Genomic DNA, 72089 nt, shown 5'->3' on the forward strand with positions numbered 1-72089 from the left:
ATGATGAGGAAGATTCCAAGGAGGGGCGTCTGCAGCCTAGGGTTATCAGTGATCCCCATGAGAATAAATTCAGTCACCTCGGTCATTGCAGTGTGATTGCAGTTCTCCATCTGGTTCTTCTTGGTGACCTGTTTTAGTTATAAAATTGTTATTTATTATATTTGAAATGCTGTTTTCTAAGATAATTTATTTCATGATGTATGAGAGATAAAGACATTTTCTTTGTCTCAAATTGTAAAGAGAGATTCCTCCCATTAGGCCAAATGCACACATAGCTACTCTTACATTCATTGAAGTTTGGGTAAAGTGTCCTGTAAAAGAGGCAAGTTACTTTGAAATGATTGTTTTGATGTAGCTACTATGACTTACTTATTTTGACACAAAGTTATTTCAAATATGTCAAAAGAGCTACCTCTTTTATTTCATGTTTTTAAAATTGACAGGTAATTTGTGAAACAAATATCTATACATAACCATAATCCTTACCTGTTGCTGATCATAACACCTAGTTAAAGAAGCAAGACAAGAAAAGATTTTCCAAGCTGTTGGTGGAGTAATTAATCGGACAGTGGTTATAAAAAGTTTGACATGTAAGTATATGTATGTTTAAATACTTCTCACCATAAGTTTAACATGTTTACCCACTACAAAATCAAATGCTCTGTTAATTTTAGAATTATGTTAATAATATTCTAGTCCGCATTTGCCACATGTGTTCTTTTTGTCTGTTGAATCATGACTTCTAATGATCTTCCAATCACACATCCCTTTTCTGCACAGAAAGCACCTGGCCATTCTGCTTATTCAAGAATGGAGAATCATTAAAAGAGGTCAGCAGAAAGAAAGATGACGATCAAGAACTCGATGAAACTCATTGTGTGCCTGGATATTTTCTAAGCATATTAACTCATGATCTACACAATAACTCTAGGAAATAGGTTGGAATTAGCATCCTCATATAGGAAACAAAATTGAAGCACAGAGGGGTGAATAATTTTACAAAGATCACTCAGATTGTAAGTGGTGAAGTCAGGGTTCAAATAAAGTCATCCTGCCCTCAGAATATGTTGTCATAAAGACACTTCTCCATTAAATGAACCCTGAGTAGATTTAAAAAGTGGAGAACGGGATAAAAAAGGACATCAGGTGAATAACAATAGACAGAAATCCTTGTTAAAAGACATGACTGTGTCAGTAATTTGAAAACTATGGTTGTATAAATAATGGAAAACATGAAGAATTTATAGCAGGTTTTGCACATTAGTCCTACTGGCATCAGAAAACTGCATTGCAAAGGATGAAATAGTTTTGAGACCTTTGGCGTTGGCCCAGTTTAAGTGATATGACCTTAGAGTTTTTTAAGGACCTGGAACAAGGCAAGGATGACCAGTGTCCCCACTCTTATTCAGCACAGTACTGGAAGTTCTTCACAGAGCAATATGGAAAGAGAAAGCAGTAAAAGATATTCAAGTTGGAAAGGGAGAACTCAAACTATCTCTATTTGCAGATGATGTAATCACACAAACACATGTGTGTGTGTGTGTGTGTGTACGTGTGTGTAGAAAACCCTAAAGACCCCACCGAAAATTACTAGAACTAATAAATAAACTTAGTAAAGTTTCAAGATACAAAAATCAGTAGCATTTCTATATGCCAATAACAAAATATCTGCAAAGGAAATCAGAAATTATTCTCATTTACAATAGCTACCCCTCCCCCCCCAAATGTAGAAATAAATTTAACCAAAGTGGTAAAAGATCTCTACAATGAAAACTATAAAACACTGGTGAAAGAAATTGGAGAATCCCTAAAAAAATGGAAAGACATCTCCATTTCCTGGGTTGGAAGAATTAATATGGTCAAAATTGTTATAAGTCCCAAAGCATTCTAAGATGCAATGAAGTCTCTATCAAAACACCAATTATATTCTTAACAGAAGTAGAAAAATACAATCCTCAAATTTGTACAAAAGCACAAAAGATACTGTGTAGCCAAAGTAATCTTGAACAAAGAGAAGAAAGTCAGAAGCATTACACTATCTGACTTCAAATTTGCTATGAAGCTATGGTAACCAAAACAGCATGGTACTGGCATAAAATCCAATTGCACAAAAATAGTGAACCTAAAAAAAATCCATGCATTTACAGCCAGATGATTTATGACAAAGGTGCCAATAATATACATTGGTGAATGGATTGGATATTCAATGAGTTTTTTAAAGTTTAATTTTTTAAAATTTAATCTCTCAAGTTAATAAAATACATTGGATATCCACATGCAGAAGATTCAAACTAGACCCCTCTCTCTGACCACAAACAAAAATCAATTCAAAATGGATTAAAGACCCACACTTAAGACTGGAATCTATAAACTATTAGAAGAAAACTTAAGGAAACACTACATGAAATTGTATTGGGCAGCACTTTTTTGAACAAGACTACAAAGGCATGGGCATAAAAAGCAAAAAGACAAAGAAAACTACCTCAAAAAATCTTCTGCACAGCAAAGGACACAATCAACAAAATGAAAATAAAACCTACAGAATGTAAGAAAGTAATTGCAAACTTTGCATTTGACAAAGGGGTAGTACTCAGAATATATAAGAAACTCAAACAAATCAACAGCAAAAAAAGAAAAAAAAATTGCAAATAACCCTATTAAAAATGGGCAAAGAAGCTGGACAGAAATTTCTCAAAAAAAGACATGAAAATGTCCAAATGAAATCAATATATTGAAGAGACACTTGCACTCCCCTGTTCATTGCAGCACTATATACAAGAGCCAGGAGGTGGAATCAACCTAAATGTTCACCAGTGGATAAATAGACTAAAAAAATAATGGTATACACATTGAGATATCTCACCCCATTAAGATTGATTATTATCAAAAAGGCAGAGCATAACAAATGCTGGCAATAATGTGGAGAACCCTCCTACACTGTTGATTAGTCTGTAAATTAGTGCAGCCATTATGTGAAACAGTATGGAGGTTCCTCAAACAACTACAGATAGAACTGCCATACGATCTAGCAATCCCACTGTTTGGTAGATACCTAAAGGGATAGGAATCATCATGTGGAAGGGATACCTGGACTCCCATGTTTATCACAGATGTATTTACAATAGCCAAGAGTGAGACCAACCTAAATGTCCTTTGACGGACAACTGGATAAGGCAAATGTGGTATATATACACATAATAGAATACTACTCAGCCGTAAAAAAGAATGAAACTCTGACATTCACAGTAACATGAATGAGCTTGGAGAAAATTATGCTAAGTGAAAAAAGCCAGGCACAGAAAGAGAAATACCACATGTCCTCACTGATAAGTGGGAGCTAAAAATAACAACTAAGTAAAAAAGAAAGATACCTCAATCACAACAGTACATTGAACTTTCAAAAGAAAAGAACAGAACTGTGGTTGCCAGAGGCTGAAAAGGGGGATAGGTGGGGGAGAAGTGAGTATTGGTTAATGGACACAAGGAATGATTAAGTTTTGTAATGATAAGTATGTTAACTATCCTGATTTGAGCATCACATATTGCACACAGGTATTGATGCTCAATTCTGCACCCCACAAACATGTATAATCAATTATATTTCAAAAAAATTCAAAAATTGTATATGTACACAATAGAGTACTATTCAGCTATTAAAAAATAAAAAATAAAATCCTGTCATTTGCAGTAACATGGAAGAAACTGGAGACGGTCATGTTAAGTGAAGCCAGGCACAGAAAGACAAATTACACATGATCTCACTCGTATGTGGAATCCAAAAAAAAAAAAAAAAAAAAAAAAGAGAGGTTCTCATAGACATTAAGTAGTAAAATAAGGGATACCAACAACAGGCAGGAGAAGACTGGGGAAGGGAGGAGGTTGAGTAGCCAGTACAAAGTTACAGGTAGATAGGAAAAATAAGTTCTTGTGTTCTAGGCTAACTAGAACTAATAATATTATATTGTATAATTCTAAATAGCTAAAAAAAGAGGATCTTGACGGTAATCACCACAAAGAAAAGACAAATGTTTAGGTTAGGTAATGAATAAGCTGTCTACACTAAGTGAATCATTATACTATATACGCATTATTTAAAGAACACACTGTACCCTACAAATAAGTACAATTAAAATTAAATTAAATGAAAAAGAAAGTTTTAAAGACCAATGTCTTACTGACCTTAATGGGGACTGTCCCTTGGTTTCTAACTTAATTTTGGTAGGATACAGAATATATTTAAGTATTTTCTACCCCCTTGAGACTCATTGTGTTAAAGTTTTAAGATGATTCAAGGATAAACAAATTGCATATAATTACCTGAGGGAGAGGGCCTTGGATATCTGTTAATTATTTTTAGAAAGTTCCATTAGGAAAAGTACAAAATATTTCATACCTCAGTCTAACTGAATAAATAAATGATGCAATATCACTAAACACTGAAAATCAGAAACATGTTTTTGTCAGCATCTCATTTACACAATATTTTGCAAATGTTAAATATACTACTGCCTACACACATAATTCATGACTAAATGAAGGAATAAATTCCTAGAAAAAATATTATGCAGTATTTGATAAGACATTTATTGACCAAGGATATTTTTGTTGTATATAAAATGATAAGTTGATATGAAACAATGTCTTTTAACTTGTTATCGGTAGTGAATTATTTCTTCATCTATTTATAATGTATCTTATGAATAATTTACATCATCTCCTTTTTTTTAAGTATTTAATTTACTGTTGTTCAGTAAATATTTGTTCATATCTCATATTGTATTTTGATATCACATTTGTTTTTCTCGAATCTTTCGTTTGTTTCTCACAATTTAATATTTTTCCTAAATCATTTTTATATTGAACACATTTATAATAGTTTATTTTAAAAAGTCCTTGTCTGCTAATTCTTTCATCACTGACATTTTAGAATCTATTTTAATTATCTCCTTTATAGGAACTTGTGTTGCTGCTTTCTCATATGTCCAGTATTTGTGATTGGATGCTAAATATGGTGATGTTATCCTAATGAGTGTTGCATTTTGTTTAGTTTTGTTCTAAAAGAACAGTGGATGTTTTAAACAAGAATGAGTTGGCTTTATTTGAGATCTGTTTTCAAGCTCTCAAAATGGTGAAAAGCAGATTTTACCTCTGAGATTTCTACTGAATTCTCAGGTGCTGAACAAGAACTCTCCACACTAGCTTTTGGAATTCAAATGTCTTCCTGCCCAGTGTGATGTCTGAGAATTGTTCAGCTTATAATTTCTAGGTCATTTTTTAAGAGTCTTGAGGACATTCAATATAGACATGCACAATTTAGAGTTCAGCCGCAAACTCAGGGAAATTGTAGTGGAGGAAAGCATAAACAATAATATGAGAAAGATATGACATATAAGAACAAATAGCAATAAATCAGAAGTATGTTCTCTATTATCTGTAATTATGTTAAATTTAATTGGATTAAATCATACAATGAAAATGTAGAGATTGATAGAATATGTTTTTTTAAATAATGATCCAAATAGGGCCAAGCCCCTGGCGCACTCGGGAGAGTGCAGCGCTGGGAGGGCAGCGACACTCCCGCCGTGGGTTCAGATCCTGTATAGGAATGGCCGGTGCGCTCACTGGCTGAGTGCCGGTCATGATAAAGACAAAAAAAAAAAAAAAAAAAAAAAATCCAAATATATGCTTTCTGCCAGAGATTCTCTTTACTTGTACTGTTTCAGGTTCAGAAAATGCAATAAATAGGTTAAGATGATACCTGTCTTTCAAACAAACCAACAAAAAACCCTGAAAGAAATAAACACACAGTTTACGAATGTAGAGTTTTACGAGTGTTCCCATGGCAAGAAATGAGAGCTTCTAAGGACTCACTAAAGGAAACATTGAATCAGAAGAAAGGAATATGGGTAAGAAAATGATATTTAATTGAAGTATCAATTAAATATCAATTAATTGGAGTATCAAAAATGAGTTGTAATTTGGCTAAATATAGAGAAAAAAGATCTTTTTGTCTATGTGTTATACTTTGCTGTTGAGCCAAAAAAGTATTTTTATTTATCAGGAATATTCACAAGTGACATTTGCTTTTACCATAACTTATTAGAGCAATACTTCATATTAAATATTAAATACAGTGCTTGCATTGATTACCAAAGGCCCTGTGGAATGCAATTTTTTATTTCTTTCTTCCTTAGCTGTAGATCAAGAGGTTAAGCATGAGATCATTAACATGTAAAATGTGGAGGTGATTTTATCAGTATCAGAGGAGTGAGTGGATTTGGCTGCACATCCAGAAAGAGTGGAGACCCATACAACGCAACTGCCACTGTTAGACAAGAACCACATGTGGAGATATCTTTTTTCTTGCCCTCTGCAGAATGCATTTGACATATGGCTAAAAGGATAAGCATGTGGGATGCCTCCCAGGAGAAAGATCATCAAATTAAATGCTGAAAATAGAATGATCAACAATTCTATTTCTCGAACATTTGAGGAGAGCATAGGTGACAGAGAAACATGATTAAAATATAATGTATTCATATCCACTTCCTCCATGACTTCCATATGTGTAAGAATTGAGGAAAATTTACAAACAGTGAGAAATAGATTTAATTTGTACAAATAGATGAGATTTGAAAAAAAAATATATATTTCATTTGTGCCTATAACCTAATACCTAAAACAGGACATAAGCCATTTTCTACACCAATGAAAGCTTCCTCATGCTTTATACTCCCCTATGCCACGCCCCCCATTAGGACATTTTCTTCAACCCTTAACTACATCCTTCCATCTCCAGGCAACTGAATCCTATCTCTACTTTCATATTTTTTCTGTCCTTGAATTTTATATACTTGGAATTGCACAATAGATACTCTTGATCTGGCTACTTTCACTCATCATATTACACCTGAAACTCATCCATGCTGTGTTTGTTTTGTTGCATGATATTCCATACCATGAATATACCACAATTCTTTAACATTTTTCTAATATATGGATATTTGACTTTTGAATTATTAAGAAAAGTCTAGTATAAACACTTCTACACAAGTATATCTGTGGGCACATGCATTCAATTCCCTTAATGATAGATTTGAAAACAAAATTATTGGATCATAGAGCTTATTATCTTTAACTTTAGAAGAAACAGCCAAATTTTTACACATATAATACTTTATATTAACACCAACTTTGTATGACAGTATCGTTTTCTACATATCCTTGCCAAAATGTGATGAAAATTTTTAAAAAATAATAATAATTAAGAAATTTAAATTGTTCCTGAAGTGTTTCTCCTATGTTTTCTTTAAGAGGTTATTGTTTCAGGTGTATATTTAATTCTTTAATCTATTTTGGGCTGATTTTATTATATGGTGAGGGGTATGAGTATAGTTTCATTCTTCTGCATATGGATATCCAGTTATCCCAGCAACATTTGCTGAAGAGGCAGTCTCTTCCCCAGTGTATAGGCTTGGTGCCTTTGTCAAAGATCAGATGGCTGTAGGTGTGTGGGTTGATTTCTGGATTCTCTATTCTATTCTATTGATCAGTGTGTCTGTTTTTATGCTATTACCATGCTGTTTTGGTTATTATAGCTTTGTACTATAGTTTAAAACCAGGTAGTGTTATGCCTCGAGCTTTACTTATTTATTTATTTATTTTTGCTCAGAATTGCTTTGGCTATGTGTGGTCTTTTGTTATTCTATATAAATGTCTGGATAGCTTTTTCCCATTTCTGAGAAAAAATGTCATTGGAATTTTGATGGGGATTGCATTGAATTTATATAACACTTTGGGTAGCAAGGACATTTTCACAGTGTTGATTCTTCCAATCCAAGAGCATGGGATATCTTTCCATCTTCTTATGTCCTCTTTAATTTCTCTCAGCAGTGGTTTGCAGTTCTCTTTATAGAGATTTTTCATATCCTTGGTTAACTCTATTCCTAAGCATTTTATTTTTTTGGTTGCTATTGTAAATGCTGGGCACAGTCTTCATGAATATGACCCCAAAAGCATGGGCAACCAAAGGAAAAATAAATAAATGGGATTATGTCAACTAAAGATACTGCACAGCAAAAGAAACAATTAACAGGGGTAAAAGACAACCAACAGAGTGGGAGAAAATATTTGCAAAACATACATCTGACAAGGGATTAATGTCCAGAATATACAAGGAACTGAAACAACTTTACAACAACAAAAAAATAAGTAACCTAATTAAAAAATGGGCAAAAGAGTTAAATAGGCATTCCTCAAAGGAAAATACACGAATGGCCTACAGACACATTAAAAAAAATGTTCAATATCACTCAGCATTCGGGAAATGTAAATCAAAACCACACTAACCCCGTCTAACCATCTAACCCCATTTAGGATGGCTAATGATAGGATGGCTATCATTAACTAACGATAAATGCTGGTGAGGTTGTGGAGAAAAAGGAACTCTCATATGTTGTTGGTGGGACTGAAGAATGGTGCAGCCTCTATGGAAAATGGTATGGAGGTTCCTCAAACAATTGCAGATTGATCTACCATATGACCCAGCTATTCCACTGCTGGGAATATACTTAGAGGAATGGAAATCATCAAGTTGAAGGTATACCTGTTCCCCAATGTTCATTGCAGCACTATTTACAATAGCTAAGAGTTGGAACCAGCTCAAATGTGCCTCATCAGATGAGTGGATACGGAAAATGTGGTATATCTACACAATGGAATACTACTCTGCTATAAAAAAGAATGAAATACTGCCATTCGCAACAACATGGATTGACCTAGAAAGAATTATATTAAGTGAAACAAGTCAGGCACAGAAAGAGAAATATCACATGTTCTCACTTATTTGTAGGAGCTAAAAATAAATAAATAAATACACAAAATCCTGGGGGGAGGAAGGGAAGAAGACACCACAATTGCAATTCCTTGAAGTTGATTCAACAAGCTAACAGAAAGGAGATTTTTGGGAGGGATGGGAAGAGGGAGGAAGGATGGAGGTTTCAGTAATGGGTCACCATAAACAACCACATTGTATATTGACACAATAAAATATTTTAATTTAAAAAAGAGAAATATAAATTGTTATAAATGGTATCTCATTTTTATTTTTACTTTTATTTACTCGACGGCTAATTATAAAGGAAATTATTCCATGTATTAGGTGGTCATTCATACATCTTCTTTAGCAAAGTTTCTAAATTTTGCTCATTTTTAATTAGATTGTCTTTCTTTTTCATTAATTTTTAAATGTTTATACATATTCTACATAGAACCAGTTTCTTAAAATTTTTATCTAGAAACTTCATGTTTTTAATTTGTATTTATATTTACTTCAATTTAACCCAAGATCCTGCAGTGATACAAAGAAGGGCTGTTTTATCACTAGGTGTGAGAGAAACTCTCTCTCACCATGAGTTCCACATAAAGAAAGCAACTGTGATGCAGGCGATGGTATGTGTGGAAGAATACAGAAAGCTAATGACGCCACACCCCAAGGTCTAGGTACACAGAATGCTCCGAAGACAGAAAAAGAAGGAGATCTAAAAACAATCTCCAGTTCCCACTCCAAACCCTGCTCTAACTTTTTGTACAGTTGTGTATTAATGGATTATGGATTCTATCATGGAAATTGTGGATTACACTGTGCAGATTTCCGAATTATACCAAATTTCTGTAGAAGTGTTGATTTTGCTTGTTCTTTTTAAAATATTATTTTAGCACAAAATTAACATGGTTTGACTCAGTCTACAAACTCTGTCTTGTGGGTAGTATTACAAACATTAGTTCATATTTTTAGCCATTTTGGAGCTCATGAAATTGCCCTATATGTGTTACATGGTTTGGGATCACTGAAATGGAGATAGTTTGTACATATAATGTGGACTTCCCTTCCCCTGGCTGTATCTTTTCTGGCACGCAGCCCCATTTTCCAGTGGCTGAGGTTGTCACAAACTGTGCCTTCTTTCTTTGGGTCAGAAAGACTGTGGGTTTTATATGACATTTTTACCTGATGATGTAGACTAGGTTGTTCCTTGCAAATACAAGTTGTAAAAATGGGGAAGTCACCCATACCTGTAGTGTCAAATGCCTAAGAGAATTTTCCTGTTTTGGTCTCCCTCTAGTACTAGAAGGTTTTATTAATTTGTTTGTTTGTTTATTTGTTTATTCACTCATTCATTCATTCATTCATTCATTCATTCATTCATTCATTCATTCATTCATTCAATCATCCATCCATCCATCCATCTATCTATCTATCATCTATTTATTTATTTATATTTTTTCCTAAGGTATTAATTGTCAACCCTGGGGTTGTTTGTCTTATTATAGTTTACCTGAATTCTATCAAAAACAGATCAAAGAATCATATCTATCTTTAGTTTAAAATTATGTGTATGTTTGGTTTAGAATCATAGTTTGATATTTTTTGGAGTTTTAAATAGGTTGCTCCATTTTCTTCTGGCATGTATTAACTTTATCCAAAGCCTGTGTTCATTTTTATTTGTTGTTTTTTGTTCGTTTGTTTTTCTGTATATCTTGTATTTTTCACAGGTCTTGCAAACTGATAAATACGTCATCTTTTTTTTTCCCTTTGCACTTAAGTGTGGATGGTTTCTATTGTCCTGTGACACAAACTTGTCACTAATTTTTTCTTCTGTGCTTTCAAATCTATTTTTAAGAAATGAAATATTTAAGGCTTATTTCTAATATGACATTCAGCTATAGTAACTCATATTATTTTTTTAATTCTCTTATTAATATTCATGGTTACCTGTAAGTTTTTCAAATATTTGTAACTATTCTAAAGTTTATGTCTGCTAATTCCATGATCTGTGTTATAACTGATCTACTAATACTTAATTTTGCTTATGGTTACAGGTAATATTTTCCTGCTTTCTCAACCTAGAAATAAACAATTCATTGAATTCTGGACACAGTGAACATTTTGATTTTGAGGGAGAATATGTTTTAGCCTTCTTTAAACAGTGTTGAATTTTGTATTGTCAGGTAATTTGCTTACTTGCAAATCACCTTAATCCTTTTTATTTGTGTGTTTTTTGGTTTTTTTTTTATGATGATCAAACCAGGATAATTGGTATACCTTAATCCTTTTGAGGTTTAATGTTGAGTTCTGTAAGAGTGGGTTTAGTGAATTTTTTCCTCTGAGGTAATTTTTTCTGTCTTCCCCTGTCACTAGTATTCAATGAATGTCCTCACTAGAATTTGCTAGAACTTCAAGGTATCCCAACCCTGCATGAACAGGTACTTTTCATCACACAATTTCTCAGTAGGTTTTCTTTTCCTGGCAGTTGTTCTTGGTCTGGCTTTACAGAATTTCACTTCAATATGTACAGTATAGGAGTCATCCAAAGCCTCACACAGGTTCTGTGCTGATTTCCTAATCACTTTCTCTATCTAGGTGTCTCCACTAAAGTGCTCATCTCTGTGTATTTAAAACTTTTGCTAATAATTGCAATGGGGTAATATTTTTTCCTAACTTTTCCTGAGCTTCGCATTTTTTGTCTATCTACTTAGCCAATTTTTCTGGGTGTAGATTTAGCATTTTTTTAGTGTTTAATTAATTAATTAATTCCATTAATTAATGTAGATGCATATAAATTTAGTCTTTTAATACTTGACTATTTAAACTTCAATTATATCTTTTTTTTTTTTTTTTGTCGTTTTTTCGTGACCGGCACTCAGCCAGTGAGTGCACCGGTCAGTCCTAAATAGGATCCGAACCCGTGGCGGGAGTGTCGCTGCGCTGCCAGCGCAGCACTCTACCAAGTGCGCCACGGGCTCGGCCCAAACTTCAATTATATCTTGACTATCTCTTAAAAACCTTTTATAAAATTTTTGTCTCCTATTAACACAGATATGCTGTTTTTCTTTGTTCATTACTTAGTACAATTTTGTTTTTCTTCGACATTAGCTTTTCATATCATTAAATTTTAGTTTTTGTATTTATTCATGTTTATTTTATAATATATATGATGATTCAAATATCTGAAATTCTTACTGACCAAAATTTATGATTCCTTTTTCTTCAGACAAGTGAAGACTGGCTTTTATGCCTATTTTTACTCAGACAAGTACATTTTTTCCCCCAATTTTTGGAATTCTAGGATCTTTTTAGTAGACCAGCTTAATTGGAGATAATCTCCTTTGGAGAATATGTAAATTTGCTTCTGCTGAATTCCATGTGTACTACCTGTGTTTATACTGGAGTCTCTGGCTCAGCCCTGTTAGATATGTTTTCCTTTAAAGCACTGATTTTGGTTTAACTGCCACAGCTTAAGAATCACATCTTTCTTTTGCAGCTCAAAAAGCTTTGTGCTTGCTTTGTTCTGTTTATTTTATTGGTTTTTGAGTGTCTTCCATCTTCATTCAACTTTGCCATTTTTTGAAGTCTATCGTTCATCAAGGATGTATGTATTTATGTACTTAACTTTATTTAAAACTGCTAAACTGTTTTCCAAAGTGAAGTGCCATTGCATATGCCAATTCACAGTTTATGGTAATTTCAGGAGTGGAAAATAGTGGCTGATACTATGTATCAGCTCGATACTTGGTACTTGATTATAAAGAACTTTCAATTTTATCCAAACTGTTGGGTGGAAGGTAGTATCTCATAGTTATTGTAATCTCATTTTCCTGATGACTAAGGATGTCGGGCCTCTTTTTCATGTGTTTATTGACCATTAATATTTCCTCTGTGAAGAATCTTTTTACATCCTTTTTATTATTTATTATGTTGTCTTTTTGTTATTGACTCGAAGGGCATACTTATCTATATCTTGGATCCCATTGACTCACTTGGGCTTCTTAGCAGATAATCAATTGCACATACACACGTGCCTGTGTTTGGGACTCTCAATCTGTTTCATCAATCAATTTATCTATATTTATAAAATGCTGCATTATTTTGAGTGTTGTAGACTTATAGTCAGTCCTGAAATCTGTACTGTGAGTTCTACAACTTTGTTCTTTTTCAAGATTGTTTTGGCTATTCTGGATCTTTTCTTTAATGTGCAGAAGCAGACCTAAAGCCAGACGTGAGACCTTTACTGTACACCATTAGGCTAGATCTAAGCCCGTCCACTCTGAGAACCATAACCTTTGTGTTATTAAAATTAATTATTAGTTATAATTATTTTATTGTAAATTGCTATTGCAATTATAATTTTATAATTGTATTTTTAGTTATTAAAATTAATATTTAAAAAGTTAAGCTTTGTTAAAAGCTGTACATTGGTATCAACTTTATGATGTTAAATTAAGTGATGAACCACTTGGATGCTAGAAATAAAATAGAAATAGATATAATTATTATTGTTTGAGACATTTCTCTTCAACATCTTAAAGCCAGAATAGTTTCTTGTTTAATTCAGAAAATTTGACGATTTTGAAAAAAATTTCTTCAAGAAAGAGAATATCTTGTTGTCTGAATTAAGAAACCATGGGATGGGAATTTAGAAATCCATTATAGATCCCATGTAGAAAATCAGCATTAGGACTTTTAGAAATAATTGGAGGTTGAGTTTATGCAATCTAGTCATTAGGGCCTGCAACTATTGTCTTTTAAGCATTCATATAAATATATTCGAAATGTCTAACTAAAAGCTTTTGGTGAACCAAACCATAAATGGATATGAATAATTTTTTTTTTAAAGCTGAAGATTCTAACTCTTGAAAGAAGATTGGTAATGTACAAATACTAAAAGAATTTTTACATAGGTTGGCAGCATTATTTCTCAACCACTCATTGCTAAAATTATGATGGGAACCTGTGTTTTGTGGTTTTTAGAAACAGTAGTGGTGTCCAGTGAAGTCTGGAATATTATAAACTTTCTGTAGAAAAGAAGGTAATGTTTGTGAACCATTCACATTTTATCTATGATATCAAATAGCTGATATTACACCCATACTATAGCCATTTTTCAATTTTATCATCATACAGTGAAAATAACATGTCACATTAGTAATCCTTTCATTTTAAATTAAATAAAAAAAGAAAATACTACTTGGAAAAAAAATGACAATGGACAGCACTGCTTTTCAGTGTGCGTGTGTGTAATTTCAAATTATTTTCTGTTTTGTTGAAACGTATTTACTATATAGTTGATGAGGCACAGAGTTAAAGTTCAATACATTTATATAATGTGTGATGATCAGGGTTATTAGGATATCATCATTGCAAAATTAATCTTTTCTTTGTGATGTGAACATTTGATTTCCTCTCTGCTAGCCATTTGATAACAGGCAGTAATTAGTGTTAGTTATAGATGCTTAGTTCAACTGTATACCAATAGAACTTATTTTTCCTATCTAGCTGTAACTCTGTGACCACTAACCAACTTCTCACTATCCCCCTGCTTCCCACACCTTTCCTACCTTTAGTTATGACAGTTCTACTCTGTTCTTCTAAATGTTCAAATTATTACTATTTTTAAAAATTTGTACATATATTTTGCTCCCATATGTGAGTGAAAAAGTGTAGCATTTTTCTTTCTGTGCCTGGTTTATTTCACTTAACATAATTTTCTCCAAGCTCATCCATGCTGCTGAAAATGGCAGAATTTCATTCTTTTTTTTTTTTTTTTTAGATTGGAAGTGTTTTTATTCATACACGCCCAGAGTACACACTTGTATGGTAAAGAGCAGGAAAGAAAGAAAGATTTATGGAATTAACCTTCTGCACATTGAATACTTCTTAAATTTTGTCTACCCTACTTCATAAGTAAATCATCTTATTTGCTTCCATTTGAACCACTTATAACCACTTTATATATCCACTTACAACCACTTTACCTTAATTATATCCAAAAGGAAGGATACTGTGTGCTGGCTTATCTTATGGTCAGTTTGAGAACATGTCTGTTTTCATATGCACATATAAACTAAATGTAAATGTATATTGGTTCATTCTTTTTTTAATGGCTGAATTATATTTCATTGTGGTATTTCACACTACATTAACTAAATGTAATCATCCTTGGATGACCATTTAGGTTGGTTCTATAGCTTCCTTATTGTGAATAGAGCTGCAATAAACATGGGAGTGCAGGTATCCCTTCAACATGATGATTTGCATTCCTCTGGGTATATAGCTAGTATCGGGATTGCTGCCTTGGAAAAGCACAGGCAACAAAAGAAAAATAAACACATGGGATTATATAAAGCTAAAAAACTTCTGCACAGCAAAGGAAACAATCAACAGAGCAGGCTGTGAGGAAATATTTGCAAACTATGCATCTGATAGGAGATTAATATCCAGAATATACAAGGAACTCAAACAACTTAATAGAGAAAAGACAGATAATCTGATTAAAAATCAGGCAAAAGAACTGAATAGACACTTCTTTAAAGAAGACATACAAATGGTCAGCAGGTACATGAAAAATGCTCAACAACGGTAATCATCTAAGAAAGGCTAACAAAAACAAGATGGAGATAAATTTCAAGTTGTTATGTACATAGGTAAAACATTTATCCAACAACACAGTATTAGAATGTGAAAGGGCCCTTACACATTTACTTTAGAAGTAAAACCCACTAATATATCATGTTAGAAACACAATTATTTATTATGTATTTTTTTATGTATGGCAAAATAAATAATTGAATAAACAAATAGCTTCAAAACCACAAATGTCTATCAATCAGAATGGCAAAATACATAGTGATTGATCTAATCTCCCCATTTGTATTCTAATATTAAAATATATATTTAATGTTTATTGACCAAGAAAGATGCTGCTGACACATTCTCAAGTAAGAAAAAGAAGTGGCAGGGAACACAATGTCATATGATTTTGTTAAAGACCTTCTACAGATGATATCAGAGAATGTTGTTGATATTATTTAACTTAACTTGTGGATTGTAAAAAGGGATCAAAACTATACAATGTGGGAGAGATAAGTATGCAAGACCAGGGAGTTAATTCCCTGTAGTGTAATACCAAATGTTACGCTAGAAAAAAAAATTCATAATAATAATAAATACGTTTGGGGGGAAATCTGAAGGTAAAATGTCAAGAACATTTGCTATAGTTAAATAATGCAATTTTATATTACTATTATCATGTTATTTTTTTCAGATATAGAAAAATACAATAGGGTGGAAGAGGGAGAAAATGAACAAAATAAATGGGTCTGGGGTAAAGATCCCTTGGTTTATTTTTTTATTCAATATCTCACAATTTTTACTTTGATTAGTGGGTTAAATTGAACCAAGTACTATTGGGAAAGTGTGTGCATTTCAAAAATCTAAAAAAAAAGTCATTTTAAACAACTGATATGTAAAGAATCTGTTTATTTGCTGAGTGAGAGTATATGATGTGAATGAAGCATTGTGTTAGCACAGAGTCCGTGTCACTGTGTACACACGCTCCTGAAAGAGACACACCAGACACTGATGAAAATGCAATTAACACTTGAGTACATCGTTGTCTCTAATCTGCATTATCACCACAATAGTCTTTTCAAAATATTGATGCCATTCCAGTAGAAGACCAGGTAACTCCTTTAGAGTTGATACCTTATATAAAGATAAATCATTTTTCATGATTCAATCTTATTTATCTTTAATACACAGTAATATCTTTTACTAATTTTATTGTTAATTTTACTCCATTTTGACTAGTAAAGAATTTTCTCATTTGAAAGTATAAGTCTGACCAACATTTTCATAGTATTTACCTTATTTAAAACAATCTTTGTTTCAATCTCTTGAAAGCATATATTATCTGGTTACAACATTTATTAATCCTATTTATGTGCCAAAGAGTATATATTGTTATAAGAAGTGTTTTATCCAGAAAAAGAGGCAAACTTAAGCTAGTAAAATATTTCTACTTTTTGATGCAATAATTGGTCTGAAAGAGTACTAAACAAAGATTAATGGACACCCTGATGCAACTGAATTTAAGATATTAATTGAGAATTCTGAAATAATTAGGTAACATTCTCTTTAGTGCATCTTTTACTTCTTTGTTCCTTAGGCTGTAGATCAATGGATTCAGCATAGGGATCACCAGGGTGTAAAACACAGAGGCCATTTTATCAATACCAAAAATATGGCTGGATTTAGGTTGCAGGTAAATAAATAATAAGGTCCCATAGAACACAACCACCACTGTCAGATGGGAGCTACAGGTGGAGAAGGCTTTGTACCGCCCCTCGGTTGAGCTCATCCTGAGAATGGTCACAAGAATAAACATGTAGGATACAAGAACAATCAAGAGAGAAGACAGCAAATTACAGCCCGAGAAGATCAAAATGATCAACTCTAATTCATGAGTGTCAGAACAGAGCATAGACATCAGAAGGACACAGTCACAATAAAAATAATCGATTACGTTAGAGCCATAGAAAGACAATTTAAATAACTTAATTGTGAGAAATAGAGACACAAATGTGCTGTAGAGATAGGGAGTAAGTACCAGCCCCCAACGTACTTTCTCTGCCATGAGGACCACATAGAGAAGAGGTTTGCATATGGCTACATAGCGGTCATAGGCCATTGCTGATAGAATAAAAAGTTCAGTGATGATAAAAATCTCAAAGAATGTTAGCTGGGTGGCACACCAATTGTAGGAAATGGTGCTTTTGTGCACTACAAAGTTAACCATCATTTTGGGACCAATGACAGTGGAGTAGCCAAGATCAGTAATCGACAAATGTCTAAGGAAAAAGTACATGGGGGTGTGTAGCTTGGAGTCCAAATGGGTCACGATAATCATGCCCAGATTGCCCATCACTGTGACCAAGTATATGACGAGGACGATTCCAAGGAGGGGTGCCTGCAGCCTAGGGTTATCAGTGATCCCCATGAGAATAAATTCAGTCACCTCGGTCATTGCAGTGTGATTGCAGTTCTCCATATGGTTCTTCCTGGTGACCTGTGTAAGTTATAAAATCAATATTATTATATTTAAAATGCTGTCTTCTAAGATTTCATGGTGTATGAGATATAGAGACATTTTCTTTGTTTCCATTTGTAAACAGAGACTCCTCCCATTAGGCCAAATGCACACATAGCTATTCTTACACTCATTGAAATTTTGATAACGTGTGCTGTAAAAGAGGCAAGATACTCTGAAATGATTGTTTTGATGTAGCTACTATGACTTACTTATTTTGACCCAACATTATTTCAAATATGTCAAAAGAGCTATTTCTTTTATTTCAGCTTTTTACAACCAACAAGTAATTTGTAAAACAAACATCTACACCGAAACCATAAACCATCCATATAACCAATCATCACATGTACATAAAGAAGCAAGACAAAAAGATCTCCTTACTCTTGGTGGAATATTTAATCAGGCAGGGATTATAACAACTCTGACTATCAAATATGTGTATGTTTAAATAAATCTCACGATAAGTTTAATGTGTTTACCCAATGCAAACTCTAATGGTATGCTTATTTTAGAATTTTGTTAATAATATCCTAGTCTGCATTTGCCACATCTGTTCTTTTTGCCTATTGAATCAAAGCTTCTAAAGATCTTCCAATCATATATCCCATTTCTGCACGAAAAGGACCTGGCCATTCTGATTACTTATGAAAACTTAATGGAGAAACATGAAAAGAGGCCCAGAAGAAAGAAAGCTGATGATCAAGAACTAGAGGAAACTCGTTGTGTGTCTGGATATTTTCTAAGCACTTTACATATATTAACTCATGATCTACACAATAGCTCTAGGAAGTAGGTTGTAATTACATCTTCATATAGGAAACAAAACTGAAGCACAGAGGGTTGAATAACTTTACAAAGGTCACTCAAATTATAAGTGGTGAAGGATGACTTTATTTGGACCCTGAAATAAAAAATAAGTTCAAATAAGGTCATCCTGCCTTCAGAATATGTTGTCATAAACACACTTCTGCATTAAAGGCACCCTGATTAGATAAAAAATGAACAATGGGGCAGAAGGGACAACAGGTAAATAATGATAGACAATAATCCTTGTTAAAGTAGATGATTGAATCAATAATTTGAAAAGTAAGGTGTATAAATAATGGAAAACATGGGGAATCTATAACAAGTCTTTCCTGCACATTAATCCTACTGGTGACAGAAAACTGAGATTTCTTAAAAGAAGACATGCACAAGGCCAAATGAAATCAATGTATTGAAGAGACACCTGCACTCCCATGTTCATTGCAGCATATACACAATAGCCAGGAGACGGAATCAACCTAAATGTCCATCAATGAATACATGGATTTTTTAAAAAATGTGGTATATACATTGAGATATCGCACCCCAGTAAGACTGGCTATTATCAAAAAGACAGAGAATAACAAATGGAGGCAAGGATGCAGAGACAGGGGAATTCTCCTACACTGTTGGTGGGAATGTAGATCATGAAAAATAATATGGAGGTTCCTCAAGCAACCACAAATGCAACTGCTATCTGGTCTAGCAATCCTACTGCTGGATATATACCCAAATGAAGGAAAATCATCATGTCGAAGGGATACCTGCACTCCCATATTTATCACAGCTCTATTTACAATAGCCAAGAGTTGGAACCACCATAAATGTCCATCGACGGATGACTGGGTAAGGAAAATGTGGTATATATGCACAGTGGAGTACTTCTCAGCCATAAAGAAGAAGAAAATTCTGCTATTCACAGCAACATGAAAGAGCTTGGATAAAATTACGTTAAGTGAAATAAGCCAGGCACAGAGAGAGAGATTACTGCATGTCTTCATGGGAGTAAAAAATAGACAAATAAGTAAAGCAGAAAGAAAGAAAGATACAATGATCACAATATTATGTTGAAATTTCAAAAGGATATAAGAGAACTGTGGTTACTGGAGTTAGGAAAGGGGGAAATGTGGGGGTTTCGTGAGAAAATGGTTAATAGACACAAAGAATGATTAATTTTTGTAATGATAAATACACTAATTATCCTGATTTGAACATCATATATTGTACACAGGTATTGATATTCAACTCTATACCCCACAAATATGAATAGCCAATTATATTTTAATAAAAAAAATTATGTGTGGTATATATACACAATGGAATACTATCCTAGCCAGCTATTAAAAAAAAAAAAATCCTGTCATTTGCAGTAACGTGGAAGGAACTGGTGGCCATCATGTGAAGTAAAGCCAGGCACAGAAAGACAAATTACACATGATCTCATTCATATTTGGAATCCAAAATTGAAAAAAAAAGAATATTCTCATAGATGTAAGGAGTAGAGTACAGTTTACCAGAGGCAGAGAGGAAAAGAGTGTAGAGGGGAAAGGGTAGAGGTGGATTAACTGCACAATGTTACAGGTAAATAGAAAGAATAAGGTCTTGTGTTCTAGACAAATGGGAGGTAATAGTATTGCATTGTATATTTCCAAATAGCTAAAACAGAGGATCTTGACCATAAACACAGCAAAGAATAGATAAATGTTTAGGTGATGAATAAGCTATCTACCATGAATGAATCACTGTACAATGTGTGAATGATTTGAACAACATGCTATACTGTACAAATATGTACAACGAAAAATAAATTAAAACATAATGTACAATCAAAAGTAAATAAATAAAAAAGAAAAATAAATTAATTAATTAAAATTACAGCCTTGAACATTTAGAAAAATCAAAGTCTTGTTTATTTTTGATTGCTTATATAGGTCAACGAACATCTTCTGAGTTTAATTTTAATAACTTCATCTGGTATTTTCTAATATTTTTCAAATTTCTAGGTTTTAAGGATGAGGCTTAAAATAAACACACCTTTAGGTTGATTTTATATCTTGGCTATTGTAAACAGAGCTGCAATGAACATGGGAGTGCAGTGGTGCGCTGGACTTGCAGAGCAAACCTAAAGATACATACAAAGTGAGGTGGGGAAAGGGGGAGGGGGAGGAAGGTTGGGGATTAATTAGGTGGGAGACACAGGGTATAATTGCAATTTGTGATAATGGTCATGCTGTCAATATTGATATGGCCATCATATCTTGGCACAAGCGGTGACAGTCAGCTTTTTACTCCATGAATATTCATAACCAATTAAAAAAACCCAACACTCCTTTGATGTAAAACTATATAAGAAGATTTTAATTTCTCTCAAATAAAAAAGTGACCAGCACATACATTTACTCTTAACTTGGAAATTCCTGAGCTCAAATTAAATAACCAATTGACTGAGAAAGGCAGGTTAATTTTTTTCTCAAAACTTCTGGGGAAAATCACAAGAGTATGTCCTATGCCATGCAGGAAGAGATCTTCTATTTAAATCTTCTGTGCTCTCTGCTGCAATCGAGCTGGTTTAAGAAAAAAAAAATTGCATAAAGCTATACCATTTACACCCAAGTAGATATCAGGACCCAAATGGCTTGAAAAGTTTAGGCTTTAAAGTCCTTTAAAAATATCTCTCCCTCTCCCTTAGATTCCTTTGGCAGGGCCTGTATTTTCATGCCTTAAATTAAGAGGATAATTAATAAGACATGCTCTTCTTCCCTGTAAATCCATAAAGGTATAATGAAACTAGTCCTCTGAAACCTGACCCCTGACAATGCCTCCCCCAATCTGTGGCGAGGGCATTCCCTAAAATGTCATTTCTACCTCAAATAAACACTTATTAAAAATATAATTTTAAGCCCCCCCCCAAAAAGAAAAATATTATAAAAAGAAAATTTTAAAGACCAATGTTTCTACTTACCTTAATGGAGATGTACTTTGGTTTCTAACTGTTTTAATTTTCACAAGATACAGAATGTATTTATGTATTTTCTATCCCCTTGAGACTCATTGTGTTAAAGTTTTAAGATGATTCAAGGATAAACAAATTGCACATAATTACCTAAGGGAGAGGGCCTTGGATTTCCGTTACTTTTAGAATGCTCCATTAGGAAAAGTACAAAATATTTCATACCTCAGTTTAACTGAATAAATAAATTATGCAATATGACTAAACACTGAAAATCACAAACACGTTTTTGTCAGCCTCTCATTTATATGATATTGTGCAAATGTTAAATATATAACCCCCCCCACATAATTCATGAGTAAATGAAAGAATGAATTCCTAGAAAAACATTATGCAATATTTGATAAAACATCTATTGACCAAGGATATTTTTGTTGGATATATAGTTACAGGTTGACATAAAACAATGTCTTTTAACTTGTTATCAGTAGTGAGTTATTTCTTTATCTATTTATAATGTATCTTATATCTCTGGCTGTTTTTAAGGATTTTTCTTTATCATCAGTTTTCCGAAATTTGATTGATATGCTTTGGTATAATTTCCTTTCTATTTACTTTGCTTGAAGTCAGTTTGCTGCTTGATATTCCATAGCATGAGTACACCACAGTTCTTCAACCCTTGTCTTACCTATGGATATTTGAGTTTTGAATTATTATGAAAAGTCTAGTATAAACAAGTATATCTGTGGACATATGCATTCACTTCTCTTGGTTGTAGATTTAGAAATAGAATTACTGGATCATAGAGCATATTTTATTTAACTTTAGAAGAAAATGCCAAATTTTCAAACTTAGAGCACTTTACCACCAGCTGTGAATGTGGGTACCATTCTCTCCACCTACATGTCAATCTTTGATGAAAATTAAAAAAAAAATAATTTAGAAATTTAAATTGTTATCAAATGATATCTTTTTGATTGTAACATTTATTTGCTTGATGGCTAATTATAATGGAAACATTTCCATGTATTTGTTGGTCATTCACACATTTTCTTAAGCAAAGTTTCTAAATTTTGCTCATTTTTAATTAGATTGTTTTACTTTTTATTAATTTTTAAATTTTTATGCATATTCTACATAGAACCAGTTTCATGAGATTTTTGTCTAGAAACTTTATTTTTTAAATTTATGTTTATATTTACTACAGTTTAACCCAAGATCCTGCAGTGATACAAAGCAGGGCTGTTTTATCACTAGGTGTGAGAGAAACTCTCTAACACCATGAGTTCCACATAAAGAAAGTAACTGTGATGCAGGTGATGGGATGTGTGGGAGAAGTCAGAAAGCTAATGAAGCCGTGCCCCAAGGTCTAGGTACACAGAATGCCCATAAGACAGAAAAAGGAGAACTAAAAACAATCTCCAGTTCCCACTCCTAACCCTGCTCTAATTTGTTTTTTTATTTGTGTATTAATGAATTAAGGATTCTATCCTGGAAACTGTGGGTTATGCTGTGCAGATGTCTGAATTTTGCTGTATTTCTGTAATAGTGTTTTTGTTTGTTTGTTTGTTTTTTGCTCTTTTAAAAATTTTATTTAAGCACAGAATTAACGTATTTGATGCAGCCTGAAAACTTGCCTTGTAGGTAGTATTAAAGGTATCAGTTCATTAATTTAGCCATTTTGGAGATACTGAAATCTACCTCACATGTGTTGCACGGTTTGGCATCACTGAATTGGATAAAGTTTGTTCACAGAATGTGGATTTCCCTTCCCCTGACTGTATCCTTTCTGGCATGCAGCCCCATTTTCCAGGAGCTGTGGTTGTCAAAAACTCTGCTTTCTTTCTTTGGGTCAGAAAGACTGTGGATTTTATATGAGATTTCTATTTGATGATCTAGACTGCAGTGTTTCCTGAAAATGGAAGTTGTAAAAATGGGGAAATCACCCATGTCTTCAGTGTCAAATACCTTACAGAATATGCCTGATTTGGTCTCCCTCAAGAACTTTATTTATTTATTTATTTCCCTTAGATATTAGTTGTTAACTGTGGGGTGGTTTGTCTTAAAGTTTAGTTGGTTGTTATCAGAAACAGATCAATAAATCATATCTTTCTTTAGTTTTAAATTATGTGTATGCTTGATATGGAAATACGGTTTGGTAATTTTTTAGAGTTTAATTGCATTTCTCCATTTTCTTCTGGCTTGCATTATTTTTATCCAAAGTCTGTGTTCATTTTTATTTGTTTTATGTTTTGCCTGTTTTATTTATTTATTTTGTATGTCTTGTATTTTTCATAGGTCTTTCAAATTGATAAATTTTTCATTCTTTTTTTTTTCTTTTACTTAAGCATGGATGGTTTCTACTATCCTGTGACACAAAACTTGTCATTATTTTTTCTTTCTGCACTTTAAGATCTGTTTTTAGGAAAAGAAAAATGTCATGTTTACTTCCAATATTACAATCAGCCCTAGCGACACAAACTATTTCTCTCTCTTTTTTAAAATTTCTCTTTTTAATATTCATGGTTACCTTTAAGTCTTTTCAAATATTTATAACTGTTTTGTAACTGTCTACTAATTCCATAATCTGTGTTATATCTGATGCACAACTACTTGATTTTGCTTATGGTTATAGGTAGCATATTCCTGCTTCCTCAACCTACAAATAAACACTTCTTTGAATGCTGGACACCGTGAACATTTTGCTTTTGAGACTCAGAAATTTTTTCTCCTTCTATAAACAGTGTTGAATTTTTTTTGGTAGGAAGTTTATTTACTTGCAAATCACCTTAATCCTTTCTTTTTGAACTTTTTAAATTGAAAGATAATTGATTATATGTCTGTGGGGTATAGAGTTGACTGTCAGTATTTGTGTACAGTATATATGATGATCAAATCAGGATGGTGGGCATGCCTTAATCCTTTTGAGGTTTAATGTTGAGTTCCATAAGAGCGGGATTTAGTGATTTTTTTCCTCTGAGGTAATTTGTTCTGTTTTCTGCCGTCGCCATTGAATGCCCTTAGTATTCAATGAGTGTCCTTATTGGAATTTGCTGGATCTTGAAGATACCTCAACCTTGGGTGAACTGGTACTTTTCCTCACACAATTCTTTTTTTTTCTTTTTTTTTTCTTTTTCTTTTCCTGGCAGTTGTTCTTGGTCTGGCCTTAAGGAATCTCACTTTTAATATGTACAGTGTAAGGATCATAAAAGTCTCAAGGAGGCTCTGTGCTGATTTCATAATCACATTCGCTGTCCAGGTCTCTCCACTAAAGTTCTCAGCTCTGTGTATTCCAGGCACCTCAGCCCTGGCAGATTCTGATTTTGTGTCTTCTTTCCAACACAATTGTATGCTCCTTGTGCCCCGGACCAGTAGATACATCCCTTTTCTCAGACATGATTTCCTTGGGCCACTAATAATCAAATGTCTGAAAACATATGTTATGCTTTCGATCTCCAATTCTCCAGTTTTTAGCAACACAGTTATTAAAATCCACAGTTCCAGTGGCAGAGATTACCAGCAGGCTTCAGGAATGCATACCAGCAGTTTCCTCTTACCCATCTAATTTTTAGCTTTGTTCTCATTTATCCCCATGGTTATTATCTGTTTTATGTCCATGATTTTAAATATTAAATTGGAGCATATTTCTTATTTTTAGAAAAATTTTTAGATATTCTGATGTAAGTGTTTTGGAGGGTGTATTAATTTGACAATATTTCTCAAAATGAATGTTTGATCATTTTTGATGTTCCCTTTATCCTTTAAGTATATCATCCATTGGTAAATATCATTTTTTGTGTGTGTGTTTGTGTGACTGGTAAGGGGATCGGAACCCTTGGCTTGGTATCACCCGTACCGCGCTCAGGCAGTGAGCGCACTGGCCATCCCTATATAGGATTCGAACCCGTGGCCTCGGCACTCCCAGCGACGCTGCGCTCCCAGCACCTCACTCACCCGAGTGAGCCACAGGTTCGGCACGATAAATATCATTTCGATAAATGTAAACATTAAATCTAAACCAGATTTCAAATAAGATTTCTCCAAATTACTTCCACATGTTAAACTGAAAATGAAAATGTGCAACCCAATCAGTAGAAATTTACTTATGTGCTCTCTCTGTGTGTGTGTGTGTGTGTGTGTGTGTGTGTGTGTGTGTGTGTGTGTGTGTGTGTGTGTGTGTGTGTGTGTGTGTGTTACTTAGAAAGAAGCCTGTAACGATAACATTTACAAGGTTCCTTATCTTTCACATCTGCGTGTAGAAATAGTTTGTAACTAGCCTAGTGACATCTAACCATTTATGGATCAGGTAGTTTATCCTTCTACTGAGCCAATTAATTTCAATTATATTTTCTATTATATTTTATTGAATTCAAAGCTTCTCCATTTTTTGTTTGATGTTTTTTCAACTCCCTATAAAATTTTAGCTAATTATACATTTTAAGGACATAAATGAGTCATGAGAAAATGCAAAATTCCTTAATAAACAGAGTGCTTCCTTAGGTTTATTTGTTACTCTACAATGTTTAAACTGTGATAGCATTCATTAGATTATGTAAAATATATTTGTATTTAAGATGGTAATTCAAAAGTTCATAGAAAAATAGAGTTAAAAGATAAAACAAATATTTCTATGGACATTTTGAAGTATCCATGTATATATGTGTGTACATATATATATATGCTGTCTTTTCTATCCAAAATTATCCTCTTATAGAAAAAAATGTAAATATGTTAACCTTGTTTATGTGTTTGCTTCTTATGTTTCTTGTGCACCAATAAGTTAACATTTAGCTTCACTTATTTTACCTGGAGTTATCTATAGCCACCCACTATGAAAATGTTTATTAACATTGCATAATATGTAATTATTAACAATTGTTTTTGAGTAAAGGGTAAGAAACCATGGAAAAGGGCATGAGGTTTGTAAAGCTAACATTTTAAAATATTTCCCTTTTGTAAATTTAGTTTATTTTGCTAAAGTAGTCATCCCTTTTATTTGAATTTCCTCATATTTAGATCTGTTAGAAAATTAAATTTTAAATCTGTAAGAATTATTTTAATGTTAAGAATATTAGAAGCTATTTAATGCAACTCCACATTCTATTATTCAATTTTGTTTACAAAATCTTTTAAAATTTCCAGGAGATTGGCATCCCCTGAATTAGTATATAGTGAAATTTCTGAATTCCACACGGAAACCTCATTTTAAAAATTAAGCTTGGAATGAAAACTGTCTACAATATTTCTTGACAAAATGTTATTTAATTGGTGCTCTAAATTAATGAGGCAGAGGGTTAGAAGAGAGCTCTAATTAATATAACTTTCTACACTGATGGAAACGTGCTATAATATGTGTTGCTCAAGACAGTAGTCTGTAGTCACTTATGCCTACTGAGTCCTTGTATTGGACTAGTCCAAATAACTTAAATTTAATTTTATTTAATTATAATTAATTTCAATTTCTATTTAAATATTCACATGGTGTTATTGGCTACTCTATTGAACAGTTCAGATATGGTGCACTATTATATGCAGTTTTGAATGTCGAGGTTTAGCATTATTTGTTGAAGAGACTCATGCATTTTGTCAATATATAATGATTTTACAACATGATTTCTGTTCACCGTTACTATTGTTTTAATCTTTTGATTTTTAATCCATATCCTGTTTTTTCACACACCTGTTTATTTATTATTATGTTCTGGACATATCTATGAAACACACCAGCTACAATTTGATATAAATTATATTAGTTCTTCAGAAAGGGTTTACTTTTGCTTGTGGCAGGTAATAGAATTACTTTTTAGATTCTGAATGCTGTCCTTTGTTGTTTTTATTATTTGTGTTAAAATTTTCCCTGTTTGTATCTTTTATTGCTACATTTTAATAAACAGTAGTTATCCATTTTAACACAGTCATATTAATCAATCTGTTTTCATCAGTTTACATTGTTCTCATTAAGATTTCTATATAACAGACTACCCCAAAGTTCAGCAGATTAAAATAATATCAGCGTTATTTTTCTCATAGTTTCTGTGTGTCTGTAATTTGGGGAAGGCTCAGATAAGCAATTCTGAGATCAGCAATTCTCTTCCAACAATTACTTAGTCAAAGAATCGATTACTTATAGACTTTCAAAATAATACATATGGCATAATATTTACTATAGAATGATGATTTCAATGGCTCTCATTTTGCACGTCCAATTAAAATTTTGTGAGGAGTGTCCTTGCTTAGCATTCCATTTCAGAATAGTAGAGACAGACTACCCAGATTACAATCCCAATTGTACGTTCAGGTAATAGGAACACAACCACAGGCAATTGTTTTCTGGATACAGTTCCCAACTTGAAGTTTAAGCATGAACTTATTATCTTATAACATCAAATCTCCATATCCTGCCAGCTTCACCAATGAGCCTTTTGCAATGCCCTATTTCCAATGGGCTTCATTTTAAATATAGCACCAGTTTTTAATCTCAAAATATTTTTATACAACCCATAGAACATTTCAACAAAACGTTATGTAAGAGTTTGGATTCTCCTGAGGAATGATAAAGCATATCCTGGCCTTTTAGTCAATCTCTGTATATGGAGTTAATTTGACAGGGCATTTTAACAAATACTGGTTAGGGCTAAAAGTGGAACTGATTTTTCACTCCCAAGTATCAAAAATGTTGTTACAAATCTCTGGTAGCAATCTTTAATTTCTTCTTTTTAATAGCATTTTTAACAGTTACCTAAAAATTTCACTCACCCTTTAAAATGTTTTTCTCCTTAGTTTAACTTTTCTTTTTAATGACGTGAGTCTTTTCTTCATAATTTGGTATCTAAACTAGTAGATCAGTTACTGCCACTTGAATATTTTCCTGTCTCCTCCCAAAGTGAGGCTACATATGGTGCCCAAACTCATGGCCTGTATCAGCAACATTAAACTGTGTGTCTCTTTGATTGTCAAACCAACAGTCTTGAGCTACTTGCAACCATATCGCTCCTACTGCTTGAGAAGGAGTATTCCATTTTTTAGTCAAGGAGAGAGTGCAACAGTTTTATCTCTCGGGTAAATTTGCTGAAATTTTTCCATTATGACAAACAAGTTAGATGCCATACCTTTCAGAATGCTCAACTCACAAAAGTTTGCAGGTACTTGCGGATCTGTATCACCCCCAAAGAATTTCTTACATTCAGTGAAATCTAGAATTAATAATGTTCCACCCTGATCTTTTATTCAGAGGACGCATGCTGGTATAGGGTCATCCAACTTCTGCTGCTATGTCTCTGCAAAGAGTTCCAGGTCGTATTACTCAGGGTTTTCCAAAGAGACAGTACCAGTTGAATATGTAGATGAATATGTGACAAAGGAATTATTAGGGGAATTGGTTCATGTGATTGTGAAGGCTGAGGAGTCCCATGATAGGTGGTCTGCAAATTGGATGCCAATAGCATGGCTCAGTCCAAGTCCAGAAGCCTAAGAAATTCGGAAGCAGATGGTATGATTGTCAGTCCAAGGTCAAAGGTCTGAGAGCCAGGGGTGCTGCTGGTGCAAGTCCTGGAACCCAAAAGCTGAACAGTGTCGAGTTCTGATGTCCATGGACACAAGAAAAGAGTGTATCCCAGTTCTAGAGGATAAAGAGAGAGATTTGCCTTTTTCTCCATTTTTATTCTTTCCAGGTCCCCAAGTGATTGGATGGTGCCTACCCATGTGGAAGGGAGATCCTTCCCTCCTAGTCTACTCAGGTCCATGTGCTATTCTTTTGGAAACACCCTCAAAGACACACCGGAAAAGATTGTTTACCAGATTTCCAGGTATTCCTTAATCTAATCAAGTTGACACCTTCACCTTGAGACCATCACAAAGTTTTTAACAATATATCCTTAGGATTCCGTGGTGACCCAGCTGTGACCCTCACTACCTTTACAGACTCCCAGGTGATCTGCGGTGGGTTGCCTTGTCTGTGAATTTAACAGTATCCACACAGGTGGCCATGGAAACATAGTATTTTGTTTTGTTTCATTATTTATGTTCCCTCCTTTACAAGTTTTCTACCCTTTCTTTTTTTATAGGTTTTGTTTTCAAAATAATTTTTGTTAATAATTACAAGGGGGCAATATTTTTTCCTAACTTTTCCTGTGTTTCACATTTTTCGTCTATCTACTTAGCCAATTTTTCTGGGTGTAGGTTTTTTAGTTTTAACACTTGGTTAATTATCTAGGTATATTGATTATAAAAACCAATTTCCATTTCTCTAGCTACATGGAAAACATAAATTAGTAAATTTCAAGACTATTTTTAAAAAGCAAACAGTTTTTAGAAGAAAATCCCTTGATTATCCTCCCACTGGTAGAATACCAATAGCAAAGTTACATGGAAATCTGGTACAGTCAATATTTTGGGGCATCCCTGAGATGGGAAGAAAAGAGTTACAGATTCCATTAATTAATGCAGATGCATATAAATTTAGACATAATATTTGACTAATTATTTGAAAGTTTAATTGTATCTTAATTATATCTTTAAAATTTTCAATAAAATTTTTGTCTGGTATTAATACAGACATGCTATTTTTCTTTGTTCAATATTAGTACAATGTTTTTATTCCTTATCTTTCTTTTTAATCATTAAATTTTAGTTTTTGTGTTTATTCACGTTTATTTTGTAACATATATGATGATTCAAATGTTTGAAATTGTTATTGACCAAAATTTAGATTTCTTTTTTCTTCAGACTGCTGAAGACTGGTTTTTGTGTCTATTTTTACACAGACAACATTTTTACATTTTATATTTTTTCTCAGAATCCTGCGAATGCTAGGAACTTTTTAGTAACCAACTTAATTAATTGGAGATAAACTCCTTTTGAGAATATATAAATTTGCTTCTGCTAAATTCCCGGTGTACTACCTGTGTTTATACCGGAGTCTCTGGTTCAGCTCTGTTACATATGTCCTCTTTTCCAATACTGATTTTGGTTTAACTGCCACAGCTTAAGAATCACATCTTTCTTTTACAGCTCAAAAAGCTTTGTGCTTGCTTTGTTCTATTTATTTTATTGGTTTTGAGTGTCCTCTTTCTTCATTCAATTTTGTAATACTTTAAAATCTATTGTTCATCCAGCATGTAGTTAGAGTAACAAAGTCATTTTGGAGCTCCAGCCCAGCATACTGTTAGAAAGGAACGTCCTGCATATTACCGACATTCTCCTCTGATCATTTTAAGGATGATCTGATATGAACAACATATTTAGAATTCCTAATCTGTTTCTTTTGTTATTTCGGTGCATTTTTCTTTCTTTTCTTTTAGAGAAAGTAGAGTTAGAGAAGTTATCCTCTTTAGATATCTACTTATTTTCTGAGTTCAACACTTATTCCTCTGGAAACTCTGTTCCTTGACCAGTCAGCTAGGAGTGAGGGGACGAAGTTTATAACTCAACTTGTTGTGTTATAGAAATAAAGGTATTCTTCATGTGTGGAGTGTACTACAAAGCAAATGTACTTCACAGGGCCTGGTTTTTCAAAGCTTTGCAGTTTCAAATATTGACCTTACAAAAAGCAGGAAATTTTCCTCAGTTTATCGAGTCTCTGTTGTAAGATAAATAGTTGTAACACAGCAAGGCTGCTGGCTCAAAGACAGACAGGTTACTGATTGATATGCAAGGATACTGGGAAACTGCTGTGGTAAGAAGGAATGTTTGCTAAGATCAAGCTTTTGTTGGTGGACCACTTAATTGCCTTAATAGAATGTCATCTGACTTGTTTCACTGAAAGTTGCCAGCCTATATTGTTAAACTATAACCCCACCTATGTTCTCTTCCTGTAACTTCCTGGTCTGGAAAATTAATGCAGGAAGAGAACCCCAACTCAGGGTTAATTTCCCAAGGAAGGGATGCCTCTCTCTTGAGGGTTCCAGGGAAGTTAACCACTTTGGGGCTTCTCACTGCTCAGAAGAGGTGGGCTTTGAGTAATCCTTTGTGGCTCTGTCACCCAGGGGAAGAGGAGTGACAAATCCATGGGGGACAAAGCAACATTCATGGTAAGAGAACTCCAGTTCTCCCTTAACTCCCTCTCATCACCTATTTTATCTACTACCTTCAATACCTTTTGCAAAATTACTAAAGATAGGATGCTATCTTTAAAAAGCTTTCAGTCCCTAGTTTACTAGGCTGGCAGAAAAGAATATCAGAAAGAGAACTAAGTATTTGTTCTCTACTGGGCCTCATGTGTTACCCTATTTTACCCAGAATCTGAAGTTTGCTATTAGCCCAAGGGGTAAAACTGTTTGTAACATTTTTTTTTTAATATTACACACCTTAGAAAAATGTAGTTCCTCTGGGATGCCTTGAGAAAGTCCCTTAAGTTCCCAGAATGCAATACAATGCATAATTTTGTTGTTTTAGTTGCATTAATTTAGTCAGTGTCTGAAATACGTGGGCCTCATAACACACACAAAATGTGTATATATACACTGGTCCCTTCTTACAAATGTTTTCTCTTAGAGAAAATATTTAAAGACATAAAACCATTGTGGGTTTTTTTGTTGTTGTTCTTGTTGTTCTATTACTTTTATTTTGTATCTAATCATAAATTTTATATGAACTATTTTATCCTGAAAAGATCTTGATTTATCAGCCATTTAAATACTTAGCATTCTGAATCTCAGAAAAAGTATTAACTGATTGCATTTCTTTGTAGAGAGCAAGAAACCATGGAGATTGACACAAGTATTCTAAATAAACTGATACCTTAAACTTTTTCCCATCATCTGGTAAGTTCAATTCATTCCTTTGAATATATTTCTTTTCTCTGAAATTTTGTATATTCTACCGTATATCATTGAAAAGTTTTAAAATAAGATGGAATCCTATCAGTCCTTTGAGTCTTAAATTTCATGTAAGTTAACTCTGTGTTTTATTACATAATTCCGTTTAAAATATTTCCACAATGTTTTGCTGACAAAGTTATAGGGTTTTATATTTGGATATCTAATTTAAATTCTAATTCTTTTTAAGCATGCTATTTCTTGAATCATAGTTTACAATTCAATTCATATCTAGAAAGTTATCATCTTTTATTGGGAAAATTACCCAGTCGATTCTCTAAGAGTAGCAGAAAAAGAGCATAAAGAAGATCAATCTATAAAATTGCATTTTTTAAATACTCACTATTTATTGAAGTACTTTCCCATGCTGTAGAGTTTATTGGAAATCTTTAAAGAATATGTGGAAAATTATGAAAAAATACAGATGTTTACTATATTTATCTCACAATAACAAAGGTAGTTGTCAACAGTAACTTGATATGCACACTTGATTAAATAAATCAATAAATAATGCTTAAATGTTTGACAAATGCTCTAAAATAGAAACCTTCCAATTACAATGTTTTTAAAATTGTATATGATTACCTTGAACCAAAATACATCACACACTAAGGGCCTATCACTGTTCTGACTAGCTAGCTAGTTATACCTCATATAGCTATGTAACTACCTATCTTATTTGTTAAGTACTTAATTTTTACTTAGAGAAATACTAAATAATTTATTGTGATTATCTCCTTTAATACACAGCAATATTTGGGGAGAAAGCAAAATTATATCCTGGATCAAAAAATTTAAATAACTCATTCAATGAAGTAAAGCCAGTTATTGTCAACAGGATGATTTGAAACAGTTCTGATAGATTTCCACCTTCTCCCCATTGTGGCAATTTAAATGTTTTTATTAAATAAATAACTGGTATAAATTACAGATAAGCTAAATTCATCACTATTTTTTCCTTTTCATTTCTCAAAGTACACTCCAATTTAACAGAGAGTAAGAGAGAGAATAGAGTTGATTCTGAAGCAAACATGCACAGCTTGAAATATAAGGTACAGGTGTTTGGCGATGTTTGCCACCACAGGAGTCCAGCCATCTCACTGAAATCATAATTTTAGAAATTCTTAAATTGCTTAAACTGTTATCGGATGAATAATATGAATAAATATCACAGAGCATTTGGTGAGCATATGTAGTATATACTCATATTCTGAATTATTATATTTAATTCTCTAAAATTATTTGTAATCTTAGGAAAAGCAGGAAACCATCTGGGCCAGATATGCAAAATATGGGATTCTGTGTCTTTAGTCTCAGAGTTAGTGACCTTCCGGAGCTGCTTTCCTACCGTGGCCATGGGGAAGATTGCCAGAAGCAGGAATCCTGACTACCTTTAGTAGGTATCATGGAAGAGACAGGCTTTTGTTTTATGAATTTCAGAGTTAGGTGTTGCCACACAATGCCTCCTGTAGTTACAGAAGGCAAAGTCCTTGGTATTTTTAATTGTCATTACTATAGGTACTTAAGTCATCTTATTACATGAGTGTGGCCACTTTTTGTCTCTAATAATGTACTTGTAGATTAATTCCCAACTTAAATTCAGAGTAAAGGTAATTTTTGAGGCTCTGCTTATTCAATATCATATTTTAAAAAGAACAAAAAATGGCAAAAGAGAGTTATACAGAATAGTGTTTATTTTTCCTGCAATATGTATTAAGAATGCTCTTAATTTCAATTATCATTAGTGTGTGCTTAATGCTAGTATCACTATGCTATGAGAGACAAACAGCTTGAAACCAACATGGAATACAGTCATATGAAACAATATCTCTGGAAATAAAAATTAGAGACCTTCTAGCCTACTTGCTAAATTTATTGATGAAAAAGCTCAGAATCAAAGAAAGGATGTTATATACCCCCAAACCAACATCAGTTCTTTGTATATTGTTTTAGTGTATGTATGCATATATATATATACACACACACATACACACACACATTTTTCTCTAGTAATATGTAATCATATATGTGTGTGTGTATATATATATATATGTTTTTTTTTCTTACAACAGATTTTGTGAGAAGAAACAACAAATGGCTGAAGAGAATTTTACAGTTGTTACTGAGTTTATTCTCTTGGGGTTGACAGATCGTGCTGAACTGAAAGTTGTGCTTTTTGTACTGTTTCTGGTGATTTATGCCATTACCATGATGGGGAATCTGGGCATGATCATCTTGATCCAAATAACCCCCAAACTCCACACTCCCATGTACTTTTTCCTCAGGTGGCTTTCATTTGTAGATGCCTGCTATTCAACGGCTATTGCACCCAAAATACTAGTGAACCTCCTAGCTGTTAAGGGAACCATTTCCTTCTCTGCTTGTATGGTACAGCATTTGTGTTTGGCAATGTTTGCCACCACAGAAGTTTTCTTGCTGTCAGCAATGGCCTATGATCGTTATGTGGCTATTGTGAATCCTTTGCTTTATGCTGTAGCCATGTCTAAGAGAAAGGATGTAGGGTTGGTCACCGGGTCGTGGATATGTGGCATAATTAATGCATTGACACACACTATAAGCTTAGGAAGACTGTCCTTTTGTGATTCCAATGTTGTCAGCCACTTCTTCTGTGAAATTCCCTCCCTGCTAAAGCTGTCATGTTCTGATACCTCCGTGAATGAAATGCTGCTGGTAATCTTGTCTGGAGCCATTGCCATGGTCACCTTCTCAATTGTATTTATTGTTGTTGCTATCCTGAGGATCCGTTCAGCAGCAGGTAGAAAGAGAGCCTTCTCCACCTGTGCCTCTCACCTGACTGCTGTGACCATACTATATGGTTCTGTAAGTTTAAACTACATTCAACCAAGCTCACAGTTTTCTGTAGAACAGAAGGTGGTGTCTGTGTTCTATACCCTAGTGATTCCCATGTTAAACCCACTGATTTACAGTCTGAGAAACAAGGAGGTGAAAGATGCTGTGAAAAGGACCTTAGGAATGAAAAATTTCCCCTGTTAGTTTCAAATCACTATTAATCCTACATTTTACCCGTCAGTACTCATTTCCATTAATTCTGTGAATACTAAAACTTCTAAGTATTGTACTTTTTTTCTATACTGTTATGTGTCAAATGAGGAGACAGCCAGACAGAGGAAGCTATTTAATTCATGTACCTGCTTCACAAAACGATTGGCTGTCACTTAGGTCTTTTGTTGTCCCAGTTTATTAATCTCTTACTTAATACAAAAGAGTGTTATATTGATCTTTTTTCTGTTATTTGGAGAAAATAAAATATAATAGAACTTGCATTTAAGGACATGAGTTAGAGTGTTTTTTAGGAAAAAAATAATTAGTCCTTGAATTTCCTGAAAATCTTGTGTAATTGCATAGCTGAGATTGACATACTTTAAATATTTCAAATAATAGTAGACCCTCCATGCAATAAAAAATAACTTTTTTTAATATCAACTTTTTCCAGAAACATGTTACTTGGGCAAAGTTTCTTTCTCTCCCTAAGCCTTTAATCTCTGAAGAAGGAGGACGGAGGTCCCTATGATTACTTATGAGACTGTCACAGAAGCCTCATAAGATTTCAACGTCAAATTTTTAAAATTTATGTATTTATTGACTTATGTTTGTGATTTCAACTGGCTGGCTTTCTTTCGTTAATTTATTTTTAATTTGTCCATATACAACGTATTTGATTTTCATGTCCCTTTACCACTTCTTCCTTTTCTGCTGTCCCGCTCCCCTCTGCCCCTTCCCATCAACATCATATCTTTTCACTTGTCTTAATAAGTCCGAGGAATTATTGTGATTGTTTTGTCTTCTGCCTGCCATTTATTTGTTTGTATATTTATTGATTGATTTTTATTAGCTCCCACAAATAAGTGAGAACATGTGGTATTTCTCTTTCTGTGCCTGGCTTATTTCTCTTAAAATAATTTTCTCTAAGTCCTTCCACGTTGCTGCAAATGGCAGTATTTCATTGTTATTTATAGCAGAGTTGCATTCCATTGTGTAGATATACCATGGTTTCCTTATCCACTCATTCAATGATGGGCATTCAGTTTGGTTCCAACTCTTGGCTACTGCAAATAGCACTACAGTAAATATGGGAGTACAGGTATCCCTTCGACATGATGATATCCATTCCTCTGGGTCTATACCCAGCAGGGGAATAGCTGGGTCATATGGTAGATCTATTTGTAATTGTTTGAAGAACCTCCATTCCATGATGGCATCACCATTTTGCAGTCCCACCAACAGTGTTCAAGAGTTTCTTTTTCTCTGCATCCTCACCAGTATTTATCATTATCAGTCTTTTGAATATTAGCCATCCTAACTGGAGTGCAATGGTATATCAAAGTGGTTTTGATTTGCATTTCCCAAAAGCTGAGTGATGTTGAGCATTTTTTAATGTGTTTGTTGGCCATTTGTATATCTTCCTTTGAGAAATGCCTATTCAGCTTCTTTGTGCATTTTTAAATTGGGTTACTTGGCTTTTTTGCTGTTATGTTGTTTGAGTTCCTTGTATATTCTGGATATTAATCCTTTGTCAGATGTATATTTTACAAATATTTTCTCTCTCTTCATTAGGTATCTTTTCACTCTTTTTTTGTTTATTTTGCTGTACAGAAGATTTTAGTTTGGTATAATCCCATTTGTTTATTTTTCCCTTGGTTGTCTGTGCTTTTGTGTTCATATTCATAAAGTCTATGTCCAATCCTATTTGCTGGAGTGTTTCTCCTATGTTTTCTTTAAGAAGTTTTTGTTTCAGGACATGTATTTAATTCTTTAATACATTTTGAGTTGATTTTGGTATATGGTGAGAGGTATGGGTCTAGTTTCATTCTCCTGCTATTGATATCCAGTTATCCGAGCACCATTTGCTGAAGAGGCAGTCTCTTCCCCAGGTGTAGGCTTGGTGCCTTTGTCAAAGATCAGATGGCTGTAGGTGTGTGGGTTGATTTCTGGATTCTCTATTCTATTCCATTGATCCGTGTGTCTGTTTTTATGCCAGTACCATACTGTTTTGGTTATTATAGCTTTGTAGTGTAGTTTAAAGTCAGGTAGTGTTATGCCTCCAGCTTTATTTTTTTTGCTCAGCGTTGCTTTGGCTATGTGTGGTCTTTTGTTATTCCATATAAATGTCTGGATAGTTCTTTCCATTTCTGAGAAAAATGTCACTGGAATTTTGATGGGGACTGAATTGAATTTGTATATCACTTAGGGTAGTATGGACATTTTCACAATGTTGATTCTTCCAAACCAAGAGAATGGGATATCTTTCCATCTTCTTGTGTCCTCTTTCATTTCTCTTGGCAGCAGTTTGTAGTTCTCATTATAGATATTTTTCACATCCTTGGTTAACTCAATTACTAAGTATTTTATTTTTTTTGGTGGCTATTGTAAATGGGCAGGCTTTCTTGATTTCTCGTTCTGCATGTTCACTATTGGAGAAAAGAAATGCTACTGCAAACAGAGACAATTTGACCCCATATTTTTCAATTTGGATGCCCTTTATTTCCTTCTCTTTCCTGATTGCTCTGGCTAGTACTTCCAACATATGTTGAATGAGAGTGTCAAGAGTGGGTATCCTTGTCTTGTTCCTATTCTTAAGGGAAAAGCTTTCAACTTTTCCCTGTTCAGGTTGGTATTGGCATTGGATTTGTCATATATGGCTTTAATTGTGTTAGGATACTTTTCTTGTATACCCAATTTATAGAGAGTCTTTATCATGAATGAATGTTGAATTTTATAGGATGAAATAAGGCCAATAATGACCAATATCTATGTAACTATTTAAAGTAACATTCACAAAGGCCCCATGTTAGTACATTTTATCATATTAGTGGCAAGTATTTCTGAAGGAAAATATTATTTATTTCCTTATAATTATGATATAAGCAACTAGCACAAACTATAAGCACTAAGAAAAGATAAATGAAATATAGTGTAATACTTTATCAACACATGACAAAATCTCTTATAATGTAAGCATATGTTTTACAGAAAATAGTCTACCTATAGGCATATTGTATACTGAACAAACTACACTGCCAAAATAACTTTTCTTTTTCCTAATTTTTATTGAATCAAAATTGATTATACATATTTTGGTGGTTCAACATTGAGATATGTTGATCAAATCAATATTACTAGCATATATATTGATACAAAACATAGTTATTCTTTATACCCCTGTCCAAACTCTCCCCATCTCCCCTCCCACCCTAATTACCCTAGATTACTTCTCTCCTTCTGAAAGAATAATGATTACTCTGTTGATTTATTGCCTAGATGGTCTGTCCAATGCTGAGAGGTGTGATCAGGTCCCTCAATGTTATCAGATAGCAGATGCTTCTTCTGTCATTCTGAAATGGGCTTTGTGGAGAGAGACATCCTCTTCTTTTCTTTATCTCTGTTGGTGACTCTCCTTGTGTCAATGCACTCCAGTGCCTGGCGGACCATCTCTGTGATGGTTGTGGCGTCTAGCTGCTTTTGCAGCAGCCATGGTTATTGTGGTGGCTATGGTGGACCACACACATGGAGGTGATGTTTTTGGCATGCTCCTTTGAGCTGGTGGTGTGCCTGGTTTTGGGGAGTGTCCGGTCTCTGGCTCCACATCTCAGGTCCTCAAGATGCTGGTGGTATGCCTGGTTGTGGGAGGGTGGTCTGGTCCCTGTCTCCATCCCTGGGCCCTGAGATGATGTTGCAGAATGCCTGATTGTGGGAGGGGGATCCAGTTCTCAGCTCTATGCCCTGGGCCCCCAGGTAAGCCCAGAGGTGCTGACAGTATGCCTGGATGTAGGAGTGTGGTTCAGTCCCCTTCTCCGAGCCTCGTGTTCCTGGGCAGGCCGTGAGGCACTGGTGGTGTGAGTGGTTGTGGGCAGTGGTCTGGTCCCCAGCTTCAGCCTCATTTCCCCTGGTGGACCCCAAGGTGCTGGTGGTGTACCTGGGCCAGAACTAATTTTTTATCCTTTGCTTACTTCTAAAATGGGAGACCTTCCTGTTAGAACCAGTACTTGAGCTGTGTGGTTGAGCTAAATTGCTGCTTTGCTCCTGTTTCCCTAGGGAAGGATTTTTGTGCAGCTCAGAGTTTAATGGCTGACTTTATAGGTACTTCCAGCCCTCCAGAGACCCCATGGATCTGGATTGTGTAGAAACTCTGATCTGGGCCTGAGTTTTGTCATCAAACTTCACCCCATGCAATTCTGCATTCCTGGCCAGTCTCCTTTGACTGGTTCTCTGCTGATTGAGGGGCAGATTGGCTGTCCTTGCTGTGTCCCACTGTTCTCCCAGTCAGCCTGTCTCCCCCACCACCAGTGCTCCAAACACTTTCCATGGGGTGGGCCCTGTGCTGGTCCCTCGTGATGACTCACTGGCCTCTAAATGGCTCCTCTTGTTCAGCTCTTCTGGCTCCTTGCTCCTGTGTGGGTCCATGGGAACCCTATTAGTGGTCTTGCTGTCCTGGGGGCCACCAAGGCCGTCTTCTCTCCTGCCGCCTCCAAGTAACTCCATCTGAAGAGCACAGCTGGGGCTTCTGCCAGCTCCTGCTCCATGCACTCAGCAGCTTGAGCTTTAAAGTGGCTGTAGCCCAAAACTCTCAGAGCAGTTTTTTCTTTCTCTCATCGTGGTTTCTCCTGTCTTCATAAGCATTGTAGGTCTCTCCTCCTCTTCCCCTGAGCTCCAGTGGCCCCAGCTTGGCTGATGTTCCGTTTTTATAGTTGTAAATTGGTTGATTTGTGGGAGAGAGTGATACTGGGGACCATCTATTCTGCCATCTTGACTGAAAATCCCAGTTTGGAGTTTTATTGATTCATCTCTTGCTCTCTTGATTTCTATTGAAAGTGGGAAAGGAGATTACTATAAAGGAGCACAAGGGAATTTTTGATGGTGATGAAACTTTTATATATTAAATATAGTGATTATAACACTCTATGCATTGTCAAACATTTAGCACAGTACGTTTAAAAAGTGTGCATTTTCCTCTACACAAATGAATCACATTAAAAGGAATTATACTAAATGAATATCAAGCCAATAAAAGTAAATACACATATTTTAAAAAGTACTTTTCAAATGCAACTTCTAATATTTGTAATACCAACAGGAAATTCTGAAAGTATATTCTGTCAATTTCTAATCTATTTTATTAAAAGCTCAGACCTTTACTTAGGGACAAAGGGTAGTTTTATTTTTTTTGATATATGTAACAAAATAATAGCAATATTATTGTGGCCAAAATAAATATGTGCTCTATAATACACTCCCAATTTTCTAAAATTTACAAACAAAGATCATAGAATCTTTTCAAAGATATGCAGAGAAAACCTTTATCTTTTTTCATATTTTTCTTTTCAGGAAATATTGGATTAGAGTTCTCAAATTACATTTTTCTAGAAAAAAAATTTATGTGAAAAAAATGAAAATGACAACTGAAAATGTGCATAATAATGTATGTATGATCTTTCTCTAGTTTTGTCATCTGCAGAACGAAAGTTTTGAAAAATTTTGTATTAACAAGTATAAATATCATGTCAGTATATCATACAATGTAAATGAGTATAATGTAAACACAGTGTAAATGTAATGTGATTATAAAATAGAGAACATACTGTATTTATCTTATTCAATATTTGTAAATTTTAATATCATTTATCCAGATATGTAAATCATTCTAATGTTATCTACTTTTTTCACTGCTTTCTGTTATATTTTCATGCATAATTTAAATTTATATACTATATCTGTGGAAAATTAATGATATTGCTTAGTGTTTTATCTATTTTATTCATTTAAAAGTTATGACCTTGGGGTCAGATTGACTGTAAAGCTCACCAAACAAACGAGTAGATTCAGACAAGTTCAAATTTTCATAAATTTTTGAGATTGTTTTTTAGAGCAATTTTAGGTTCAAGAAAAACTTAAAGGAAGGTACATGGAATTTCCGTACACCGTATGGCTCTACACAGGCATAACATCCCCCATTACCAACATTGCCCATCAGCGTAGCCGAGTGGGACATTCCCCACAGGAATGGTACATTTGCTACCATTGAAGAACCTACATTGACACATCATAATCTCCTAAAATCCATAGCTAACAACAGAGTTTTCTTTTGTTGTTATGCATTCTCTGGGTTTGGACAAATGCATAATGGCATGTATCCATCATTATAGTGCCATACAGAGTATTTTCCTCGTCTACCTTTTCACACCCCTTCTGCAATCCTGCCAGCCACTGATGTTTTTACAGTCCCCATAGTCCTGCCTTTTCCAGAATGTCACATAACTGGAATTATACGACATGTAGGCTTTTCAGATTGGCTTCTTTCACTTAGTAATATACATTTAAGTTTACACCATGTCTCTTCATGAAACTTTTTTTTCCTTGTAATCTTCTTTTTGAAAAGACTCTTTTTTTTTTTTCTTTCCTTTTAATCACTGCATAACATTTCATGACCTGGATGTACCACAATTTATTTATCTATTCACCTATTGAAGAATAACTTGTTTGATTCCAATTATGAATAAAGATGCTGTAAACATCCATGTGCAGGTTTTCAGTGGACAAAAGTTCCCAAATTTTGGCGTAAGTATAAAGGAGCACAAGTCTGCATCACTTACTGAGTATGTTCATTTTTTTAGAAATCACTAAACTGTCCACCACACTGGCTATATCATTTTGCATTTCCACCAATAGAACATGAGAGTTTCTGATGCTCCACATTCTCGCTAGCATTTAGTGTTATCAGTGTTTCAAATTATAAGCATTCCAATAAGTGTGTCATGGCATCTCATTGCTGTTTTAATTTGCATTTCCCTATTGACATATGATGTCTTAAACTCTGGCAGTGTCAGTCCTCAAACTGGTTTCTTATCCAAAAATATTGAGTTGGCTATTCTGGATCTGGCACTCAAAATCCTCAAGCCCCTCTTAATGTGTTGTGGCCAGTGAGTTAAGACACCATAAGTGGTGCTGCCATTGAGTATTTGCAGTATAACCACAACTCAGTTGTAAACATGCACTCAAAAGCTTTGTGTCATACTAGAGATTGTTAAAGGTGCATGTTAAACTCCAAGGAACAAATAAAGGCTTCTCATAATTTGAGAAAATTGGTACATATGTCCGTTCTTATAATATTTGTCTTTTAAATGAAACGTTGTATTCCATTCACATGTAATATGAAAAATGATAAGTAACTGATATATCCAGGTCTAAAGCTATCATCTACCTAGTACGTCTACTCATTTGGTGTTATAATGATGCATTAACTACAGAGATATCAATAATTAATTTTTAAGTATTTACTATTCAAGGGCTAAATAAGTCACTTAGCGTTTTAATACTATGTATGTGTAATTGCAGCAGGTTTTGCTTATATTTTATTTTGTACAAGTTATTAATGTCAATACTTAAGAATATTTTGATATAAATGCAACTTTGGAAATAAGGATAAATAACCCCCTTGGCCAAGTGGGGAATACCTCATAAAGGCTGTTCACAATTCAGTCCTTTTGTGGTACATGAGAATGTTGTGAATGAACCAAAGAGAAATGTGACAACATAAGCCAATAGGCGACTTATTTTAATTTTGTCTGTTCTCTTACATCTAAAAGGAGCTACTACATTTAACCTGAAGTATCATTTACATTAATAGAGTTTATATGTGCAGCAAAGAAATTTGACAAATAGGATGCAAAAAATGGTTAAGTAACCTATGCAAAATAAAACACTTCAAAATGGAACAATTTATATTAAAATTCAAAATGTGCCAATTCTGTGTCTAACTCCTATTGCTAAGTTAATGAAATATGAGGTACCTCAAAAAGTTCATGGATTCATATTATCTTTAAATTCTATTTTATCACAAATTTTTGGAAGTACACTCATACTAGACTCAATGAGTGTTCTGGGAGCACTAGACCCATAATATGTGTAGTGAAAATGAGTGGGATGGTTAAAAATGTGTGAAAAATACTGGCTGCTATTTGATATTCACAAGGTTTATTTAAAAACTATCAGCAGTAGAGAATGTGGGCTCCCTGGAAGATAAAGTAGTTGATCTTTCCCCTATTCTCTCACTGAGAACTCTGGACATGATATGCAGAACAAACTACAAAGGCCCAGAAATGTGGAAAGAAGAAGGTAGACTAGATAATGGCCTCAAAACCCAAAATGTGTCATAAATATCTCATAGTTGAAGCTGAAGAAGCCAGAAACCTAGAAATGCCAAAGAGTGCAAAGAAAAAAAGAAAGAAAAAGCAGCAAAATAATTCAGGTCTCTTAAGATATAGAAAAGGAGAGGAGAAGCCCAGAAAGACAGAAAATGTTTAGATAATAACCCCTCTACTGTAGTCAAACACCACAGAAAAAAACTGTGGCCCCATTATCAAACCAGCAAATGCTGGGGGATGGAGTGGGGCAGGGAACCACACTGATGTTTCTAAACACCTCTGTGGCTGTGATATCAAATAAGACCAAGTAGAAGCCAGGTCTTTATTCCCTGCTTTCTGGTGATAAACCCCTCCTGCCAATACGTGGTGTCAATAGAAACCAGGTGTGAAGCCTGGAAGTCCATCCACAGGCAGTAGTGAAGGAACCTTCTCTCTTTCTCTGCTGGAGTGGTGTCAGATGAGACATTGCCCAACAGTAATGAGGCCATCCTTACTGCAGTGTTAGTGGAGACACATGGAGTGCTAGAACTCTGATATCTGTACGGCTAAACAAAGGCTAACTCACGCAGCATCAGTGCAGAGCAGGTGGAAAATCTGGACTTCCACCAGGCAGTGGTAAGGCAGTTTCCTTCCTTCCAGCCACAGCATTGTCAGAGAAAGCCAGTTAAAGAGAAAATCCAAATAAGATCCAGTGTATCCTAACATAATAAAAAGATGTCAGGGTTTCTGTTAAGTGAAAGAAGCCAGGCACAAAGGAACACATATTTTATGATTACATTTATTTAAAATGCCCAGGATGGGAGCGTCTATAGAGATGGAAAATAGAATTTTAATTGTCTAGGTCTGGGAGTGGGGCGTGTTGAAGGGAAGTGAAGACTGACACTAATGGGCATGGAGTTTCACTCTGGACTGATGAAATTGTTCTAAAATTGTTGCAATGGTTGCATACTCAGTGAAACTACTAAAAGCATTCTGTAATGGAAATAAGTCTGTTATATGGTCATAATTATATCTCAATAACATAATTATATCTCAATAAAACTACAAAAACAAAATTAGCCATAGGAAAAAGTTGATTTTTCCTACTATTATTATTTGAAATTTGAGATTAAACTATATGTAGCAGAGACCATGTTTATTCGGTAGGTATTAAATTTCTTTATGGCCAAAAAAATTATGTGAAAATGAAGTGACTTTATAAAAAATATAAAAATAAGGCCTTGAAAAAAAATCTTTGTATTGTTATGTTTTAAGTCAATTATTTTGAAAATAAGTGCATAAATTCTGTAGAGTCGATATCAGCTGTGATGAAAAAAAATACACGAAGAGATGAGCTTTTAAAATGCCAACATTTTCTATGAAAATGAAATCTGAATTTTTATTTAGCTTTACCTAGTGATGGCTGTTTTCTATTGCTCTAAGTGGTAAACTAATATTTTGAGCTATAAGTTGCAGAAAAAGTTAGAACTTTTATATTTTGTTATTATTTCATCTATTATATCTCGTTTGTCTGTTGGGATTTAAGAATATCATATAAAATATTTTAATCCTTATCATCATGGCGCTTGCAAAGGTAAGACTAACAGTAAAGCCACTGCAAATCTCTGCTCAAATACGGTGCAGTAAGGAATGAGGAAAATGCCACATGTGCTTGAGAAGAGTTTGGCCCTCATCATTGTGGAGTGTGTGCCACCCACACATATTGGAAGTTAGAGAATAGTTCCTCCTGCTTCTTGACTTCTGAAACCTCCCTACCTCCTAGCACTCCTGCTCAGCTCTCTGGCGCTTTACTCTTTTCCCAGGAAATCCAGGGATTTGCCCAGTTGATACTCCCGCCAACCCCTCTCTTCTCAGCTGGTAGCTTTCCCCAATTAAGGAATCATATGAAGGTAAAATTTAAAATTTGGGAATATTTAGGTTATTGTGGATCATGAAATATTTTTTTTAAATGACAGAGCACTTATTGTTCCAAAGATAATAATACTTAACTGTCATACTTCAGCTCCTCAATTAGTATTTCCTTTCTGTCTTGTTTTCAAGAACTCCTGAAACTATATAGGTTGATTAGTAACGTTGATTTTTTTGAAGTTGATAGAGAAGTTCTGAGCTCTATATTGTTCTTCTTGATATGTCTAATCACTGTGGTGAGCAACTTTTGGATATTTACATGAATCACTATTAATTATATTGGGAAATACCCAATATATTGTATTAGAGGAAGGTGTTTTTCTCACCTTAGTCTACACGAATGGCGTAGCCTAAAGCACATGCTGCTGAATCTTCACAGTTGCATGTGGCGTTTCTTCCTTTCCCTGCTGTATCATTTAGGAAGGCTTTCTCATGCAGGGAATAGATCTTCCCAAATGCTAGCTCAAGGGAAGTGGCTTAATTAGGGAAAATATTGTTTTCTAATATTGGGGCCTAGTGGAGTTCACTTTCATTAGCCCAGGAGCTCAGCAATATCAGAGTCAGTATATTAACCATTTTTGTCGAATTAATGTCCCAAATGCTGAAGCTCACATAAAATAATTGAAGTGAAGAAGGAGGCAATGGAGAATGAATATTTTCCTTACAGACCTCCTTTTCTGAGAAAAAACATTTTTCTTTTATTTTATTCCTGGTAGACTTACACCTACAAAGCATTAGCATTGGCTATTTCAAAGATATTCTGCTTCTTCTCAATCTTACTTTCTAAGAGGCGTCTGAACTTCTTAGGATAGAAATCAAGGAAACCTGCCTGATTATTTCTTTTTCAGCATATTCCTAACTACTTAGTGCTTATTTCTGCTAATTCATTTTTAGTATGTTTCTGACTTCTTAATGCTAATTTCTGCTACACCCCCGTTCACAATTTATTACAAATCTGCTCAAATTACCTTCCTCCATTCACTTTGTGATGGCTTTCTATTTGAGCAAAGTCACTCATCCAAGATGGGCTGATAGGCTTATAGTTAAGTGAGTCTATTTATTGACTAATTATGTCTTTCTTGAATTCATTTTCTATGTTTGTCATGGTTCTAGGTATTCACTGATTTTATTCATCTTATTTTAAGATATTTAATTGATAAATAAAAGTGGTATATTTTCCAGGTGTACAATGTGATGATTTTATGTATGTGTGCATTGTGTACTAATTACCACAATCAAATAAAGTAACAAATCCATAACAACTGATAGTTACCTGTTGTGCAGGTGTGTGTGTGTGTGTGTGTGTGTGTGTGTGTGTGTGGTAAAAACGCTTGAAATTTCTCTCATCAAATTTTTTAAAAAATTTCTCTTCCAAATTTTATTTTATTTCATCAATATACAATGTGGTTGAATATTGTGGCCCATTACCGAAACCTCCCTTCCTCCTCCCTTTCCCCGCTCCCTCCCAACAATGTCCTTTCTGTTCACTTGTCGTATCAACTTCAAGGATTGTTATGCCTTCTTCCCTCCCCCACTCCCCGATTTTTTTTGTGTGTGTATTTATTTATTTATTTTTAGATACCACACATAAGTGAGAGCATGTGATATTTCTCTTTCTGTGCCTGACTCATTTCACTTAATATAATTCTCTCTAGGTCCATCCATGTCATTGCAAATGGCAGTATTTCATTCATTTTTATAGCTAAGTAGTATTCCATTGTGTAGATGTACCACATTTTCCGTATCCACTCATCCGATGAAGGACATTTTGGGCTGGTTCCAACTCTTGGCTATTGTAAAGAGTGCTGCGATGAACATTGGGGAACAGGTATGCCTTCGACCTGATGATTTCCATTCCTCTGGGTATATTCCCAGCAGTGGGATAGCTGGATCATATGGTAGATCTATCTGCAATTGTTTGAGGAACCTCCATACCATTTTCCATCGAGGCTGCACCATTTTGCAGTCCCACCAACAATGTATGAGGGTTCCTTTTTCTCTGCAACCTCACCAGCATTTATCGTTCACAGTCTTTTGTATATTAGCCATCCTAACTGGGGTGAGATGGTATCTCAGTGTGGTTTTGATTTGCATTTCCCGAATGCCAAGTGATGTTGAGCATTTTTTCAAATGTCTGCTGGCCATTCATATATCTTCCTTTGAAAAATGCCTATTTAGCTCTTTTGCCCTTTTTAAATTGGGTTGCTTGTTTTTTCTTGTAACGTTGTTTGAGTTCCTTGTATATTCTGGATATTAATCCTTTGTCAATTTTGTAAATATTTTCTCCCACCCTGTTGGTTGTCTTTTAACTCTGTCAAATTTAAAATAAACAATTCAGTATCATAAACTATAGTCTCCATGTTGTACACTAGATTCCTCAAAACTTATTCATCTTATAATTAAACCCTCTGTCTTTTCACATCTCTAATCTGAAACAGCATCAAGTGAGCTTTTACTCTCTGCCTCAGGGTGACATCAGTGAAACAGAGAAATAACATTAAGAGATAATACAGAGTAGTTGTTAAGATCATGAAATCTGGAACTAGATCACCTGGTTTTGAAACCTGGTTCTCATACCTACTACCTTGGTTAATTCTGACAATTTACCTATCCTTTCTAAGTCTCTATTTTATTATCTGTAAGTAGAACATTTAGTAGAAACTACCTCATAGAGCTGTTGTGATGACTAAATTATTTGAGACATGAAGAATGCCTTTCATATAGCACTCAGTAAATGTGATGTATGATTATTACCTGGTTGTTCCAAGGATGATCTTAAAGATTTATGTTACTACATTATCAAAATGGCAATATTTGTCCTCACTTGACAGTTCACTTTTAATTTAGTTCCAATGAAATTAATTTATTTAACTTTTGTTGGCCACTCGTGATGTTTTATTTGATGATGATAAACTAAGGAACTATTCCAGACTCTGATAGCATTAGTAAAATATTAAGTTTATTAAACAGAATAAAAGAATAAAAGTAACCATAAGTACATGAGAAAATGTGTGGAGTAGCAGGGAGCAACTATGTCCTAGGGATATCTGCCAAGGCCAAAAGAGAAAAATGGTACAGTGCAATCCATGTGATTATTTTCATTTGCTTCTCCCAAGTAGAATAAAATTGATGCAGTCAGACAATGAAAATCAAAACACAGTGCATCTTCAAAATCGTAGTGCATATTCAAATTGGCCAAACATGAGAAATGTCAGTCCAATGAAAAACAAGCAAAAAAATTAATTCATCATAGAATAGTCTTACACAGAGATACAAAATCAACTGGCACACAAGTTTTAAACATGGTAATTATTATCTTTTTTTTTTTTTTTTAGGAAAATAAGCAATCAACAACCTATGAAAGCAAACAGGAAGTTATTAAGTAAGAACAACTAGGGGAAAAGTACAAACCTGAGAGTGTCAATTAATAGTCAAAATTTTCACTGTCACTAATATATCCACTAGTGTCAACAACAGGAGCTTATTGAAACAAAACCAGGAACTAATCAGAAATCAGAATCTATGGATTCAGGAGTTACAAAGTGTGTTCAGTTAAGAGACTCATATGTGGAAATAAAGGCTTTGTGAGGAAAGAATGGGATCCCATTGTCTGAAATATATTATTTCAGCACATTCATAAGACTTCAGATTATTTCAGATTATGTAAATAACCAGTACCAAATGCAATTCCAAAAATGCCTGCAAAAGATGTTAAGGCTAAAACACAAGGAAAGAGTTCATGCACACACAAATCCATAAATACACACACATAGAAACACACACAAATGATCACTGCAAATTTAATTCCAATAGATGATAGAAACACAAGAACCCTTGCCAGTCCCATATGTAGTTACGGCTGTTCCCTACTCCCTCTTAGCATATTCATTTTCCTGCCTCATTTTTCTTCCTGGTGTATGTATATATAGCATATTCTGCTGTTCTATAAAATTTACTTACTATGCATACACTTCATCTATTCCTCTCAAGGAAGGCAAAGATTTTTACTGTTTTTTCATGAATCTATGTACAGCCATTAGCAGACCCTAGTATATACAAGACTATATATAAATATATGTTGAGTGAATTTGTGTTTGTTGTTCCTTCTAAAGATATTCTGAACAAAGATTGATGACCATAACCTATCTTATAAAAATGATGTTGGATAAAAACTTAAAGAAACATATTGCATAAATTATACCATGTTCTTTGTAGGGCATAATTTACCTCTTTGTTTCTTAAGCTATAGATCAAGGGATTCAACATAGGTATTATCAGGGTGTAAAATATGGAAGCTACTTTATCAGTGTCAGAGGAATGACTGGATTTGGGCTGCACATACATAAATATCAATGTCCCATAGAACACTATGACCACTGTCAGGTGGGATCCACAGGTGGAGAAAGCTTTGCGCCTGCCCTCAGTAAAGTTCATCCTGAGAACAGTTACGAGGATGAGCAGATAAGACACAAGAACTACCAGAAGAGATGAAATCAAATCAACAGCTGCTATTATCAGAATCATCAATTCAATTTCTTGAGTATTTGAGCAGAGCAAAGATAACAAGGGGACACTGTCACAGTAGAAATGCCTGATGACATTGTAGCCACAGAAGGATAAAGTGAAAATCTTCATGGTGATTAGAAGAGATACAAACATGCAGTAGAGATAAGGAATTGCCACCAACAGTTGACATACCCTTTGTGACATAACAATTGTGTAGAGGAGAGGGTTACGGATGGCCACATAACGATCATAGGACATCGCAGACAATATAAAAAGTTCACTGCCAATGAAGACAAGAAAGAAAGCTAGCTGTGTGGCACAAAAGTAATAAGAGATTGTGTTCTGATCTGCGACAAAATTTACTAACATTTTGGGTCCCACAGTTGTTGAATAACCAAGATCAGTAAGAGCCAGGTGTCTGAGAAAAAAGTACATGGGGGTTTGCAGCCTGGAGTCCACCTTGGTGAGGATTATAATGCCCAAGTTGCCAACTACTGAGATTACGTAGATGATGAGAAACAGCCCAAATAATGGAGCCTGCAGCTCAGGGCGATCATTGATGCCCGTCAGAATGAATTCGTTCACCACTGTTAGGTTGTGTTTTTCCATCCAGGTGTATCAGAAAACCTATTCTAGACAGAGACATGATCATAATCAATAGCTTTCCTGTATTATCACCAGGGAGATTCTTTAGTAAGTAAAGCCAGTATAAATAGTATATATCCAAACTTTCCAAATTATGATATTTGAAAATAAACCAGTATCTTACAAACACATTAAGTGTAAGTAGAATTAGAGATAGAGACAGAATTAGATCAGTGATTTTCAACTGGGGTTGATTTCACTCACCAAACATTTTCCAATATCTAAAGACATTTTCTTTTTGAAAACTGGGAGGTGCGCTGCTATTGGTGTCTTATGGTTAGAAGCCAATTAAGCTTCTAAACATCTTCCTGTATCCAACATTTTCCCCATAATGATATGTAGCCCAAAATACCAATACTGGGAAGGTTGAGATATCATGATGATAATAAATAGATATAAACATATAGATATCGATCTATAAGGCAAAAATGTGAAAAGTTAAAACAATGTTAAAATTCTGGGTGTTCAATATATGATGATTATTATAATATTCTTTAAATTTTTCTATAAATTTTAATCACATAGTCATGCTTATAAATTACATCTAATAACATGTCATAATACAGTTCTAGCTATATAAACATTTTCAAACCAAAAATTCCCAAAATACATAAAACCACCTAGTTCAAAATATAGTCCTCTGTAAACTGTTATCCCTAGGTTTGGAACAGCAGAAAGTTAGATATGCAGGATGGATACTGAACAGGTGTATGAAAAAGAACAGCATAATATGTCATAGTGGCAATATTTGTATTTATATAGAGAAATATCAGGAGATATATGTAGGCAGGTATATTCTATGCTGTATCTTAATTTATGGTATATTCAAAGGGTTACTTTGAACAAATAGTATAAGTTACCTAAAACTCTTTATTCTCACATTCAAAACCAACATGTCCTTGCAGAGCTGTTGGGAAAGGTGAATAAAGATTACATGTTTTAATGTGTGTATGCTTTTTAGAAATATTTCCCAAATATTAAGTACATAGTGCTTTATTGTTTGCTTTTTCATTTGTTTTTGTTATTTTAAATCCTGACATCACCTTACCTGAACGAGGTTTCTTTACATCTGCACAGGTAAATTCTTCTGGACTGTGAATTGACTTCTTTGTCTGGGCTATAATGATGCATAGGTGAGGACCAGCTAAAGCAGAACGCAACACACGCATCCCAGCCCAGTGCTTGCCCTACCACTCATACTCCATGGCTAAAATTGGGCAATCCGTGTGCTGTTGTTTTGGATTACTTATCTTTTACTTTTCATAGCTATTTTAATAATATTTTAACATAAATTATTTTACATACATTTGCTTAAATATTAGTCTACCTCCTAGGGCATTTCAATTAGAATTTAGATATTCTAACTTGTAGGTAAAAAGTTCAATGCACTTTATCATGAAAGATTTTAGGGGAATATGAGGAAAACTGAGCTAATAGAGAGACAGAAATCAATGGCATTAGTTTTATGTAATGAAAATTTTTGAAAATTCTCCTTTAGAGAAAAGAATACTACAGATTTAAGAAGAAAAGAAAAAGGCTGACAATTACTATGCCACACAATACCATAGAGACAGTAAAATACCCTAAAGATGAGATATATATGGGTTCCTCACTGTGATTTGAAGTCCTTCTGTGCATTTAGGCCACAGGAACTTCTTCAAACTATGATATTGCACATAATGTAAATAAACATGTGTCTTAAAAATATACCAGAGAAAAAGGTAGAGGGCACATTAAGGTAAGAAAATTATTATTGGTTTAAAAATTGTGCATTCCATTGCTTCTTAAAAAAGAAAGAGATAAAGAAAAATGATACTGTTTACAATGAGAATTGTAGTGACAGCAGTCTCTGAATGAGCTACAAACAAAAATAAAAACACAAAATTTAAAATACAATAAAAATACAAAATTAAATATAAAGGTGATCACATGCAATTTAAAATTAAATCAATTAAAATATTGCTTATAAGATTGTGCTCTCCTATTATTTTGTCCTGACTCCATGAACACAACTTTATTACATTAGGTATATGGAAATGTGTACCACTAGATAGTAATATTAGAAAAGTATCTTCAGTAAATACAGTTAGACACCATATAAATATTTTAATCTCTTGTCTTTTGAAATTATGAAAGGCAAAAACAACAGCATGACACTTAGTAAGAACTTATTTTCTTGTTAGGTAAGAAAAGATAAATGAGCTTCTTTTCACCAGCTTTGGATTTCTAAGGAAAGGACCAAATTGCTATATTATATTTTACCATCTTTGCTGAACTTTAATTGTATTTTTTTAAAAGCTATACTCTTTGAGAAAACTATGTCTGCATTTTGTCAGATCTCATTGGAAATTGATGTACATTCTGAGCAATGAGTCTTACCCTAAAACTGAGTACTTCAAAATCTCCTTCTCTTCAAATAATGCTTTTCACATCTGAATATGAGGTAGAAATCCCATTTTTCTTATGAAAAGATGGAAAAAATCATATCTACACACTTATTTATATAATCATTAATGCTAAATCATTTTAAGAGCATCACAAACAAGAGCCCAGAATCAATAAATAGGTACTTAAAAGGACATGAACATGATCAACTAAATACCTGCAGTTTGTTCATTCTGTCATTTTTAAAATATCTAAATCCTTTTAATTGTGTTTCATTTGCTCTCAGTTTTGGCCTTCATTAGAGATAAATTATTTATATAAAAAGTACTTTATAAACATGTCATGATGGCATTTTAAAGATGCTTACAAGCCTATCAAACCATGCAAAATATTCAAAAAATATATATGAAGAAAAAAATAGGAGTAGAAAGCACAGAGAACTGAATCAGAAATGGACACACTGTGATGTGGTTATGCCAACTAATTAATGTGGAACTTTGCAAAGGTCACTCAAACATTGTGGATATATGTAACATATGGCACTATGTAAAGCATTGTATCTTTTTACCTTTAATGAAGCCTCTGTCTTGACTCCTCATGTTTTTCACATGGCATGGTGAGACTAATTTATGGATTCTTTTCACTTTTTGAGACTCTCCCCAAGGAGCTGTCTAGCAATTTCTTTTTATTATCCCTAAAACCTTTGAGAGCATAATAAAATGCCTAAAGTCTGCCCATTGGTTGTCAGGAAAAGTTTGTATTCACTAGTGTGTTAGGGTTCTCCAGAGAAACAGACCCAATTGGTCATACACAGATAGATGAAAGGGAATGCATTATGAGGAATTGACTAATGCAATTATGTAGAGAGAGAAGTCCTGCCATTTGCAGTTTGCAAGCTGCAGGTCAGGAAAGCTAATGGTCTAGTTTCAGTCCAAATCTGAAGGCTTGAGAACCAGGGGAGCCAATGGTGTAGGGCCTAGTCTGAGTCCAAAGTCCCTAGAATCTGGGAAGCCAATGTCTGAGGGCAGGAGAAGACAGATGCCCCAGCTCAAGCAAGGAGCAAACACTCTTCCTCTTCCTTTTTATTCAATGAAGGGCTTCAATTAATTGGACTGCTGCCCACACCTATTGGTGGGACAATCTTCTTTACTCAGTCTTCAAGTTCAATCTCTCATCTCTTCCAAAAACAACCTCACGGTTGCACCCAGAAATAATTGTCACCAGCTATCTGTTCATCACATAGCCCAGTCAAGTCGATACATAACATTATCAATCAGTAGTTCATTTCTTGTCAACTTAACACCTATATGCATCTCCTTAAACTATACTAAATCTGCAGATAAAGACAATGACAGTCATAGTTTAGCCTTACATGATTCAACTATCCTGCACGCAAATGGAAACTCACTAATCCCTTCCCCAGAAGCAGAAGTATAGTCCTTGAATGATGTCTACTCTTGCTGATGCTCCCTGACTGAAATTCTGTGATACAAAATTAATGATATTTACATACTATTATAAAGTTAATACATCTTGTGTTATATGATAAGGGAAAAGAGAGGAAAAGGATATTTGCTTAGTACATATACACATATTCCTGACAGAACAAGGAAGGAATGTTCATGACCATTACAGACCTTATTTCTGTAACTGGTCACATGGTTTTAGCCGGTATTTATAGCAATTTTTTCTACAACCCATGCTATATTCTGTTTGCTTTTAGCAAGTGCTCAACTGGTCATGGTTCTTCCCCTAGGGGGGTGACCTATACCTTTATTCTTGAGGGGTCTGGACAATTAGTAGTTATGTCTGATTGGGTTATTGTAGTTTTCTATTGACATTAACCTGCCACCATGTCCAGTAAGTTTGTGAGCCTATTATGCGATAGCAGGCTCTCAGAGAAAGAGGCTGCCTTCCACAGAACAGGTTATGCTATCAACTTGATTGTTAAAGTGTTCTGATGAGGTTAAAACCAGGCCCCATAAGAGTGTCTTTAAAAACTTTTTCCTTGTTCCTACGCATACCCTTCATAAACTTAAGGGTTAAGAGCAAAAGTTGAGTCTCCCTTCTGTTCTCTTGCTTTCCTGATCAACCTTTTTGAACAAAGGCATTCCAAAGAGAGGCCAAGCTGATTATTAACTTATACTATTGCTTAGAAAAGGTTATGTTAGACATGCACATTTAAGAGTCTGAGTCGGGTACATTAAAGTTCCACTGATGCTTGGCTAAGATATTGTCTTTGAGTTTTCCAGATTCAAGATCATGTCAGGGACTAGAGGCTCACTAGGCTACTGACCACAGACCTCAGGACATCAGGGAACCCTGTTCTTCATGGAATACTGACCTCTGACTCGACCCCATGATTGCCCCCTTTCACTACATCCCTGCATGTACCTGCATTTCTTTCTTCACTTTAAAAAACCCAAAATTTCCTTTGGGGAAAAAGATAAGGGGTAGTGGAATAGGGAAGAAGTGGTAAAGGGCCATGGAAATTGATTACATTGTATCATGTTGAATATACTAATAATCCTGATTTGAACATTACATATTGTATATAGGTATTGATATTCAATACTGTACCCCACAGATATGTACAATCATCAATGTTCCAATAATATTAAAAACAAACAAAGAAACAAACAAATAAATAAATAAGCAAGCAAGCAAGCCTTAAATATTAGTTGGTCGAGGTTGAGTGCTGACATTGCTCCTCTGCTCACCTGCTCTCCTGGCCATAAAAAAATCCTTCTTCCTGGCAATATCTTTTGTCTATCTGATTGGATGTTAGCCTCCTGAGCAACTGAAGTCAATTAGATCTTTTTTGACTTGGCTTCAAGTTCATGTTTTAGTGAGCATTCACATAGCACGCAAATATCTTCACTTTTTTTTTTTTTTTTTGCCCATTTCCGGAGTTCTATCTATGTACCTCTTCCCCAGATGTATTTGTTAACATTTTTTTTATTATGTCCTCTCCAGCTCCTTCACTAGCTAGCCAGACCACTGGCTACAGACCATGAATCCTGTGTAATCATGTAATCACAAGTCTGGATGTTTCTCCTTTCAGGCAAATTGCACAACCAGTGGCATTGTCTCAATTTTTGCCCACTATGAAATTTTCTTTTCACTGTCCATCTGGAATGTCCCAGAAAGGGCCTACAGTGCTGCTGCTATCCACACTCAGGTGATAACTGCATGTCAGAGTACAGATGAGAGTCTTCTCTTCCCCTGTCCACTAGATGAAGGGATCTCCCATTGAGACCATAGGTGAAGGCTGGGGGAGAGAGAAGGTAGTATAGCAGGAGTGGGAACCGTGGGCATTTGGGCTACTTCTTCACGTAAATTCCCTGTGCCTGAGGGCCTGCTCAGGCCTGATCACATATATAACACTTCCAACTGATGATGGATTGTGGCTGTTCATGCTCAACTTTATGCCTTGGTCGGTCAGATAATACCCAGGTCATGAGGGCCTCTCAGGTTTCATGGTAAATTTTTGGTCTGTGGTCAAGTTTTCAGTCTCTGCTAAGGCCCAATAGTGGGACAAGACGTGTTTCTTTTATTTATGTTTTATTTATTTGTTTCCTATATTTTACTCAATTACATTTCCATTTGTACCATAAAGGGCTCTTAATTAAAATATTTTATTTGTAAGGCAGCCTATCCACAATGGGCTCATGAAATTGGTGACATTGTGGAAAAGTTTTTAAACACCATCCTATTACATTATTTACAAATTTTCCGTGTTAAAAAAAATACATTACGAAAATACATTTCCCTACGATCTTATTGTGTATTTTTTGGTAAGGGCTAGCCTGAACATGAAAAACAGCAACTTCAATGCTAAAAGCAGAACACAGGTATTAGATTTGGAGTAAAGGAAAGAAAACCCATACTCAGTAGTGAATGCAATTCTCCTAATTTGAGGCCATGGGCAGTTGGAACAGTGGCAGATTGGAGATATAGCCATAAATTAAATGCATAGATTCTTGAAATAAATGGCCATTGAGGGATTTGATACACATCCCAACACTGCACACATCACTAGCTCTTATGACCTGTACACACACACACAACAAACACTTGCGAGTGCTCCGTTGAAACTAAATGACGGGGCATACCTGAATGCCACTGAGACTTTGAGTGTGCTCCCCAAACCAGAACCACATCACCAGCAGAGGATGGAAGCCTTATGGATTCAAAGCATTTTAGCACCACTTCTCACTAATCATTAGCAGATCACTAAGCCAGGCAGACAACAAGACAATTCTTTGAAAGTCACACTGAAAAATAAGAATGAAAAAGCAATACTGAGCAGAGGCATTACTGGCCAAATTCTACAGATTAAACTAAGATAATTTACTTTAAAACAGACAAACAATAAGACACACAGCAGCGACAATAACTCAGAGAAAAAAAAAAAACAAAACTTTAGAATTACTAAAATATATTATAAAATGTTCAGTTTTTTATGACAACCTGTGAGTCATGAAAAATCAAAGAGGAAATAATGACCCATATTTGGATGTGGGAGCTGAGTTATCTCTAGGAACTGTTTAGTACTGGGTACAGATATTGGATTTAGTAGACGCATACTTCAAAAGAACTGAGTAGTATTTCAAAGGATTTCAAATCATGTTTAAATTACTTAAGGAAATAAATCCACAAATAAGGAACGTCAGTAAAATATTGGATCTATTAAAATAGAAATTTGAGAGTGGAATATGAGAGTAATATGCCAGGAAAACTGATTTTTGTTCAGTGTATATGGTTCATTAGGAAGAGCTGCTCAAAATACAGATGTTTGGCTACCAACACCAGAGAGTTAGATCTAGCAGGTCTAGAGTGGGCTCTAGGAACTTATTTTAGATCCCACAGATGTTTCTGCGGTAAGCACTACAGAGACAGCACTCTGAAACACTAATTTAGGTATAATCTGTGGTGCATAGAATAACAGAGATACTTAGATGTTCTCATTTTCAGTGGCAAAAATTTACCATCATCCCATGGAAAAAAGACAGAGTGCTGGTATCGTAAATTGTTATGATATTTTTGATCAAGAAAAATAGAAATGTGAGTAAAGTCTGGAAGAACGGAGTGAAGACTTCTAAGAATGTAAACCTCTATAAAATCAATAAAAATGCTGACAAGTATTTTCAATATCAATTTTGAAAGAATTCTGGGAATCAATGGAAGTTGATACATAATAGAAAGAGCATTTAATCTAAAGAGGAAAAACTGCCTAACCTTGATAAAAATAGCAAGGTTTATGGTGTTGTAACTTGACCTACGTCCATTCACCATTCTGCAGCTATGGAGAAGCCTTAAAAATGAGCAGCCTGTCAATGACAGGAGCTGTGAAAACCAGAAAACATGCACCCATTGGGGCACGCAGACCAGTTGTGGAACTCCTCGGGAAGACCTACTCCCAGACCAATGTCACTAATTAATTTGTCTTTCAACATCAGGGAAAAGTCTTATTCACAGGTCATTGTCTTCATTTAGCATGACTTAGAGATCACTGTATGCAACAGTTTTATCCTTGGGGCATTTGCTGGGAATCACAAATAATTGGCAATTGCTTAAATTCAGTGATACCTGTTGGGAAAAACATGGTGTGCACAAAAACTTAAAAGGAAGACCTGTGTATCAGATAGTCATAGGGTCTCTCAAACATTCTGTCTCAATCATGGGATCCAGCAACCCATAGGCCATGTTCTTGTGCAGGGTGGTGCACAGGTCCAGTCCTGACCTGAGAGGCTTCCATTACTCTCAGTTGTGGTTGACTTGAGGCTTTGTACAAGAAGGATGTGACAAACTTGTAAGCTTAGACAAACTTGTAAGCTGACTAAGTATTTGTCTTAGCACGTTAGTGCTGCTATAACAATACCTGTGATTGTGCAGTTTATAAAGAACAGAAATTTATTTCCTCATTATTCTGGAGGGTGAAAGTTCAAAATCAAGGCATCTGCAGGTTCTGTGTCTGGTGAAGACCTGTTCTTCATAGATGACACTGTTTACGTATCTTCATTTGATCTAAGAGCAGAAACAAGCTATTTCCCTCCATCAAGCCTTTTTATAAGGGCCTTAATCCCAGCCATGAGAGCTCTACCTTCTTGACTTAAACACGTTGTAAAGTCCTCATCTCTTAGTACTATCACATTGGCCAGTAAGTGTCAGCACAGAATTTTGGGGGCACATTCAGACCATAGCAGCATTGAAGGTATACCCTACACCCCCATCCCACACACAGATACTCGGTAAAGGGGAGAAGACTTAACTTACTGATTGAAGACATTTAGTGAAACTTCTGACCAATCATTAGTTTAGCACTCAGCTAACCTGAGGATAAACCCCCAGTGACCATACACCAGAGGGAGAACTGACTACAGGATAAGTCTAAACATTTATGAAGCAAACAGCAGGAACAAAAACTATAACAATGTAAAAGAGGGAGGGGGCAAATATAAAACACCCTGGAAAATGATATGATGTAAGTGAGGATGGAGGAGAGAGAGCAGGGAAAGAGGGACGGGTAAAGGGTAATGAAAACCAACTACAATGTATATTTAGAAGTTAAAATTGAAACAAAACAAAACAAAACAAAACCCTGGAAAATATCTGTGAGTGTGTATGTGTGTGAGAGGGTGTATAGGGTTTGATTTACATAGTTGCCACATTATATGTTGTAAAATGTCCAGTTTTTAACAAAAATTTCAAGGCAAACAAAGAAATAGGAAAGTAAGATCCATGCACAGAAAAAAAGAGCAGTCAATAGAAATAATCATTGAAGGGACTTAGATATTGGCATTAATAGACAAAGGATTTAAAATGTGTGTTACAAATATGTTCTAGGAAGTAAAGGATACCTTATATAAGTAATTAAGGAAAAGTATATCAATCTCTTATCAAAGGAAAAATATAAAAAAAAAACACAATAGAATTTATTTTTCCTAAAAGAATCATAGAAAAACTGGAGTTAAAAAGCATAGTAACTGAAATGAAAAATTTCCTAACAGAAGATTGAGAAAAATTAATAAATTTGAAAAGAGGTAAGGAGAATTTATCCAATTTAACAAACAGAGAAGAAAAAAAATTACAGATAATTCAAAGCTTGGGAGACCTCTGAAGCAACTATCAAGTTTACCAATAGCTTCAGTGGGAGTCCAAGCAAGACAAGTTAGGGAGTTTAGAAGAAAACACTTTAGGTAATTTATCAATTAGTAGAAATAATTATTAGTCAAGAGTTTATTTTACTGTCTATCCAGTGGGTAAAGGCATTCCTGTTAAAAGAAAACATTAACTGGTTTTATTCTGTTTTATTTTCCTTTTGCATGGTAAAGAATCAACATTGTTCACCAGCGTGTAGGTCTCCAGCAGAATTATTTTAACTTAATGAAGATACTAAAGACTGACTGAATTTTAAACACTTGATTAGACGCACTCAGCTAGCTAGCAGTGGATCAAGACTCTAGAATGACAGTTCTTTCATTTATCATTTCAAAGAATACTTCTTTGCCTGGATCACTTCATTTTAGCCACATTGGCATTTTAACAATTTCTAAAACATGGTAATTGTGTTCTAGTCTGAAGGTTTGTGCACCTGCTATTTCCTCTATCTGGAACACTTGATCTGCACATAGTCATAGCCCCGATCATGAATGGATAATAGATATAAATGTAAGAGTTAAAACTATACTAATAGGAGAAGAGTTTTGTGAACTTGTATTAGGCAGAAATTTTATATTTATTACAAGAAAATATGATCCATAAATGTAAAGAATCAGTTTTAAATATCTGATATATCAGTTATGAAAACATTTGATTTTCAAAAAGACAACATTTAGGAAATGGAAGACAATTCACAGAATGATAGAAAACATTTGTAACCATATATTTAAGAAACCAAATGTATTCTGTATACAAAAGTTCCAAACAAAATAAGACAAATAACCTAATTATAAAAATAGGCAAATGTTTTCATAGACATTTTGAAAAATAAGACAATGTCTAATAATCTCCTACAGTATTGCTCAATATAATGATATTAGGGTCATTAGGGTAACACAAATTAAAGCCACAGCCTGAGGCCACTAGACACCCTCTACAATGGCTTTAATCAAATTACTGATAATAGCAAGTGTTGGTGACAATGTGAAGAAGCTAGAACACTCATACTGCTTTTCAGAATAAAAGCTATGGGAAACTTTTTGGCAGTTTTTTAAAAGGTTTAACATAGACTATCCAATCCCTCAGAAATTCTGCTCCAAAGTTTCAACCAAGAGAAGTGAATGCATCCATACAAACTTAAGACAGGTACACAAATGTTTATAGCAGCATTATTTTTATTAGGCCAAAAAAACAAAAAACAAAAAAATAGAACAATCTAAATATCCAATGACTGGTAAATGGATAAATAAGATGTGGTATATCTGCACAAGCAAATTACTTTTCAACAATGAAAAGGATACACTTGTAATATATATCACAACGTGGATGAAACACAAAAATTTTGTGTTGACTGTAAAAAGCCAGATGCATAAGTTTCCATATTTTATTATTCCATCTTGTCAACATTTCTAAAATGGCAAATATATGAGACAAAATGATTACATGTTGCCTGGAGTTGTGGGTAGGAATGAGGATTAGCTGAAAATGAGCACAGAGAAACTGAAACATGGTTACATTTGCACAACTCTATAAATTTATTTAAAACCATTGACTTTGTAAACTTATGACTTTAGAGCTGAACCTGCGTAATGATATTGTTGCATAACTCTACAAATTTACCAAAATTGATTTACTTACAAAATATTTACTTACAACAGATGACTTTTATGGCATATACATTATGCATAAATATAGCTGTTAAAAACATCAAATAAAGATATACAGATTTTTGATGTTGAGGTGAAGTCCCAATTTATTCAGACATTATAGAAACCATAGCATTATTAAAGAAATGTTTGAGGTGATGGATATACTAAGCACCCAAATATGATCATTGCACACAGTACGAATGTACCCAAATATCATATTTTACTCCATAAATGGATACAATTATCATAGATCAATTAAGAAAAATAAATTAAAAAGACAGAAGAAAAAGAGAGCACTAGAGAGTAGAATAGTAATTACTAGAGGCAGGAAGAGGTGGGGAAGGGGAGACAGGGAAAGTTTTGTGGACTTTTACAAATTTACAATGTTACAGTTAAATAGGAAGAGAAAGTTCTGCTGCTCTAGGATGATGAGAGCAAGCAGTATTGTATATTTCAAGATAGCTAGAAAAGAAGATCTTAAGTGTTATAACCACAAAGAAATAACTGCTTAGGTGATAGATACACTAACTATTCTGATTAGATCATTATACAATACATGCATGTATTGAAACAACATACCATACCCGATAAACATGTGCAATAAAAAAGTATTAAAAATAGTATTATTAATGATCATATATGTAAATATTTAATATAATTTTATTTTGTTTAATGAAAATATGACCTAAAAATAATTCAGTGTTTATATTGTTTTGTGTAGTGACTATGACTGTGTAAATTTAAGTTAAGCTTCTGATTTGAATCCCAGATCTGTCATTCATTAGCTGAAAGTCCTTGACAACTCATTTAAACCTCTGAAAGGCTTGATTAACTTATCAGTAAAATTGGCTTAAAAAGTAAATTTTGTTTTGAATTGGGTTAAAAGAGCAAACGGATTGTTATGATTATATAACTGAATAATGTCTATAAATTTCTTAGCACACTGCTAGAAATAGGTGGTGTACTGCATAAAGATTACAAGACCCAAAATTAAATATTTTCCATTTTTTACTACTTATTTTAATTGAATCTTTGACATTAATTTATTCTGACATGGATTATTTGTTTCAAAACTGTGGCCAAAATAAATCATATAAACTTTTGATCCTTAGTTTTTCATAATATGTTCCTGTTCTAAGAATTGTAACATTTGACCTTAGTCTAAGAATTGTTTCAACTTACTTTTTTTGGATCAAAATCTTATTCATGTCATATGCTCAAGGGCTTTGTGATTGGTTTCTGTAATTATGAGTAGGTCACAATGAGCAGTGTTAGTCTCTACTGAACACCAGAACATACTAAGTTTAGGGGAGTTTTCTAAGTCTGATATGTCGGTTTCTGATGTTTTCCTTTCCTCTGGGTAATATGCCCAAGTCACTATTCTGAAGTACCACACAGTCTTCTTGTGACATACTTGTTCTCACTGTAATATGGTGCCCTTGCATTGTATCTTTCTGGCTACACATGATCTTTAGATGTTCATGCTTTGAATGCAGAGAAGATACAGCATAGACATATTAGACCATAAGATGTTCACGCTCTCCACCAATTCTCTTTTGCTTTCCTTGTCACCCCATTAATACTGGCACTGTATCTTTTCATCCTTGATTCACCTTTGACCACATCCTTGCACATCACACTGTTTGCCAGTCAACAATATTTCTTTTGGTTATTACTGTGAGAATGTGCTCCTTCCTAGTTCTAACTTCTCATTTCTTTTCATATATAGTAATTTTACACAGCCACTCTTTTCTATTTACAATAGTAATACTGTTGGATACACATTTATAGATATGGTATATTCATGGTGCTTCATTTAATTACCACAGACATTGCATTTTAACAAAATAACACTTTCTTTAAAAAAAGTAAGTAAGAAATGAAAATAATTGTGAAACCCAAGTGCCCTGATCCGCAGGAGTGAGTAGGTATAAAACCGACAGGATTGGGGGAAATTTACTCAATGCTTTTATGAAGAAACTCCTGAAGATTAAAACGATATTCAGAAATTTTCTTTCATATAAAGTTGTAGTCATAACACTGTTGGTTTTTAAAACATGCCAACATGTGTATTGAAATGGAAATATAATACAAAATAAAAAGGGCAATAAATCCGGGACTGAGATAAATGATTATATTAACTCAAAATTTCAACTTACCCAAGACAGCATTCCCCTGATTATTCATTCTCCAACCAACGGGAAGAAACAGTGGCATAAAAAGTGCAATGAGTATGTGAACATTAAGGCAAAGTAGAGGGTATCATAATTAACACTTTTTCATGTCTGGGAGTGTAACTTTGTCTTGCAGAATTGCATTTTCTTTCTCATATCATAATTACTATGACTGAAGATTTAGTGCTATACTGGAAGACATTCTTCAACACTGGAAACCGCTTCTGAGTAAAGCAAACCTACTCATAGAATGTTAATATGTCTTTTCCAGTCTAGTCCTTTGACTATTGTCCAGATTCATTCCCATGCTTCAAAGTCAGAATCTTCTATGAAGCTTATAAACTAAGAATAATTGACCTTTATCTTATGACTATGATTAGATGGGTTCCAAAATCAAATTCTGAGATAGTCTTCTAACCCCTATACATTTAAAGCTGTACAAAAGATTTAAGTGTACACTCACTAACGAAGAACTATAAGAAAACAGCAGAATTTTTTTTATAAAAACATTTTTCTTTCTGACAATGTAATAAACGTCCACGAACATGGCCTATTAAATGTGCAATAATATCACAATACAGGACATTTGTATTTACACCCAAAGAAGAATGATACTTAAAGTAAGAAGAAAGGCAAAACTTTACAGAACCTACAAAGCTTATAAGTCAAATCTAGCATGAAAGTGTGTGCTGATGGTACTCTGGGCTTCCACCTAAAAATTGTATAAATTTTACTAATTGAAATAAGATAATTTCAATTACATTCTTGATAACATTCAGAATTTAAATTCATTGATACTATGTATTTCTTCATTTGGCCAATATTAAAATAAAAGCATTGGAGAGTTTTATTATAAATAAAATTGTCAGTTCAATTTTGGTAACTAGCTGTAAGAAGCATTTTAGCCAGCTATAATTAGTTTTTCAAGATGCAATGATCTACTATACCCAAGCATACTCAGGAAGAAACAAAAAAGTGAGCCATAGAATAAGAAAGATTGACTTTACTACTGTTGTCCATACCTGTTCTTCTCCATTTAAACTCATCTAACTTTTTAAAAATGTATGTCTTTCCTGACTCCTGGAAACATTTCTTCCAAACTGCCTACCTGCTTCCTCCTTGGCAAACTTGGTGAATAATATCTTTGTTTCTATAGTAAACTCAGAACTCAAAGAGCTTCAGTTTATGTATTATTTCAATAATCCCCCAACCCCAGCTTCCTTTAGAACCCAGGATTGCTTGAAAATGTGTAAGCCAGCCACCTAACCTTCACTTTCTCTGACATAACTGCAGCCTATCTCAACCTTCTTTTCATTTACCCACTGAGTTCTGAAACTACAAAGATTTAAAGGAATAGCATGAATCTTCATGAATCTCTTCAAGGCGGCCTTCACATCCTTATTGCGCAGGCTGTAGATCATGGGATTCAGCATAGGGATCACCAGTGTGTAAAACACAGAAGCCATTTTATCAGTATCTAATGAACGGTTAGTTCGAGGCTGCACATACATGAATACCATTGTCCCGTAAAAAACTGTGATAGCCATCATATGTGAAGCACATGTGGAAAAGGCTTTTTTCCTTCCTTCTGATGAACGTATCTTTAGAATGGACAGAACAATGTTGATATAAGACAGTAGAACTGTAATCATAGAAAAAATCAAATTTGTAGCTGCAGATATAAAGACTATTGTTTCTGGAATGTAAGTATCAGAGCAAGACAATGCTAACAGAGGTGCTATATCACAGTAAAAATGGTTGATTACATTAGAAGAGCAATAAGACACAGAGAAGATACAAGGTGAAACTACAATAGCTGTAGAAAAGCCATAGAGGTATGTGAGGAATACCAGCAGAAGGCAGCTTTGCCGAGATACCACCACCATGTAGAGCAGGGGATTACAAATGGCTACATAGCGGTCATAGGCCATCACAGCAAGCATGATGACCTCAGCTACAATGAAAAACAAGAAAGCTCCCAGTTGGGTGGCACATTCATTGTACGAGGTGGTTTTCTTCTTTACTAAAATGTTGGTTAGCATTTTAGGGGCAATGACAGTAGAGTTGCCAAGATTGATGATAGCCAAGTGTTGAAGGAAAAAATACATGGGGGTTTGAAGTTGAGAGTCAACCATAGTGAGGGTGATGATTCCCAGGTTCCCTGACACAGTCAAGCTATAGATCACCAGGAAGACCAGGAAGAGGGGAATCTGGAGCTCTGGACAGTCTGAGACTCCTGTGAGAATAAACTCAGTGACCTGGGTGAAATTTCCAGAAGCCATGAAGGAGTTTGAAAATGTCATCTATTTGGGGAAGAAAAGAAGTAGTTACAAACTTAAAAGAATTATTTACTTGGACTGATGTTAGATGTCAAAAGCAATTCCTTGCTGAGGTTTCCTTGAAATGCATATCAAACTAGCTCAGTTATTAAACCCGAGTTTCTAGTTATAGCAAGCAAACTTTGCAATTGTTTGAAAGACATAAAAACAAGTAGAGTAAATTAAATAGGCGGTCCAGCATTATGCCACATTTGAGGATTTACTTTCCCACATTCTTATTGGTTTATGAATATGTTCTCAGCTTGCAAACATTTGAAGCCATGATTCATATCTTATATCTTTTGCATTGAGCCTGAAAAAATGCAATGTCTCCTGGTGATTTCTTAATCTGAGTCTAGGGACTATCTGCCCCTTATTCTACATTCTATTCTTTTATTTCCTGTATTAAATGCATGCTTAACTTGCAATTCTATCATCCATGTCTGTTACCTTGTTTTTTCTCATTTTCCATTTCGTTAACTGAGACAAAAATACATGAATATAAGTCCTCAGATCTATTTTTCAGGTTACCAATTATTTTTTCAGTTTTTATAATTATAGTGAAAATTTTATCATTGTCATAATTACTTGATGTTATGCTTTACTGCATACTACTTCCTATCACTTCCCTCTCATTATTCCATTTTGTCTTGTCCCAAAATTTTGTACAATTCTTCATATTTTTTCATTGTATTTTTATTTTTATTCATAATTTTTATTTACAAAGTATAAAATATTAATTTTATATCATATAAAAGATATCTGCTCTTAATTTTAGTTTGTTTTTTTATTGATATTTTCTACATTTTTATATTGTTCATAATTGTAATAATAAAAATTGATATTCTATGGAGTTTCCACAATAAGCATCATTCATATACATATTTGCCATAGAATTGCATGCTACTTTAATATGGATGAATATTTTCCTAGAGCTGCTTATTTTAAAGATGATCACCTGCCCATAACAAATCCAATTATAGTACCTTGTAGTCATAATTGATATTCCCAGTGGTGGGCAACTGGCCGCCAAATTACTGTCATAATCCCTCATCTAAAAATTTGAGTTATGTTCTAGAGAGTACAGACTGTATCATCATAAATGTCTGAATTTTAAAACCCAAGAATTGTTGACATTTTCTCTTCTAAAAAAAGAGAGAATAGAAAATAAATAGAAAATTATTCTGTCCTGAGCAAATAGAATAAAGTCACATATAAAATGAATAAGAGAAATATGACCAAAATGACCCCTAGTATTGCTGGATATCTGATATCAATTTGTTTCTGAAACAAATCATCATTTTTTCTCTTGGTTTCCTTGAATAATCTTATTTACCACATACTTATTGAATTTATATCCTTTTCCAGGGAATGTTCAAACTCCAGGTGAATTATTTGTCTCTCACCTCATGAGCTTGCTATTCCAGTGATAGGGAAAAGACAAACATCTGCTAAAAAAAAAACCAGGCAAACAAGATAAATGAAGACTTGATAAGCATAATAAGTAAATTATGAAGAAGATACATTAGGATAACTTAGGAGAGTAGTTTCACATGGGGCATTAAGGGAAGGCCTTTCTGAGAGAGTGATATTTGAATTGAAACCTAAAGGTTGTGATGAATGAAATCAGTTATCTCATGAATCCCAGGAGAACACTCCAGGACTCCAGGTAAGAGTGAATTTCTTGAAAATGCTTTTCTGGGTTAGAAATGTGGCATTTGCCACATCTGTCCCTTTTGCCTGTTGAATGACTACTGCTCATGATCCCCAATCACATAAACTTCTTCTGTACAAAAAGAAATTGGTCATTCTTATTATTTATGAGAAGAAGCCCAGCAGAAAGAAAAAATACAAATGAATATCAAGAACAACCAGGGACTTACTGTTTGCCTGGCAATTTCTTAAGCAATTTATATATATTAACCCATATGGTCTACACAAGGAAGTAGATAGTAGGACTATACTCATTTAGAGGCAAGGAAACTGAGGCACAAAGAGTTGGATAACTTAACAAAGTTCCCTCACTTTATAAGAGGTGGAGTCAGAAGTCCCAAAAAGTCATTCTGCACTCAGAATATGGTCTCATAAACACAATTACATGCCACCTCTCCACAAAGAATGGGACAGGAAAGACACCAGGTAAAAAACAATAGACAAGACCTTTGTAAAAATAGATAACTGAAGCAGTAATTTGAAAACTAAGGTGGTATAAATAATGAACAACTCAGAGTATTGGGCACTGTATGTCAGGTCTGTCCTGCACAATAATCCTATTGATGACAGAAAACTATATTGCAGAGGGAAGAAACAGTTTTGCAGAGTAAAGTACTCTTCAATATCTTTGGTGATAATCCCACTTAAACTTTATGCCCTTAGAAATTTTCAAAGACTAATTTTCTACCTACCTGAATGGAGAATCTGCTTTGGCTTCCTACTGTTTTATCCTCACAGATTGTTACAGAAGAGATTTAACTATTTTCTACCCCCTTGAGACTCATTGTGTTGAAGTTTTAATCTGATCCAAGGATGAACAAATTGCACATAATTACCAGAGGGAAAGTGCCTTGGATATTTGTTGAATATTCTCAGAATGTTTCATTAGGAAATTTCAAAGTATTTCATGCCTCAGACTAAGTGAATAAATAAGTTATGCAATATCACTAAATACTTACATAATAAATATGCCTTTGTCAGCATTTCTGTTATACAATATTATGCAAATATTAGGTATAACACACACACACACACACACACACAATTTAAGAGTAAACAAAAGAATGTCTTCTTAGAAAAAGATTCCATAGTATTTGGTAATACAACATCCACTGATGAAGGATATTTTGTCTGGATATACAATTTGTCAGGTATGTATTTATAGACTGACATAACAGAATGTCTTACGACTTGTGTTTTTTTCCTGCCAAGAAATATGTTGTAAATCATTTCTATATCTGAATAGAATATATTTCTATTTCTGGCTGTTGTTAAGGATTTCTCTTTCTCTCTGCTTTTCAGAAATTTAGCAGAATTTCCTTGCTGCTTACTCTGCTTGGAGTTATTTTAGTCTTGTATATATCTGACATTATTTTTTGAAATAAATTTGTGAAGAAATTTATTTAAAATAGGCCAAGCTTCCTTTTCATGTTTTTTTTCTGCCCTATATAGTCTCCTAGTTCAACTTAGACTGAAAATTGAACAAAAGTTAGTTAGCTTGCTATTGTTCAGACAATCACTTTAAACAATTTTCACGAGTTTTCTCAGTATTTTGCTTTCCCTCTGGCTTCATTTTGAGTAGTCTCTATTGGTATTTGTTTAAGTTATTTTACTTTTTTTTCCTCCAGTGTATATATTCTGCTGTTAATCTTATGTAATGAATATTTGTTTACATATAATATTGTCTTTTTATCTCTTTTAAGTGTTTTTTGGTTTTTGAATCTTTCATTTATTCCTCAAAATGTTAATGCTTTTGTTACATCATTGGGTATATTAAACACATTTATAATAGTTGTTTAAAGTCCTTGACTGCTAATTCTATCATCACTTTCATCTCAGAATTTATTTTAATTATCTCCTGGATAGAGTCACATTTTTCGGCTTTCTTATATGTCTAGTATTTTTGAGGGTGTGTTGAATATGGTGAATGGTATGTTAATAGGTTCTGGAATTGTTTTGATTTCTTTGCCTAAAAGAATGTTAAATGTTTTATACAACAATCAGTGTTAGCTCTATTTGAGATCTGTTTTCAAGCTTTTGAATGGATCTAAAGTAGATTGTACATCTGAGATCTCTACTGGATACCTAGATATTGAACAAGGACTATACAGTCTGACTCCAAGGAAGTCTAATGCCTTTCTGCTCAATGTGACACCTGGAAATTGTTCAGCTTATAATTTCTGGCCATTTTTAAACAACATTGTGGACATTCAGTGTAGACATTCATAAATCAGAGTCCAGGTACAAATTCAAGAGGATCTTGTAATGGAGAAAAAAGATGAGCAGAAACAGAAAAAATTATACTATACATTGGAAACAAATAGCAAAGTGCTAGAAGTATGTTCTCCATTGTCTAATGTTATTATAAATGTAAATGGTTTAAAGTCTCTAAATAAAAGGCAGAGATTGACAAACTGAGTTAAACAAAACAAAACAAAACAAATCACATGACCCAAATATATGCTGTCCACAGGAAATTCACTTAGTTACACTGTTGCTTTATGTTCAGGAAATACAATGAAAATGAAATTGAGAAGACAGCCATTCTGGAAAAAAAAGCCAAACAGACACATAGCTTACTAAAGTACAGCTTAATATGTGTTCCCATTGGGAGAATATAAGTTCCTATGGAATCACATAAGAAAAGTATATCAGAAACAAGAAATGGTTGAGATGAAGTGACATGTAATTGAGAACTAAAATATAAGGGTAATTTTAAAAGTTCATGGAATTTAAAAAATATTTTAGTTATTTTTTTCCACAAACTTTTTGAAGTACCCTATTATAAGGATAGTTTGGGTAAATAGAAGAAAAACAATGTATTTTTCTGTGTGCTATGATGAGCCTTTTCTGTGGAGCTGAAAATGAATGTAATTATATCTACTAGAAATACTGTCAAGTGACATTGCCTCGACCAAACTTTATTAAAACAACATTCTATATTAAACAATAAGTACAAAGTTTGCCTCAGTTTTTGAAGACCCTGTGGAAAACATTAAAGTGTAAAACACAGAGGCCATGTTATCAGTATCAAAGTAGTGGGTGGGTTCAGGTTGTGAATATGTGAAGAATAGAGACCCATAGAACACAGCCACCACTGTTAGGTGGGAACCACATGTAGAGAAAGCTTTTGCTCTGCCCTCTACAGAATGCATTTCATATATACATAACCAAGTCAGCATACAGGACCTAGTACTACCAGGAGAGAGGAGATCAAATCAAAGTCTGAAAATAGGATGATCAACAACTCTAGTTTTCGTTCATTTGGACAAAGCATAGGTGGCAAGAGAACATCATCACAGTAGAAATGACAGATGTTAAAGTCAGAGAAGGTCGATGTAAAGATCTTAATAGCGAACATCAGTGACTGAAAGGTCTCGTAGAGGTGTGGAATGCCCATCAGCACATGGCAAAGTCTCTGAGACATAATAATCTTGTAGAGCAGAGGGTTACAGATGGGCACATGGCAGTCGCAGGCCATGGCCAGCAAGATGAAAAGTTCCCTGATAATGAGCAGAGGGAAGCAAGCCAGCTGTGTGGCACAAGTGGAAATGATATTTTGATCCATAGAAAATTTACCAGCATCTTGCGACAAATCACAGTACGATTGCCAAAATGAATGGAAGCCAGGTGTTTGATTTATAAAACAAAAACAAAAACAAAACAAGTAAACAAACAACAACAACAATAAAACACAGGTATATGCAGGAGTCTGCCTTGATCAAAAAGATCATGCCCAGGTTTCTCACCACTGTGATTCTATAGATGATGAGAAAGACCCCCAAAAAGTGAAGTTGCAGCTCAGGCTGCCTTGAGACTCCTATCTGAATTCATTCAGTCAGCACTGTTGGATTCTTTATCCCATTTAATCCAAGTTATTCCTTCCTGGAATGAACAGAGAAGTTGTTATAAACTTTGGTTTAGTATCATCCAAACAAATTATAAATGTAGG

The 72089-nt window shown here is 34.3% G+C and overlaps 5 protein-coding genes across 5 annotated transcripts in view; 1 reads left to right on the plus strand and 4 right to left on the minus strand.

Moving 5' to 3' along the window:
* Window positions 1–110, minus strand: part of LOC134376474 (olfactory receptor 8K1-like) — a 951-nt gene extending 841 nt beyond the window's left edge. Inside the window, exon 1 of the mRNA XM_063095011.1 lies at window positions 1–110. This exon is cut by the window's left edge and continues 841 nt beyond it. Coding sequence (XP_062951081.1) covers window positions 1–110 — 110 coding nt within the window.
* Window positions 111–16934: 16824 nt separating this feature from the next.
* Window positions 16935–17885, minus strand: LOC134376475 (olfactory receptor 8K1-like). Its single transcript, XM_063095012.1, has one exon. It carries the CDS (start codon window positions 17883–17885, stop codon window positions 16935–16937), a length of 951 nt encoding a protein of 316 aa, XP_062951082.1.
* Window positions 17886–34589: 16704 nt separating this feature from the next.
* Window positions 34590–35510, plus strand: LOC134377302 (olfactory receptor 5J2-like). The gene has a single exon (XM_063095945.1). The coding sequence runs from the start codon at window positions 34590–34592 to the stop codon at window positions 35508–35510; it is 921 nt and encodes a 306-aa protein (XP_062952015.1).
* Window positions 35511–49756: 14246 nt separating this feature from the next.
* On the minus strand, window positions 49757–50698 carry LOC134375362 (olfactory receptor 8K3-like). Its single transcript, XM_063093737.1, has one exon. The coding sequence runs from the start codon at window positions 50696–50698 to the stop codon at window positions 49757–49759; it is 942 nt and encodes a 313-aa protein (XP_062949807.1).
* A 14743-nt stretch (window positions 50699–65441) lies between these two features.
* On the minus strand, window positions 65442–66388 carry LOC134377032 (olfactory receptor 8J3-like). Its single transcript, XM_063095636.1, is given in 2 exon segments — window positions 65442–65476; window positions 65479–66388. Coding segments are annotated over 2 exon segments (945 nt in total).
* Between the last annotated feature and the right edge of the window lie 5701 nt (window positions 66389–72089).

This window comes from Cynocephalus volans, chromosome 4 (genome assembly GCF_027409185.1).
Source record: "Cynocephalus volans isolate mCynVol1 chromosome 4, mCynVol1.pri, whole genome shotgun sequence".
Taxonomy (NCBI): domain Eukaryota; kingdom Metazoa; phylum Chordata; class Mammalia; order Dermoptera; family Cynocephalidae; genus Cynocephalus; species Cynocephalus volans.

What these genes read in the sequence shown, in the direction of transcription:
- LOC134377302 (XM_063095945.1), top strand. Translation starts at nt 34,590, where the DNA reads ATGGCTGAAGAGAATTTTACAGTTGTTACTGAGTTTATTCTCTTGGGG.
- LOC134376475 (XM_063095012.1), bottom strand. Translation starts at nt 17,885, where the DNA reads ATGGAGAACTGCAATCACACTGCAATGACCGAGGTGACTGAATTTATT.
- LOC134375362 (XM_063093737.1), bottom strand. Translation starts at nt 50,698, where the DNA reads ATGGAAAAACACAACCTAACAGTGGTGAACGAATTCATTCTGACGGGC.